The sequence below is a fragment of the Olea europaea genome, chromosome 11 (assembly GCF_002742605.1).
Source record: "Olea europaea var. sylvestris chromosome 11, O_europaea_v1, whole genome shotgun sequence".
NCBI lineage: Eukaryota > Viridiplantae > Streptophyta > Magnoliopsida > Lamiales > Oleaceae > Olea > Olea europaea.
This window is the reverse complement of record NC_036247.1, coordinates 34,211,497-34,263,263: the sequence shown is the minus strand read 5'-3', so window position 1 is coordinate 34,263,263 and position 51,767 is coordinate 34,211,497. Positions and strand designations below refer to the sequence as shown.

The 51,767-nt window shown below is 34.1% G+C and overlaps 2 protein-coding genes across 2 annotated transcripts; one reads left to right on the top strand and one right to left on the bottom strand.

Annotated features, from left to right (window-relative positions):
• The first annotated feature begins 30,188 nt into the window (after positions 1-30,188).
• On the top strand, positions 30,189-33,250 carry LOC111404180. The gene is made up of 5 exons (XM_023032947.1): positions 30,189-30,668; positions 31,167-31,997; positions 32,283-32,362; positions 32,493-32,564; positions 32,720-33,250. The coding sequence occupies exons 1-5, from the start codon at positions 30,336-30,338 to the stop codon at positions 32,997-32,999; spliced, it is 1,596 nt and encodes a 531-aa protein (XP_022888715.1). The 5' UTR covers positions 30,189-30,335; the 3' UTR covers positions 33,000-33,250.
• A 1,361-nt stretch (positions 33,251-34,611) lies between these two features.
• On the bottom strand, positions 34,612-38,385 carry LOC111404181 (probable protein phosphatase 2C 27). The gene is made up of 5 exons (XM_023032949.1): positions 38,265-38,385; positions 37,914-38,156; positions 36,036-36,236; positions 35,673-35,884; positions 34,612-35,491 (listed from the first exon to the last, which is right to left on the bottom strand). Exons 2-5 carry the CDS (start codon positions 38,091-38,093, stop codon positions 34,933-34,935), a joined length of 1,152 nt encoding a protein of 383 aa, XP_022888717.1. The 5' UTR covers positions 38,094-38,156; positions 38,265-38,385; the 3' UTR covers positions 34,612-34,932.
• Between the last annotated feature and the right edge of the window lie 13,382 nt (positions 38,386-51,767).

Here is a 51,767-nt window from a genome sequence, read left to right as displayed (position 1 = left end):
ACGGGAATTTTCCAGTTCAAGTTTATTTTCCATTGCATAACGTGCGGTTGAGTGTGTGAGGGAGACAGAGGGGCACGTGGAGCGGCGGAGGGATGCATGCAGATTGCAGAATTTGAGTCCAAATGGATGGGAGCAGTGATGATAGATGAATTTGTAACAAGACAAGTGGAAAATGTTTGTGTATGATAAAGCTTGGAACCCGTTTGAGAATTTGGGTCAAAATGGATGGGAGCAGTGATGATAGATGAATTTGTAACAAGACAAATGGAAAATGTTTGTGTATGATAAAGCTTGGAACCCGTTTGAGAATTTGGGTCAAAATGGATGGGAGCAGTGATGATAGATGAATTTGTAACAAGACAAATGGAAAATGTTTGTGTATGATAAAGCTTGGAACCCGTTTGAGAAATTCCCCGCGCCCCCCGCCCGCGGCTCTTTTTTGTTTTTTTTAATCAAAATGCATTTTAAAATAGGATCATTTATGTAATTTTTTATTTTTTTTATTATTAATTGTTTTTTTATTACAAACTCACTACTCGTAGTGAGGATGGGGACTATAAGTCGATATTTTTTAAATTTACGTGGGGTACGTTAATTTTGTGAAAGTGAATACACCATTTTGTCAATAAATTTTTTTACAAATATCTTTATCCTTTGAAAAAATAATATTTTGATGGAGAGCGTGAGTGATTAAAAATTTAAAAAAAATGGTTTTTTTGCGTGTAATATTATTTTATTGAAAATATTTTGGTATATTCAATTGAAACTTTTGAAAACTTTGATGGACTTTTTTAAGTGATGATTTCAGTAAATTTTGTGATTTTTTTTTATATAGATTTGTATGAAATTAATTGAACTCTTAATTTTTTTCCCCCTTTTTTTTTTTTTTTGTGAAACTCTCCCAAAATCTTGTTATTAATGATAGACAAATTTTGAGATTTTATCTAAATACTTTTTGCTTAAAAGTTAGTACCCTGAAATTTTTAATAAAAGTCTCTAAAAGTTATTAAATTTTGAATACTCTATAACTTACAGAAATTTTTAAAAAATTTTAATTGAATATACAGTGATTTATAAAGACTTTTTAAAAATTTTAAAAAGTCTCAATTTAATACACTAATATTTTTAGAGAGTTTTAAAAAGTTTACATTAGATACTCCTAAACTTTTTAAATGATTTTGTAATAGTGATCTTTTTGGAGTATGTATGATTAAAAAGTCAAGAAAAGATTTGAATTATACTGTTAATTTGATGAAATTCTTTATTAAATCACAATCTCTTTCCAAGTGGGGCAACATTTGTAAACATTATTAAACACCCACAAAATCTAGCGAGGCAGGTGGGCCAATTAGTACATATCTATAAGGTTAGATTGTTCTAGCGATTAGCCTGCTTTCTTTATATAGTTATCGCATTTAGGTCTAAGTTGAGGGATATTCTCCTAAAGTAAAGTTTCACAGTTTCAACACCTCGACCCGTGGATTTCATGAATCGAGTTAATTATTTTTTTTACAGAAATTAATAAAATAAACTCTCAAAGGAGTCGACCCACAAGCCGGCAAAAAAAAAAAAAAAGGGTGAACTCAATTCGGTGCATGACTCGTCTTAAGATGAGCTCGTTGTTCGGACCTTTATCATCCTTTTGTAAATTCTAGCTTTTTCTATTTTTAACGATACAGAAATAGATATGTTACACAAATTTTATTATTCTTAAAAAATTTCTATCCTACAATTTTTTGAAAAATTCATTTTTTCTAAAAATGAGATTACACGTAAATTGAAAATTTTTTCTTATTTTTTAACCCCACATTTTTCAAAAATCACTATTCAAAAATAATTTTTTTTTACCCACAAAATAGGATTAAAACAAGGGCTTATTTTGATCGTTATTTTGGTAGGCATGCCTACTATTCATAGATACATCAACAAATAAGATGTACTGGTTAAGCCCCGTTTGGCCTCCATTAAATTCAATTACATTACATTCCATTTTTCTCTCTCCTATTTTTAATCACACAATCTTCCATAAAATAATATTACACATAAATCAAAAAAATTCATTTTTTTTCAACCACTAATTTTTCAAAAAAATATTATTCCACTCATTTTCATTTTAAAAAAATGGGGGCAAATGGGGCTTAGGTAAGGTACTAGTAATAGATTCAGTTTTCATCAGTTATATGTCGCTATCTCTTGTCGAGAATCAGTTGTCAATCAAGAATTAATACGTGGATGCTATGAGATTATTAATATTTCTTTAAGAAAGGTTTGGTGATAATAAAATTATATATAATGCGGGCACTAATTTTTTTTCTCTCAATCAATTCAAAAAGTACATTTGGAATTATATTTGTTAATACACATTTTTTTCAAAAAATTCACTATTTCAAAACTCATTTTCCCCGAATTTCCATTGAAATGAAGCCCAATCATGGGCTAAACTTATTGAACAAGTGATACTTGTTCCTTTCTTTATTAATTTCGAGGCTAAAATGTTTTTTTTTTTTTTTTCATCACGGTCTTTCAAGTTCTATATCATGTTACAACTTAAACAGCATTGAGTGAAAAAAATAATAATAATGATAATAATAATAATGGAAGTTGGAATATTACGAATAAGCATGTTTCAACCTTGATAGCATTAGAATTTTCGCCAATATTACTTTGATAGTCAAATCAAACTTCAACATTTCGTATCTCTGGGATTCATATAATAAGAAGAGTTTATTATTCCATCCACAAGAATGTTTGTATTAAGATTTAATGATCCATAGAGTGACAATCAATGCCCTATCTTGAGTTTCTTTGTTTCGATTGAAAAAATGACATCTAATATCAGTGGTCCCACACCATCATGTGTAACTCGATTAATTGTGGAGAATACGAACCTAATTAATTATGCCTATAATTTAACGTAACTTATAAGTTTGGTGTTATGACATTAATCTTCAGAAAAAAAGAGATTTGCGTGAGAAATTGAAACTAATTGCAAGGTTGAAAAAATTAGGTGCAATAATACTTATAATTAATTAAAAAAAAAAACGATTAACTTGTATCAACTGCCTGTGTAATCTTGCCGTTTACACAAACTCAGTGTAGAGATATTCAAATCTAGAGCGTGTATTTCTTGAATATGAAGTCATTTACCATGGTCCAACTTAAGAAAAGAAATCATGCGACAATTATATTTTCTTTTTGTACTTCATATAACAAATAAACAATGAACTGTATAACTGATACACCAATGTCCTAATTAATCTGTCAACAAGAAAAAAAATATCATCATATTTGCATAAAATAAAAAATGTTTTAAAGTTATGATTATTATTATAGTATGTATGTACATGCATAGGAATGGATCGATACAAATAAATATATACGTCTCTTTTTTAACGATTTAACCTTTTAAATGAAATGATTAATTTTATAGCATTCATCACGATCCCTCATTATATTATTTTATGGTCCGATCAAATGTATGGTAGAAAACTATAAATGATTTAGGACAACAACAATTTTTCTCTTTTATTTTGTTGGAGTGGGGAACAAGTTGCATTTACGAATGCACCAAAAGCCAATAATATTGTTATTTGCAAAGGCAAAAGTGCCAAAAACTTTAACTAGGGAATGTATAATTTTTGGACAAACCATCTTTTCGGTTTAGATAAGGTTATGTGGCACTTTTCAATTAAGATATATTGATTTTTGTTATTGATCTCTTGAGGCATGAGATTTCATTGTGAATTTTGAAAATATTGATGAGTGATTCTAACAACTTCGGTGATTTTGTTCGAGGCAAAAGAGGCAAATAAGTAGAGAAATACTATTTAGTCTGTATTTGTCGAAGATTAAAAATTAGAATTTTAATAGATTTTGATAAAAGTTGATAAAATGTATGGTTAAAAAATTGTACATCTTATAAAATATATATAGTTAAAATTAATTATTAATTTTTAGCTTAGATTCTAGATTTTAATCCTTACTGAACAGGGCTTAAAATTATTGGTACTTAGTTTTATTGCAGATTGACTTCAAAGAATTCGTCGATGTCACATGATGAAGACTTTTTCACACTGTTGAGTTAAAATGAGCCTCCAAGTTTATGCCTTTTTTAGGTGAAGTCCAAAGATATGCGAAGGCAGTAGAAGGTTGTAGAAATAAAAAATTAAAAAAATAAATAAAATAAATTGGATCGATTTAAATCATTAGCCCAATTAAATTTTAAGTCTACTAATAAATAAATAAATAAATAAAATCATAATTACTTAATTATTCATTTTAATTTAATATAATTGAGTAATTACTAAAATTAGCACAATTTCTCCCCTATAAATAGGACCAGTGGTCCATAAGGAAGAAGAAGAATAAGAGAAAAAGAAGCAAGAAAGAAAGCAGAGAACGCCATGAAGTGCTGAAAAAATTCCAAAGCCGGAAGAAGGGAATAAATTCTTTCAAACCTAAACTCGGTGAATCTTAATAAAATTAAAATCTTTTTCAAATCAAACAGGTTCACGTCGAGTCCAAGAAGATCAAAGTCTTCTTCAAATTAAATCAAATTTAAGTCCAAATCCAAGCCTCAAGATTCAAGTACCGAACAAATTGAGTCTCAACAAATCAAATTTTTAACAAATTCTCGAAGATCAGGATTCAAACCACGTGACCCGTCATCTTCAAATATTTAGATCGTTAATTAGAGGATTTTTGCAATTACAAGAAGGTCAACATCACTTGTATTTATCAAAATACAATTTGTAACGATTTTTGTATTTTAATACATGAAATTTCGTCGTACAAATTTTTTGACACGTTCAATGGAACATTCTTATCCTCTCGTCTTTTGATCTCAAAATTTTCAAGTTTCAAATATTACATCAGCAATGGTAGACAAAAAGCGAAACAAACTATAACTCATCTTGAAGAGCACTTGCTATAATCTTCCATGCGATCAGGGTCCAAACAAAAATTGGGAAACTCAACTGGTCACACCACTGAAGAAGTTCTCCAACGAAGGTAAAATGAAAATTGCCTTCAAAAAACCAAACTCTCATTCGATTGAAAAGACCATGAGTTCAACGAAAAGTACTCGTTTGGGCTCCATCTCCAGTTGTAGATCCTTGTCTGGATCCCCTTATGCCACTTTTCAGCAAAAGTGGAAAGATGATGTCTCATCTGAAGAATCACTTGAGCCAGTGATGGTCACAGAAGCAGCATTGGGCTCAAATAATCGAATTCAACAAATGGCATTAGCCATTGAAAAACTAACAAAGTCGTTGGAAGACAAAGATGCACAGATTACTTCACTCATACATAGGCTAGAGTCGCAAAATCGACCGACTAAAAAGGATTAGGAAAATTCAGGATCTTTAAGGACAAAGAGTTAAAAGTCCAAGAGCGTGAGCAAAAGCAAGATATGCATGATCGGACAGTTGTTCAAAACGTGTTGCGTGACACCACTCAACTTTTCGTTGGCTCTCTGTCCATCCAACAACTACAACATATGATTGCAGACACCATTCGTGCCCAGTATGGTGGTTCATTGCAATCTTCACTGGTGTATGCCAAGCCCTATAGTCATCGAATAGATGAAATAAAGATGCGACTCGGTTACCAACCTCCGAAGTTTCAGTGTTTTGATGAAAAGGGCAACCCAAAGCAACATGTTGTTCATTTTATTGAGACGTGTAACAATGCAGGTACTTACAATGACACTATGGTGAAGCAGTTCGTACGGTCCCTCAAAGGTTTTGCATTTGAATGGTACACGGACTTACCGACAGAGTCAATTGATAGTTGGGATCAGCTCGAGCGAGAGTTCCTAACACGCTTCTACAGCACTCGACGAATTGTCAGCCTTCCAGAACTTGCTTGAACAAAGCAGAGTAAGGAAGAGCCTGTTGTAGAATACATTAACCGCTGGAGGAACCTCGTGCTTAATTGCAAAGAACGAATAAGCGAAGTATCTTCCATCGACATGTGTGTAGAAGGCATGCGTTGGGGATTACTCTATAATCTCCAAGCAAATGTGCCTCGCTCATTTAAAGAATTGGCTACACGTACTCATGTCCTGGAGCTCCAAATTACAAGGTATGGGAGTTACTTACCAAGTGATCCACGTAACAAGAAGGATCCTAAGAAGAAAATAAAGAAGGACGTCAAGACACGTAAATCCAAAGAGGCTACGGCGATTTTTACTGTTCCTGCAAAAATAGCCTTCCAAGGGTTGAGCTCGAACTCGAAACCGAAGCCAGAGTTCATACCTAACAAAGGATAAGTCCAAAACAGAGGTCATATAACTCTGAAAGAACTTGAAGGAAAGGAGTACCCATTCTCAGATTCTGAAATTTTTGGAATTCTGGATCATCTCTTTGAACAAAAAATAATCGAACTTCCAGTACCAAAAAGACCCGAGGAAACTGGTAAGATCGATCATCCTAAATACTGTAAATTTCACAGAATCATTAGCCATCCCGTGGAAAAATGTTTAGTCTTAAAAGATCTTATTGTTCATTTGGACAAAGAAAATAAGATCAAACTTGAAACCGGAGAGAATCCAACAGCCGCTTGCTCTATGGTTTCATTTGGATCATTTGATCCATCACATTGCAAGAAAGAAACAAACATTTTCTAATGTACACGATAGTTGTAAATCCTCAGTTGAGGAGTTTGGACCTCAACTTCCAGAAGGAGCCATCCCAGTGGAGTTTGAGGTAGACGGATAAGTCACTATCAATTATGTCTATCCAGGGATGGATGGACCAAGCGCACCCAATCGTCCAACCTTTTATGAAATTATGACTAGTGACTTGGATGTTTGGGATTCTGACTTAGAATCTAAAGATGAGACTGGTGACGGCTGGTCCACCTTCATAAACATGAAGGAGAAATACCGAACGCCAAATACCTTCTATGCCTCTTGTAGGAATAGAGCTCGAAGAATTCGATACGAAGATGCAACCCAATAAAGATCATGAGGCATGGACCCTTGTGAAAAGACTTCGTCGAAAGGCTCCACAACTCTCAAGTTCTAGTGTTCATGATAAGGAATCAAGAAAAAGGAACAACCAAAGAAAAAGGTCTAAAGCTGAATCAAGAGGATTCGCTAAATCGACAGGGATAGAAACTGCTTCACGTGTTCCTCCCAGACTGCCAACCTTGGGTGATTATTTCCCCAAAAGTTTCTTTGATAAAGAATATCTTACTTCCAATGTTATCAATATGGAGAAGAAAAATGAGTTGAAGAATACATCAGGACAGAGTTCATGACAGAAGAAAACTATCTTATGACTCAATAACATTCCTACCAATACGAGTTTAGCAGAGTCTCTTAATCTTTCTTTCGATGATCGAATGGCTTTGGTTGCAGCATTAATCGATTCGGAAGAATATGAAAGAAAATTCTTAGAACATATTTTATTTGCAACTCAACAAGATTGTATGGCTTTCATAACATTCGATGATGAAGATTTACAACTAGGTTCTCGTCCACATAATAAACAACTGTATGTCAGCGATTATATTCAAGAATGCAAGATAAATCCTATAGTGATCGATTTGTGGATCTGCTGTGAATATTATGAAGAAATTTGAACTTAATGTTGGTAATCTGTCCAGAAGCAAAATCATATGCAAGGGTTCAATCAGAAAAGTCAGCGAGCCATTGGCATGATTCGCCTGAAGCTGCAAATAGGAAAGTTAATCTCCTCAGCTCTTTTCCATGTCATTGATGCTAAAACATCATACGAGTTACTTCTTGGACGTGTTTGGCTATATGAAAATGGAGTGGTACCATCCACTTGGCACCAATGCTTCAAATATAGCTGAGATGGAGAGTTAAATGTGTGGTAGCTGAAGAGTGCAATTCTATAGGGTTGACCATATCTGGATTCAAAATTAAAGAAGATGCAAACGATCATGATACGTCTAGTGTTGCTCAATCTCATCAACTTATCAAAGGCAAGTCAAAATTTACATCTGAAGGATTCTCTAGAGGCAAAAAAACCTCAAATAGAATCAACTGATGTTGAGGTATTGAGAAAAGAGTTAACTCTTCCAATACCTAGTATTCCAAAGTTGCACCTACCCTATCAACTCATGGCAGTCCCAGAAAAACATAAACCTACATCAGAGGCTTCAACATTCGTTCCAGACATATCAAAGATTTGTATTTCCAGCTCGTCCAAACAAGGAGTTGCTGAATCAAAACAGACTTTTAAAGGATGTTACAATCCTCAAGTCAAAAAGTTGTTTGAAAATGCCGAGTTTGGAAAAGGATAGCCTCGTAAATTAGGTGATCTTGATGCTATCCTTTCAAGTAGATGTGTCCCTTCTAATTCTGATAGAGCCCTGATGTCTCGACTCAAGTATCGTTTGGGCCATAATCCTAATCCACCAAGGAAGATTAAGGTCAAGAAGGTTTCCTCAAACCCCATCATGGTTCAAATTTATGAAGTTGCAAAAGAGAAATCGGAACAATCGAGACCTTCAATGTTCGATCGAATTGAAAATGAGAATGCCAGAGTTTCGGTGTTTAAGAGGTTAAAAGGAGAACTCTCTCCAGTGGTCGACATAAAAGGTAAAGTTTCTGTCTTTCAAAGATTAAATGAAGATTCTTTTTCTTCTACCCAAATTGATAGGAATGCACAAGCTCCCCAAATGCCATCCCAAAGAAAATCTGCATTTTCTCGACTTGGAATTAAAACTTTCGATCCAAGTCCGAAACCACAACGGTCAAGAAGAAGATGAAAACATCAAAAAGTTCACTCATCCCTAAAGGGTAATGAAGATGAGGAAGAAGTTTATGTCAATCACATAGCCTTTGAAGAAGCACTATATTCAACCTCCGAGTCCAAAAGTTCTGTCACAACTGATGAACCTGAACCAACCCTACCTACATTTGAAGAAAGGAGACGAGCTCCTGTGGATGATTAAAATTGAACTTGAGGACTGAAGAAGACCTGAGACCAATATTTGTAAGTGCCCCTCTCGGTCAAGAAGAGGAATTCGAGTACATTAATTTGCTTCAGGAATACAAAGACGTGTTTGCATGGTCTTACAAGAAAATGCCAGGGTTAGATCCTAAAGTTGTAATGCATCACCTTGTAGTAAGACATGAAGTTCGACCGGTCAAGCAACCTCAAAGAAGATTTCGACCAGAACTAATCCCTCAAATAGAAGTGGAGGTCAACAAACTTATTAAAACTGAATTCATACACGAAGTGAAATACCCAACATGGATCGTGAACATTTTTTCTGTAAAAAAGAATAACGGGCAATTAAGAATTTGTGTTGACCTTCGGAATCTAAATCAAGCATATCTGAAAAATGATTTTCCACTTCTGATAATAGAGTTGATGGTGGATGCAACTACCGGATATGAAGTCTTATCTTTCATGGACGGATTTTTCGGATACAACCAAATACGGATGAATCCAAAAGACGAGTAACTTACATCATTTTGTACCCCTAAAAGCATTTATTGTTACAAAGTTATGCCTTTTGGGTTAAAAAATGCGGGGGCAACCTACCAGCTGGCAATGTAAAAGATTTTTGATGATATGTTGCATAAGACCGTAGAATGTTATGTAGATGATCTTGTTGTTAAAACAAAGAGATGTGGTGATTATTTACAAGATTTAGATGATGTTTTCAAAAGACTTCAAAGAAATCAACTGAAAATGAATCCATTGAAATGTGCATTTGGCGTCAACTCTGGAAAATTTCTCGACTTTGTTGTTCGACACCGAGGCATTGAAATAGATTAATAAAAAATTAACGCCATAATCAACACCCAAGAGCCAAGAAATGTACATGAGTTGAAAAGTCTCCAAGGAAAACTTGCATACATTCGAAGATTTATCTCCAACCTTGCCGGACGATGTCATCCATTCAATAAATTTGTGAAAAACGATGTACCATTTGAATGGAATGACGCTTGTCAAAATGCTTTCCCAAGCATTAATCAGTATTTCTCTCGTCCACTGGTACTCATAGCTCCAGTCCCAAAGAAGCTACTAACTCTTTATGTTGCAACACAAGAATATTCTTTAGGAGCACTTCTTGTCCAAGTCAACAATGAAGGAAAAGAAAATGTACTCTATTACTTGAGCCGAACACTGATAGGCGCTGAAATGAAGTATTCGCCTATTGAAAAAATATGCCTTACCTTAATCTTCCCATCTAAAAAGTTGAGGTATTATATGTTATCGCACACAATCAATCTTGTTTCAAAGATTGATCCATTGAGCTACATAATGTCCAGGCCGATTCTTTCTGGAAGGATTGGAAAATTGGCACTGCTATTGTCTGAGTTTGATATCAAGTTTATCCTACAAAATGCCATTAAGGGACAAGTTTTGGCAGATTTATTTGCTGACCACCCAATTCCAGCGGAATGGGAACTTCAAGAAGACCTTTCCAATGAAGAAGTTTTATTTACTGAAGTCATACCATCATGGAGGCTATACTTCGACGGGGCAGGCCGAAGTTATGGTGCCGAAATAAGAGTAGTCTTTGTCAATCCCCATGATCTTATCATGCCCTACTCTTTTGTCTTACCAGAAAAATGTTCAAACAACGTGGCGGAATATTAAGCCCTTATCCTTGGCTTAGAAGAAGCGTTAGATATGAATATCCACCAGCTTGAAGTCTTGGGAGATTCTAAATTGATAATCAACCAACTTTTAGCTGAGTATGAAGTCCGTAATTTAGACCTGAAGCCATATCATGAATATGCATCAATGCTTACGAGACGATTTGATTCAGTAAAAATCAAATTTGTCCCGAGAAGTGAAAACAGAAAAGCTGATACCTTAGCTAATTTGGCTGCTGTTTTAGCTAGGTCAGATGAAGATTTCTCTCACTTCATATCAATTGCTCAAAGATGGGTGTTTTCGTCGTTGCTACCCAATAATTTGGAAGAAAACAATAATGTCGAAGTACTCAAAGATGGAGAAAAAGAAGATTGGAGATAACCAATAATCGATTTCCTTCAACATCAAAAACTACTAGATAATCTACGGTGAAAAACTGAAATCAAGAGGCATGCCTCTCGCTTTATCTTTTATAAGGGAACACTTTATCGACGATCATTTAATGGAGCTTTCTTTCGATGCCTAATTAATGATGAAGCAACACAGGTCATAGAAGAAGTCTACTCTGAAATTTGTGGTGTCCATCATTCTGGACCTAAACTCCATTTTTAAATAAAGAGGATGGGGTATTACTGGCCAACTATGGTACAAGACTCCATAGATTATGCAAGAAAATGCGAAACTTGCCAAATCCATACAAATTTCATCCATCAACCTCCGCAACCATTACATTCGATAGTAGCTTCATGGCCTTTTGATACATGGGGTCTTGATGTAATTGGACTTATAACTCCAAAGTCTTTAGCAGGGCATGCATACATCTTCGTCGGGACTGACTACTTCTCTTAGTGGGCCTAAGTCGTACCATTGAAGGAAGTAAAAAAGAAAATATCGCAGATTTCATTCACATCCAAATCATTTATCGATATGGTGTTTCACGGCATATCATAACTGATAATGGCAAACCATTCTGTAATAGTCACATAAACAATTTATGTGCAAAGTTTGGGTTCAAATAGTACAACTCGTCCATGTACAATGTGACAGCTAACTGATTGGCAGAGGCATTCAACAAAATACTATGCAGTTTGTTGAAAAATGTTATCTCCAAATCAAAAAGAGATTGGCATGAGAAAATTGGTGAAGTCTTATGGACTTATCGAACTCCAACACAAGCCACTCCTTACACCTTAGTATATGGGGTGGAAGCTGTACTTCCTCTGGAGTGGCAAATCCTGTCACTTTGAATTACCATCCGAGAAGGTTTGACAACTGAAGAAAATGTCCATATTCTATTGGAAGAGCTAAAAACTTTGGATGAAAGATGCTAGAAGCACAAATGTACCTTGAGTGCTATCAAGCTCGAATGGTGAAGTCCTTCAACAAAAATGTGCGACCAAGATCATTTCAAGTTAGAGATCTGGTACTTTCCGTACGTAGGGCCATCATAATCACAAGAAAAATAGGGGGCAAGTTCCAACCTAAATGGGATGGTCTATTTTTTGTTACTTATGCATTCACTAACGAAGCGTACAAGATCGACAAAGATGGACTGAAAATTGGACTTATGCATGGAAAATTTTTAAGGCATTTTTACGTCCGAAGTTCTTTCTTTTAAATTTTTCATTGTAAGAAAAAAATTGTGTTCTTGTAATGAACTACGTTCGACTTGATCTAGTTTGGGTGCGTAGGCAGTTTGAGTAAATTATAAATTTAAGTTCAGTCACAACTAATAAATTCATTCAATTTGTTTACCACTTGCTGTAATAGAAAAAACACAAGAAACATGAAAAAGAAAAGTTCATCCAAATAAAAATAGCAAGTCAAAATTCACACAACATAGTCTTTAAAAAAAAAGACCAGAAATTTTTGACTTCATCAGGATTACTCGTCATTGATCACTCGCAGGAAACTATTTTCAAGGGTCTTTCTTTTCTGGTCAACGGATGTTATGCTAGTGACATCTCTTATTTGTGATTCTTTCAAAGCTGTCTTCTTAGCTCTAAGCATACTCGTCTATTCATGCTAAGCTTGAAGTTCATCACGGAGTCTATCTAACTCAAAGGTTAGCTGACTAATTTTGCCTGCCAATGAAGAACGCCTGGAATTCGTTACTTCCAGCTGAATGTTCAAAAGTTTCAATTACTCAGTCTTTTCTTCAACTGTTGGACAATCCAAGTATTGCTTTCTTTCAGATAAGTAAAAGTCAACTTCTTTTAGAAACATATCCATGTGCTTCATCAAAGGCGCTGGGTCGACGTGGAGTGAGTTGGTAATCACATTTTGAAGATTAAATTATTTCCATCTCACCAAGATCGAATATTGAAGAATTCATACTTTAAAACATCCTTAAAACACTTTTGAAGGTAATTAATCATGGCTTCTTCCAGAGCGGCCTTCAGATAAGGAGACTCTTGGGCAATTCCAAGCGGAGGACCAGAGATGAAAGAACAGATTGGTGCAATCCGATGATTATTTGTCCGTGAAAATAGGATACTGACTAAAGCTAACGAAGATGGAATGACAGGGACTCATTGATTGATCTCTGAAATGCTAGCTCTCATAGTCCCTGAATTTACTTCATTTCAGCATTAAAATTGTCCATGATAAGCACCGAAATACCTCCATTGATGGTGCCCGGATATTTGCAAGAAGGGTCATAAGAATCATGAATACCATCTATTCCTTGAAGTGCATCGATTCACCCGTCATTCTCCCCAGTTTGATCTTGCAAAAAATTTGGATTCACGAAAAAATTTAGTTCTTCAGGGATGGTTGAAAAACCTACAAAAAATGAGGCATGATTTAAAAAAAGAAAAAAAAAAGAAAAAGAAAAGGACGATGCAGCAAACAAAAATATAGCACATACATGTGTTTCGTGTCCTAGGCGACATGTCTAAAAATCCACCGTCTGATGGTTTGTTCGGGAGGCTGATGTTAATGTGAGAAGCGCCAACTCCAGTTTTTGAAGAACTCGGAATAGCTTGAAGCGACCTCGATTCTACCGGTCATTTGATTTTGTATATTCGAGAAAGAGGAGCCTGAAATTGAAGATTGTGACAGGGAATCAAATAAAAACAGTACAATAAAAAAATTAAGAACTATAACTGACCTCTAGAACTTTCATCTTCTAGAGCTAAACTCTCTCTCGGTGCTTGTGATGCTCGATCTCCAAGACTACTGCGATCTGGAATCAAAATCGCTTCTGGTACCTTATCAACAGGCTCAGAGGTGGCAGCAATCTTTGCCGAGAAAACAATAATTTTGATTCTCTTAACACCTCTTTCATTTTGTTGGTTTGGAACTCTCTTTCGAGAAGCCTCTTTAGGAGAAATATTTGGAAGGTTGAACCCTCTAGCTATAACCCTGTTCGAAGTCGGGCCAAGAACAAAGTCATGGATCTCACTAGAAAATAAGACTTGCACCTGGACCCTGGTCAAAAGTGGCAACACTTCGCTATTCCACCAAGCCTAATATTCAACATCAACGTTTTGATGTATATCTCTCACATACTCTGAAATATGGAATATAGACCCACTTTTTCATCCAAGTCAAAGACAACCAAACCCGATACATGTCACCTGCACTGGGGGCAATATTCAACTTTCTTGGTGAACCGGGAAGTTTCTATCTAAAGCCAAATTGTCTCGCAAACCTATAAGGATTATACGCCTTAAGAATGAAAGGTGAATTTCCTCGACGATAAGAAACAAATCCAGATTGAATACTCATCATGAATTCTGAAGTATCTGCAGCCTGGGTTAGTCATCCACACGTACATCAAGATAAGACGATGAGGGTAATGGATTCCAACAAAAGTCATTGGTGCCCATCGTTCCACGGATAAGTTCCCGACAATCAACAACACTTTTCTCCCAAGACTGGAAAGCATTCAGAGTGCCAGCATATCTTAAAATTATAGGGTGAGAATAACTCTTATCCACGTGAGCATAATACCTCGGACAACATAAGTTGCCGCCCAAGCATAAAGAAAATGTCTAGAAAATGAATGTGAGATCGAGCCAAGGTCCGGGTTTGTCTGACTGTTAGATGTTTGTGTAAGTCCCCTATAAATGCTCGCTAATATGGGAGGAATCAGGCTATAAGTGTACCCACCTGCCATCCTAGAAGATGTTTTAAAAGTTCCAACTCTTATACATTCGTCCCCAGATAAAAGAACAAAACAACAAAGCCACAGGGAGAGGTAAGCTACTATCTCCAATTCCTCTTCTTCTTCCATAGACAGAGACACTGGCAGTTTGCTCCAATGACGTCGATCCCTACGAGTAATGCCTCTCGGCTTGTCTCCCACTACGGGCCTCCTTATTTCCTTCAATGCTTTTTGATAACGCCTCTTGAATGGATTAAAATTCATAACATTCTTATAATTTTTGTGTTCTCGAGATTTTGGACACAACCATTCTCGTGAAACTAAAAATTAATCCATTCTTCGTGAGTAACCCTGTCAGACTCATTCGCATGAGCAATCAATGCGAAAATATTAAAGATGTACAGACAAGACTTGGGAAGATGATCCGTCAACTCTGAAAGACTTGGGACTACTTCCTCATAGTAATGACCCATGATCGAAAGTCCACTTATCTCGCGGATATCCTAAAGAGAAATGCCAATTTCACCATTGGCAGTCACAAAGGTGTTGGTCTCTGGACACCAAACCTCACAAAGAGCTCTATAAATACAGTTTGGGTGATGGTAATCTTTTGTAGTAAAATCGACTGCAAAAGCTAACTCGCGAAGATTCATCTTGAGTAGAAGTTTTTGGATCCATAAAGACCACTCCCAGAATTTTGGAAGAAAAGAAATCTCTTCTCGACTGACCAGTGTGCTTCCCCATCGTATTTCTCTATTATCAATCCTCTCACAAATTATACCCTTTGGGATGCATTTCATGCTCTAGGAATGATGAAGCAAAAGACACAAAAAAGGAAATACGACTGCTAGAGCAGTTGGACTTGCCGGCATCCAAATCCTCGTGACATTCTCTAATGTTAGGCATATGCAACTACGACAATAGCTCCAAAAGATCAGGAGAAGGATCTATCGTTGGCTTATGGACACTAAATTTAAGTTCACCTCATATGCCAGTCTGGGCATGGTACTTCACATCAGTATCTTTCAAATGCAGATAACTTTTGCCTTGATTTTTAAGCTCAACAATTTCGTGTATGTCAGAGTACACTTTATCATCAGAACTTGTTCCAGTCATGCTTGGAAAAAAAAAGTCAGCTAAAAAAAGGGGGCAGTAAATCTCTTAAATTGGTTTATTGTCTAAAATCACAAGTCTCCCAAATTTGTAAGTAGACTCTACAAAGTGCATTGAGCGATAGAAGGAACTAGTCCTTGGTCCTTAACGCAAAGTGTTTTGGACAGTTGAAGGAACAGATCTTTGGTCCTTAACAAAAAATGCATTGGATGGTCTAAGGAGCAAGGTCTTGGTCCCCAACAAAAAGTGTGTTGAATGGTCGAAGAAATAGGTCATGAGTCCTCAACATAAAGCGCCTTTGATGGTCGAAGGAGCCAGTTCTTGGTCCCAAACATGAAGTGCCTTGAATAGTCGAAGGAGTCAGTCCTTGGTCTCGAACAAGAAGTACCTTGGATGGTCAAAGGAACCAGTCATTGATCCTTAACACAAAGTGTCTTGGATAGTTGAAGGAACAGATCATTGGTCCTCAACACAAAACGCATTGGACGGTCGAAGGAGCAAGTCTTTGGTCCCCAACAAAAAGTGCATTGAATGGTGGAAAGTGACAGTCCTTGGTCCTCAATGTGTATGAAGGTTTGCAATTTTGAGTTTATTCATAAATATATATTTTCTGAACTCATTAAATAATTGCAACATAAAAAAATTTAACCTCTACACGAAGAAAATATTGAATCTCAAAATCCTTGATTCGTTCCACAGAATTGAAACCCTACATAAGAAACAAAAATGAAGAATGCTAGTTTCAATTTTGTTTAAAAAAAAAAAAAAACAATCACACCAAACAACAGTGAAGTATAGTTACCTAATTAAAACAAATTAAAGTATATTTACTAACTTAAGAATTGTCTAATAGTACAACGGCCGCAAATGAAAACCCAAAACGGAGAAAATTCAAAGTAACGGCATTGGAATTTTGCAGCATGTCATTTCATTATGCTAAAATTTATTCCCTGTTCACGGTGGGCAAAAATTATGTTACCCACCTACCCACATCGGCAGGTCAAACAAATATTTTTTTCCCAAAAAATTAAAACCCAAAAAAAAAAAAAAAAAAAAAAAAGGAAATTTTAATTTTTTTTAAAAAAAAAAAAAAAAAAACCCCCCAAAAAAAAAAACCAAAAAAAAAAAAAAAGCAAAGAAAAGGTCAAAATAAAAAATAATGTTTCTGCGCAGCTTTGGTTTCACCGCCAGAACCCAAGAGTGAATATAAATTGAAATTGGTACCCAAAAAAAAAAAAACCAAAATTTGATAAAATAAATAAATAAATAAATAGTTTCTGCTGAAAACGGCAGAAACCAATTCCAAGAATTGGTTTTGGAACCAATTCTTGGAATTGGTTTCAAAAAAAATAAAAAAAATCCAAGAATTAACCACGGGAAAAAAAAAAGTTTCTACTAAAAACGGTAGAAAAACGATAGATAAAAAAAATAAAAATACTTTACCTTTGCTTGCAAGATTTAACATATTTGTTTCCAAGTCTTATAATTTCTTCGTATAAATAGGAGAGTAACGGACTTCACTTAAACCCCGTTTACCATAAAACACAAAAAGCTTGTTCAAATCAAATTTCTTATAGGTCATATAAATAAATAAATAAATAATCGAAATTCGATAAAAAAAATTTCTCATTCCAAAATTTGAAGGATAAGAATTTTATCAAATTCACATTTTATTTTTAAATTCTCCTGTATTAATTTACTAACGGGATGTTTAAGTTCAAATCAAATCGTAAAATAAAAAAAATTGAAAATCAAGATTTATTAGTTTATTTATTTCATAATAAATAAATAAATCTTGAGGGGCATTTGTAAACATAAAATAAATAAATAAATAAAATTGATTGAATCGATTTAAATCATTAGCCCAATTAAATTTTAAGTCTACTAAAATCCGTAAAATCCAAAGGCCCATTTCACACTTTAAATAAATAAATAAATAAACCAAAAAATAAATAAAATCATAATTACTTATTTATTCATTTTAATTTAATATAATTGAGTAATTACCAAAATTAACACGAATTCTCCCTGTAAATAGGACCATGGTCCATAAGACAGAAGAATAAGAGAAAAAGAAGCAAGAAAGAAAGCAGAGAAAGCCACTAAGTGCTGAAGAAATTTAAAGGTCGGAAGAAGGGAATGAATTCTCTCAAACCTAAACTCGGTGAACCCCAAGAAGATTAAAATCTTCTTCGAATCAAACAAGTTCACGTCGAGTCCAAGAAGATCGAAGTCTTCTTCAAATCAAATCAATTTCAAGTCCATGTCCAAGCCTTAAGACTCAAGTACCGAACAAGTCGAGTCTCAACAAATCAAATTTTAAACAAATTCTCGAAGATCAGAATTCAAGCTATGTGGCCCCTCATCTTCAAATATTCAGATCATTAATCAGAGAATTTTTGCAATTTTACAATTACAAGAAGGTCAACATCACTTGTATTTATCAAAATATAATTTGTAACAATTTCTGTATTTTAATACACGAAATTCCTTTGTACAAAGTTATTAACGGTTCGCAAAAGAAAATGGTGAATCATTCCTCTTGAATTTCGGCCTCGAACCGTTATTAAAGTACATGCGGATAAGTATTTAAAATATGACTTCTAAACCGATAAATGCAGAACGCATAAGATGATGAATAACATATGAATGCATAACAAAATCAGTTATAAACCCACCATTACATGACCTCCATCTATTATTTTTTAATAATGACCTAATTACCCACAGGGTTTGAAGGAAATTGATAAATACTACCTAAAAGGGGGAAAATATGCAATTTCAAATAACTCTCTACTACATAACCATTTCTCCTCTTCTTATGATCGAACATCAAATTTAGAGAGTATAGGAGGAGAAAAATATAGCTAGGTGAGAGAAACTCCTTGCACTAAATAAATTCTTTTACCGCATAAATTCGACTAAATCCTTTCTTATAAATTTATTCCATTTGTTCTTTTAAAAGAATTGATAATAAGAATTATTGTAGTCAGAGTTTCCCTGGTAACTTCATATTTAGAGGAAAAGAATATGTATAGTTCACTAAATGTATTATCAGCAAGAGTTCAATTATTTTCTTGAATAGAAACTCGTAATCCCTTCTATTCTGACATAATTTTAGTTTACAATTCGAGGAAAAAAAAACAAAAAAGAAGCTCAAGAAATAGGAAACAGAACTCCATAAAATCCTCAGCTAACAGGCGAAATCTGCCCCAGCTTCCTCGACCGCGATGCTGGTAACCTAGCAGTGAAATTCTTCAAAGGCGCTTCATCGTCATCTTCAAAGTTCAAGGCATAAATGAGGGGGTCGTACCTGAATTCTGTCGACGAATATCTCTTATGCTTAGTCCCGCTAAAACCAAGCATCGTTTGGCACTTCATTTTTCACGTCAAACAGAGAGTTTACGTTGTCCCCTTGTTTTGACACAATTCATTGTAGGCTTATCATCTGAAGCAAAATGCGGCTTCAAGGCAGTGGTGGCTCTAACTATAGGTGGGGTAGACAATAGCCTAAAGCTCCACTTTGGTGAAAGCCTCAAATTATGTAAGGTTAATTAGTTGAAGAAAAACGTAAATTATATTTATGAAATTAGAATTATCAATATGTAAACACAAGAAATTAATAAAAAATGCAAATACAAAAATCTTTAGAAAATACATATAAATGACATAAAACTTATCACTTACATTTATTTATCATAGAAATATATCACAAACATTACTCTCTCAAGTAATTTGACCATTTATCTTCCAAACATCCATTTTTCTTTTCTTAACCAAACAAAAAGGTCTCTGTCTCTTCAAATTCCACATTCAACGGTAACCCACTATAATTTTTTCAACCCAACAAGAAATAAATTATCTCACGTTAAATTAAAATTTTGAATATTCAATTTAATAGATTGGTCTAATATCACTACGATTATTACAGCCTTACAGGTTTTTCGATTTCTTCTTTATCTTCAAAAAATATACTACAAAGTTTATATGCTATTATTATTATTATTATTAATGTTTTGCTTTAATCTCATTATAATAGTCTTTTTAGATGCTTATTAAAGGTACTTTGAATTTAATAATGCTTTGTCCGTGTTCATACTTTTTATTTGTAAGTTAATTTAGTATGAATTAATATAAAATTAGAAACTCATTTTTATTTTATCGTCATTTTCATTATTTTTTATACTATCTCTCGCAGTCAACATCCTCTAATTTTGTATATAAATCACTTGAATGCATATTCAATTTTATTTTAAATAGTTTGCTGTGAGAAAAATGATGAAAGAAATGAACAGATTCCTTTGTCATTGCATTATAATATGTAAAACTTTACTTCTAATTTGTATTGCATGTTGAATTTTGACATTTTGTTATATTTCTCTTCAAATTTTGGTGCTTTTGTCTTTATTAGATTCTTCATGATTAAATTAAAACTCTTTATAAAAAGGCTCAATTAAGAATGTGATGATTTTTCTTCAATAGGTCCTTGAATTTAAAGTTGGAATAAGGCCTTCAAAATATTAGGGTTGGCCCTGCTTTAGGGACTTTGTTTGTAGCTGAAGCAGAGGGATTGTTTGAGTTTATTTTGAGAGAGGGAGAGTAGACTATATCGTCGTCCATTGTTAGAGTGTAAATTGAGTCTGTGTGAAGAAGAAGAATATATATAAGGAAAATTAGAAATGGAACACAGTCCAAGAAGAGATACTACGAGCTACTCGTGTGTATGACCAGAGCTGGACATGATTCGGTTCAGTTCGGTTCTAACGAAAATAGAATCGATCCGAAATTTTCGAGTATTTAGTAAATAGAACCGTCAGGTCCAAATTTAATTATGGAACCATTCGAGTTCGGTTCCATTCGATTCGGTTCGGTCCGGTTCGGTTTCATTCGATTCCGTATTATAATTAAATTTTTTAATATATACAAAGTTACATTAATTTAATTAATGATATGTTCAATATTAGCTCTTACAAAATAACGTAGTTCAATTTTATGTGTTTCACGCCACTTTTTGCTGAATTCTTCATAAATTTGATTATTAAAATCACAAAAAAAGAAAGATAGCGAGTTCAAAATAATTAAGAGAGATGTTGTACAGCTTTAATTCGATTTTCTCTGGTAGAAACGACACTACAGTAGAATAACGGATTTGGATAAAATTGAGATCAATTTGATTAAGTTGATTTTGAACTGAAAATTAGAAATAGGAAAATTATATTTTGTGGTTTGAACTAAATGAACTAGTTAACAAATTTATTTAAAAAAATAATAATAATTTAACTTATTTAAAATAAAAAAATTAAAAAAATTACGGAGATTCGGTTCTTATTTGGTTTTTCGGATCTTGGCTTAGAACCGAGAACCGAACCATACCCGTCGGTTCTTGATTCAAATACCCGTTTGGGTATTTAACTTGAGAAGAACCGTCGGGTTCGGTTCGGTTCGAAAATTTTGTCCAGTCCTATGTATGACCGGGGAGGGTACATGGGAATGAGGTAGGGGAGCCCACCGAAGTTATTCTCCCAATTATAAGTTGTTCTCATCCATTGAGATTCTTTAAGAGAAAGAGAGTGTTTGTATTTTTTTAAGTTTTTTTTCCTATTTTCATTTTTTTTTATTTGGATTTTTTTTTTTGAACCATTACCTCTCGATTATACACAATAATGAACTACATGATTACTCAATCACGGTTAGTATTACAAACCATGGATTAAACCACTTTGCCAAATGAACTGTGACATAAAGGTTGACAGATTCCTAGGTGGATGGAAAAGATAGTATTTAAAATAGTTCAATCATAAATTGTCTTGTGATATTATGTCAACCTATCTGTCAATTACGGTGACACTGTAGCATGATTGACCAACCATTCTCAGTTTGTACCCTCGAGAAGGAATAAGTAATGTAGTGGAAGGTTTTGATCTAAATATATTGCCTTCCAAGAATATTATATTCTTTATAATACTTGGAAAATTCTTCCCAACATTGTTATGATACTCGGCTCAGCAGGACCCTTGTTTGGAAACATCAATTGCTAGTAGAGGTCTAAGTCGCTAGCATTCGTACAATTTGTAAGAACACGGTAAAGGTTTGGATTGACTACTCTCTAACATTAATTTTTATTATTATTTAAATTACTGGGCCAACCTGGATAATTGACAAAGGGTATATTTGTTGAGCTAACAACTCGACATGATATTGTATGCATTTTCATGTTGAATCTCTTCATGAATGTTGAATAATTAAATTGATTTTGTAATCTATGTAAATTATATCGTAGTATTTAGTATTTTCTTTACTCTAAATATTTACATGCCAAGATACTGGGTATCATCTTGTTATTCAATGCATACAATCAATATACCTACTTGCATCTATTTGATACATGATGCAAATCTTAAACTTATTATTACGAAGTTAATTCAATTTTACATGCATGCAGCATTACAATTACACGATTCTTGTTAGCATAGGAATATCAACATTTTATAATTTGAAAAGTTACACGTAGAAGAACTAATGATATAAATATGGATAAAAGCCCTAACACATAATGTTGACATCGCTTTTTGTAAGGATGACGTGGACAACAGATGTTGGGTCCACTCACGTCTAGACTATCAAAGTTCAACATGTTTTAAACGAGAATGCGGTTTGGAGGAATAATCGCGTGTGAACGTAGGAGATACTCTAAGACACAAAACAAAAATGTTTGGATACCAACCGTAAATTCATAAGTGATTGCACATTAATGATCAATCACAAACAACTCAACTAAAACGATGTTCTCTAATCTCAAGCAAGCTTGAATACGAACAAGAAACAAGGCAGAATATAGTTTTCTTTGTGTAAAGAGTTGCACTGTATTGAAAGTACTACAATGTTTGCTATATATAGTAATACATCATTGATCTTGGCCGTTAGATAAAGTGTACATGGCTGCATGTGACCCTCTAGGACGTTCTATCATGGCTGTCCCATCACCTACTTACCGTGTAGTGCACTCGAGTATTTGGGGGGAAGAGGAGTCGCCTTTTGGAGTGTGTCACTATACATAATTAATTGGGCTGACAAGATTTGACATAATTGGGTTGCATGTGGTCACATTGATCATTCATTAAATACTACGATCTCTTTGGGAAATGCTTCTAATCTGAGGTCCTTTGGAGGAGGGAGTTCGGGATGAGTTGAGAGTATCAGCCCACTGGGAATAAATATTAATTCAAATTTACTAGTTATGTAAACAAATGACAAATTGATTTTGTGATTATTCTAAATTAATCTAAGAAAGCGGTAAAATTAGTTTTTTTATTATTATTAAATATGGATGATTGTATTAAATATATAATCCGCCTATTGCTATGTATTTCAATTATTGATTTTTAATTTAGTTTTATTCATGCGTTATTGACAATCGATAAAATTATGATATATAATTTTCTGTTCCAAGACAAATTATACTTATTCTAACCACGATCCGAATATATTTCTAGCCTAAATTCGAATTATTAGAATGTATTAAAGTTTAGATTATCTATATAATTGCACACAGGACAAATGTTATTCCTAACATTTATTACACATATATTAATTTTGCTGCGTTTTAAATTTATTGGGAGTCTCCTAACACTACAGCAAGCAACAATTATCTAACTGGTGGCCAAATAATTAAATAATGCAATGGGTATGCAACATTAATCAAGAAACGCAATAAATATTAAACTACTAGTCTTGAATTAAAAATAAATAACAAATAAGGTTTATTTTCATTCGATACAAAGGAGATCTAACCTAATATATTAATATATAAATTACAAGAAAGATAATAAAAAAATATCATCCGGATCATGAAATAATTCAAAAGATATTGATCTTCAAGTCCAATGTTGAATTCTTCAAAATAATGATGTAATTGAACTTCAATTCCTTACTAGGGCTTAATCTTTTCAATCAAAATATAATAATTGACACCTTGTTCTTAATGATACTATTGCGTATGAAGAGGCAAGAAATATTTTCTTTTCAATATGTAGCCCTTGTTTTTTATTTATTAAAGTCGAATTTAGGACAAAAAATCGTCCAAAAGTTATTGCAAATAAGAGTTTGAATAAGGAAAGGAAGCTGGCCAGTCAACAAAAAATTTGGCCCGGGCACGAGCGCATGTATAACTATCGTGTGCGCACAGGCACGATGTATTGCTCTCGAGTTAGGAAATTACTTCCTTGCTCGCGCAAGTTCACGAAGTTTGTCCTTGAGCAGTTTTAGGTGTTTTGATCATAACTTTCTCTTTCAATATTCGATTGAGATGATTTAAAGTGTATTAGTAAGATGACTCAAATGGCTATAATTATTTTTGAATTATAATTTTTCTAATTTGAATGTTTGTTATCTGAAAAATGGGTCTCAAATTGAAGCTAAAAATATGAAATATAACTTCTTTAGCAGGAAATTGATTTGTGAAAATATTTCAACTGTATTTCATTTCTTTGACCTCCAATTACATCCAATTGATCACATATGATCTTCAATCAACATTTCGTGGATGGGATCAACTATTGAATGCTTACACTTTCGTCCCGAAACTTTGAATTTCTTTCATTTTTACCCATTTTCGTTCATTTCTTTCAATTCCACCAATTTTCATTGAACTCAATCTAAAAAAATATAATTAATACATAATTAAGCTATTACTTATCAAAATTACTAATAACTACTCTAATTTAATGTCCTAGATAAGTGTACAAAATGCACTTCTCACATTCTCTAAAAATTCAATATTCAAAACTTTGTTTCTGCCAAATAATAGCTATCAAATAGGAGCTTAGTCTTTTCATATTTTGAGATGTAAGATTAGTAATCAAACAATTCAAACCTAGTTGTTGAAAAAATATTGGAGAAAGCGATCAAAATCCGTCCTTTGTATTAAAACAATTTATTGTTATAAAAAAAAAAATTCACCCTTTTTTGGAAACCCATCAAATATTTGAGGCTCTGGCCATAGGCCCTTGCCTAGGTAGCTTGAGCCTGGGGCAGGCCCTGATCCCATGAATTTGTTACTCCCTCATTCTCATAAAAGATAGATTTACTTTCCTTTTTTGCTTGTCACAATTTTATAGGCCACTTTCGTAGTTGAGAGTATAATTGAATTATTAATTTTCTAATATGTAGAAATTACATATTTTATGTCATCAACTAGGGTTAGGTGTGAAGACCATCATTTATTAACTGTAGTGTCGTCGATTTTTTGTCATCAAATTAATGTAAGGATCGTTTTTAATGCAAATTAAATTCACAATGTACAAAATTCTTGCCAGGATCGTAAATATTGTGATATATTTTATCGACAAGCTTTGGATTACAAAGCAGCCTTCCCTCTTTTTTCGTTGACATCTTTATCCATGGAGAAGCCACTAGGAAAAGAATTGATGACAGGTCAAAACCCTAACACATTCAAGGAAATAATTAACAAAAATGCTATTCTGCCAGGGTCATTTGAACAGACCCTGGCCAGAATATCTCTCATACAAGGAGGTCCACTTTATTTTTTAATGCCAAAAAAAAAAAATACCCACCCCCTTTGAAGGTGAGGAGTCTGGTCAGAGTTTGTACAAATGACCCTAGCAGAATAGCACTTCTCAATAATTAAATAGGCGTTGTCAATATTCTTAAAAATATTGACAAGAAGTTAACTCAATTCTGCTGTGACGGCAATACTTGCAGCTGCATCGTAGACGAACACGATGAACATAACTTGTTCAAACATTACATGTTTGTTGCCTTGAATTGACATGTCTTTTCGAGAAAAAATGGAAAAAAATAAAATAAAATCGATCATATCCTTTTCTGCATATATAGTTGTTATTATTAATAGAAGAAAGATAAATACTACGGAACATGAGATTGGTAAGATCCTCAGTGTAACCATCCAAGCCAGGAGCTAGGGGCGGAGTTACATGGAGTCTAGTGCAGGTCAATGCCCGCATTGGACTCTGGACTTGACACAGAAACTTCAGTGTGCCTCACCTGCACTGGACGTCTAGACCAAGAAGAAGAGAAGAAGGAGAAGAAAAAGAAGAAGAAAAGGGAAGAAAGTGTGTGCTGTCTGCAGACAGAAGAATGGAAGGAGGAAGAAAGTTACAGCCGGAGGAAGAAAATAACATTTGCCGACAACAAGGAAGAAGAAGCGTAGGGGGAAGAAGAAGGGTAAGAGTTGGGCCAATTTTTTAATTTTTAGATTTTGGGCCTACTCTTTAGTTAGGTTTTTAGAAAAAACTATAGGCCCTGTTATGAATTTATTAGCCCATCAATTTATTGTTTATACAATGGACCCTATCATTTTATCTTCAATTTTTAAAAAATGTACCCTACATTGATCATATAAAACTCTTTTTGATCATAGACTAATTTCAACCAAAAAAAAAAAAAAAAATCATCATAGCCAATACTTATAATTTTGCCCGTATTGGACGAAATCTCTGGCTCCGCCCCTACCAGGAGCCATTCTGATGGTGGTGGCGCCTCAACACCTCCTTATGGGGAGGTGCAAGTGCGGTGGTTTGGTTTGAGGCTTTTCTATCTTCTCTACAAAAGTCTTCTTGTGTGGAGGAATAACTTTGAGTCTCACATAAATATTGGGACTCTATAGAGCCTAAGTTAATGGGACGTATAATATTTTATGAGGTGGGTTTTAGTGTTTACCGCATTCTGCGTGGAACTAGCGTTTATTTTGACATTTGAATGTTATTGTTCACATTTATAATGTGCTTAATCTATTGACTTCCGCATTTGAAAAAAGGAAATATATAGACTTTTTTGAAAAAAATAAATTGTTTTGAATAAATAATTGATTTTCATTTGTATAAGAAATTAGGCACTATCAACTAGGTGGTCCTTTTTCTTTATTCCTTGCAATTAGAAGTAGTATTTTAAATGACAATTAACAGAAGCATGAAATTGAGAGCATCAATATTTATTGGTAAACAAAAGCATGGGTAGGTATTTTAACTTAAGCTAAACCTTTCAAATCGAAATTTTTGAACTAAAATCAACAATTCTTGATTTTTGAACTAAAATCGTAGATATTCTTCTCTAGAATTGAATTTTTCCTTTTAACGAGTTTTTATTTTTATTTTTTTACAATTTATTCACCTTGACACAGTGATCCAAAAAAAACGAAGGAATGGAAAGAGCTGACAATGTTGATTGTCATGCTATTTTCAAATGAATGAATTTATATTGTTTTTGGCATTTATAGAAGGGAAAATTGCATTCGAGGTACCAAACCTTTCGTTTATTAACAGATTTTGTCCAAACCTTTCATTTGTACCATTAGAGGTACCAAACCTTTTAAAAATTCGCATCCAAAATCTAAATGGATGGAAATTGTCCATTTGGCCATTAGTTGACCAATTGAAAAGGGTAAAAAGGTAAAAGTTACTTAACCCTATAATAAAACAATTAAAATAAATAACTAAAACATAAAAAAAAATACTATTCATCTCCTTCTTCACCCACCCACCCCCACCCCCACTCGCACGCCACCCTACCCCCACCCCATCCAAAACCAAAAACAGAAATTAAACAACCGCATTCTTCTTCAACCTCCCCAACCCACCATTAACCCAGAACTTGAATGCTGCTAGAGTAAGGGAATGGATGGCCTATCACACCTGGTTCTTTGGGCCCAGCTTGCATTTCGTGTTCCACGATGGCGAAGGAGTGTTGGCTGAGGTGAGGACGGCGCTAGAGCCGTGGATAAGAGCTGGTCGAGTGACTTTACAGGACATAAGAGCTCAAGCCGAGTACGATGGGTACTGTTACAACCTGTTCTTGATAGTGAATGGCTGCGTCCACCGCCATCGTTTTTCTGCAAATTGGACTTTCTTTTTCGATGTTGATGAATACATTTATCTTCCTAATGGGAACACTCTGGAATCAGTGCTTAAAGAATTCTCAAATGTTACACAATTCACCATTGAGCAAAATGCCATGTCCAATGAACTGTGCTTGAATGATTCCAGGTTCTGGGTAGTGGCTCAGGCGACTGTTTTGGGTTTGAGTTGATGGTGGCGTGGGGTGGGAAGGTTGACTCTAATTTTTGTTTTTGTTTTTTTGTTTTTTTTATGTATCTGTTGTTTATGTTCTGCTGGATATTGAATATTATTTGGTGATTTTTTTTCTTTCCGTTGATAAATATTAGAAAGATAACTTTTATGTCGCTCACGATTTAACCCAAATATATATATATATATATATTATGAGTAGAATCGAAATCAATTTTTTCAAGTTCGATTTCAATTTCCAATAATTATGTGAAGTATAATGAATAGTTGAAACGCCCAAATCGATTCACCCGACACCTGATCAACCTAAGCAAAAGCCTACAGTTAACTCGCAAAATTACATGTTATTACTTGAGTTTGTAAGATCTAGGAATGGACATTTTTTTTGGGAATCAGCGGATCTGAATTGGAATCTTGTACATTTATCAATTTTGTTTCGGCTTCTTTACTAAACGAGTCGATTTTGGGACTATGGATCGATAATTGGACGGTTTCGATCCGATTCTCGATACCATCTTGAGAACCAATACGCTGATATATTGAACCAAGATGCACCAAATCTTTGAACATTTGACTCCAAAATTATCTTACGTTAAAATTTCATTTTCCATACACTTCTTCTTTCCTTTGCATTAAAATCGAATGGATAATCAAATTCAAATTTAAATAATTTTATAAATACTTTACAAATTCATAGCTTTGATTCAATCCAATTAAAAAAATAAATATATTTTTAGTTTAATATTTCGTAAGAACTCAAAATTTTTGTTTTTTTCAAAGTCATTAGCTAATGAGAATCAAGATCATTTAGGATTATTAAAGATGACATGTTATAAATATTACGCGATTTTTAATTTAATTTTCAAAATTCTAATTTTATCGTTTACACTGAGTTTAATAATTTATTATTTTCCTTCTTTATGAGCTGATCTTGAGCTTTTGGAGTGGATTTTTGTTTGTTGTCTTGTTTAATTGATTTTTGTGTTGTTAAATAATAAGAATGATAAGTGGTTTCATACTCTATATTATCTATTTTCAATATGATAAGTAGTTTAATAATTTATTTTTATAATTTTTAAATATAAAGAATTGAAACAAATTGAATCGAAATTGATTGATTTTGTTTGTGTTCAGTTTTTATAATCGGATATGAAATCGATGGTTCCATTTATAAGATTTTCATTGATAATCGGTTCGATTTCCTCCATAATTGAACCGAATTACATCGTGCCTACTTAGAAATGTCAAAAAAGTTCGTTCAACCCGATATTCGATATTCGTACGGCCCCGTCCCGAATAGGCAAGTAAATGGGAAGGGTACGGGGGCGAGAGTCATTGTTCCGAAGTGGCTACGGAAACCTAGTCCTCACCCCGTTTAAAGATAATTTCAATTTTAAATTTTTTTTTGAAACAAAAATAATAGATTTATCTTCATTTTTAAAGAGAGCATAAGTTGTTTTTAACAAATTGATAAAAAAAAAAAAGTAATAATATTTACTAACTAAAGACATAAAAAAATAAAATAAGTAAAAAATAAATGGGGCCAGCCCCGCTCCAATTTAATCGAGTATGGGTATGGAGTAAGAGAACAAATATACCTGATAGGACGTTAGTGGGAACACGACGGTTTTGGCCATTAATTTGGTCCCTATTTGAGCCCCATTATTCAAAATTCATTTTTTATTATATTCTCATGGCAATATAATTTTGCACATTTCCCTAATTTTTAAGTACTTGTTTAAAAAAAATTATTAAAAAATAAATGGGGCCAGCCCCGCTCCAATTTAATCGAGTATGGGTATGGAGTAAGAGAACAAATATACCTGATAGGACGTTGGTGGGAACACGACGGTTTTGGCCATTAATTTGGTCCCTATTTGAGCCCCATTATTCAAAATTCATTTTTTATCATATTCTCTTGGCAATATAATTTTGCACATTTCCCTAATTTTTAAGTACTTGTTTAAAAAAAATTATTTTTTACAAAATCTGTTCTTAAAAAAAAAGGACTTAATTTTTAATGATTTTTGAGGATAATTTAATTTAGTTTAATTTTTCTTTTTGGTCGAAATTCCTAGAAGTTTGTTTTTGGAGAGCATTTTGGACGTTTACAAATGGCCAAACGTGACTTCTATTTATTGTCGGGCCTCTGTGGCTTCTTTGTAAATAACCTCAAAAGACAGGATTTGAAAGAGCAAAAAAAAAAAAAAAATTTAACACGTCACTGTTTCATTACAAAACCAACGTTTAAAACTCAACGGCTAGTTTCAACTGACCGTTTTAGGACACCATAATTCAAACTTGCATCAAAGCCTCTCGCCAGCAGGAAAAGGGAAAACCCTTCTCACTTTAACTATAAAATCAAAGAAATAAGAATCACAAAAGAAAAGCAGAAAATTATAAATCTTTCTTGGATCCAGATTTTGATTCAGAGTGGAAAAAAAATTTGGGTCAAAGAAAATGGTGTACACATATACACCCACATACTACACATCACTGCATGACTCTATAACCTCTTTGTGCAAGAACATCCTTCCATTTTCCTTCAAGAAAAGGAGGCTTCCAGCAATTGCTGCAGCCGAGCAGCAGCTCTCGAAGCACCAGTCCGATAATCTGAAATGGCAGCAAGATTCATTCCACCAAATACTTAATCTAATGGGCCTTTGTAAAGAGGGCATTCTAGCTGAAACTGAGGTCTCTGCTTTCAGAACACATCTTCTGGAGACTCTAATAGCTTCGCCTGTAGATCAAGAGCCAACCGTCATTTTAAGGGACAAACTGATTTTTTTGCAGGTGAGTATTGGTATTGATTTGACATTTTTTGTGTGTACTTTCTTTGAGTTCTTACAGGGGTATCTAATTCTTATTTTCCTTTTCCCCTTATAAAGTAGTTTCTCAAGATTAATTGGGTGGGCTTTTCAGTTGAGCTGTAAAATATTCAATGGTGTTATGAACATATATTAAATGTGTGGCCGAAGTTATGACATGAATTGGATTTAATTCTATATTGAGTTCCTTTTGCAGTTGAAGCTCCCATATTTGTTAAACTTTTCGCCAAGAAATCGACTTTTTGTAGATGATTTGATGAAAATGTTGAAATTTACATTAAATCACATAAACAAATGCTAGAAATATTTGTTCATCTTAGTCCTGTTTGGTAAAGTTATTCTTCCAAATATGACGACTTTTGAAAGTACTCTTTTAATGTTTTAGATGATACTACTTCAGTCTAATCTTATGTTTGTGAGAATATCAAAATCAAAGGCAATTATTTGGGATTTTATCTTGTAGGAGCTGTTCTATGCCAAATGCATTTCAGAGGATGAGTACCATGCATCGAAACGGCCATTGTTACAGAGATTAGCAGTTCAAGGAGCTGAGATAAAAGCGCAAGATGTCATAGTGGGGGCACAGAAAGAGACTTCAAATGAAGACTGGTCGGTTATCGATTTGAAGGATGAGAAATGCTTGGTTAGTCAAGGGGGCTTAATGTCAAAGAATAAATCGAAACCGAGTTCAACAATAAAGCAAATTAAAGGAGCTGCATCTGTATTTGGCTTTGTATCACCCATTAAAAATGGCAAGTTGAAGGAAGAAAAGGATGATAACAATTTGATGCCATTACCGATTAACCAAAATGTAAGCACCTCAAGCTTTACAAGGAATGAAGTTGGACTTTCTACTGAAAATCCTTTCTGGAATAGTAATTTCAATGAGAAAGAGAGTGAAACAAAGTCCATTCTCATGGCAGAGAGCTTGCCAGCAGATTCTGTAAATAGTGACATGCAAAGCAGTGGCGACAAACCCAAAAAGAAACCGTTCAGGACCCTTTTTCAGAGAGACGGAAGGGCGAGTGGTGGTGATGATCATCATGGTCCCGAACATGAGGAGAAAGAAAAGATGAAATCAGGAAAGAAGCAATGGGGATTTGATGGATTCAAGAAATGGAAGAAAAATGATTCTGAGGACGAAACAGCTCCATTGTCCCTCAGTGAAAAATCGAGTGGTGAAAGTTACACTGGCAGGCTCGTCATGAATCCAGCCGCAGAGGGACCAGACACCAAGCAAATCAAGAGGAAATTGCATCCTGATGGTGCACCTACAGATTTCTTTGTTGACAAGGTATTGTAGAACCTCACATCACTATTGACATATTTGATATGTTGGACAAAATTATTACCGGATTGGACTAAGAAAGAAAAAACATATAAATCATGTTTGTTATCTCACGTGAACAATACTGTTTACTACTTTGTACCCAAGTTTCTCTATGTTTTTATCTTGAAAAGTGCATTATTGTTATTGAATTCTGTCAGCACTGTTTTTTTTTTACTAGGTTCTATTGGATCTTGAAATTGATCTGTTTGCTGCTTCTTTCTTGCATTATTATTTTCATGAAAATTGTAGGTTTTAGGAGAGAACATAAAGAAGGAGCTGTCACGAATCCGAACAGAACTTGGTGCAAAAAATCAAAATTTTCATTTGTCGTAAGTATTTCTTTTCTTCTCATCTACCTTTTGGAATTTTCATATATAGATTTCACAGCTAATTAATTTACAGTTGCATGTACTGTTCAAGCTATTTACATAATTAATATATTACTTGATGTCTCAACAGAGATGATCAACTTGAAGCAATCTCAACTAGGCTTCCAGTCGATAAGGCTGACCTGAAAAAGTTCTTCCCCAAGTAATTTTTCTTCATTTCTTGATTCAAATAATTGCTGTTGAGCCGACGAACTTATGAATTGAACAAACTAATAATTCTGTTTTAAGCTGTTGCAGAAACAATCTATACTTGTGTTTGTTTCTGTTACTTGCTCTAAAATTTTCTTGTCATTTCAGATCGTGGTGTGATCGATATGGTGATGTCGTGTTGGATGTGGTCAGAAAAGAATTCAAAGAGCATGTTGGCGAGATGGGGAATTCCCGTGTAGTAGCCAAAGAAAAGCACAACTCAAAAAGATGGGCCACATTTGAGGATGATGAAAACTGTCATCCAAATCTCTTTGCTCCTCAGGAGCAAGCAAGTTTCTCGTCTGCAAAGATGGCTCGTGCATCTATTAATACTAGTAGTAGTATCGACAAGGGCTTTAAGTATAATAACCCTTTCTTCAATGTTTAGGATAGTTGTAGAATACAAGCTGAGACCTGAATCATCTTCCTTTTAGGGTCTGAATTCTTCTCAAGCTTGGAAGCATGGTTCTTCTATGCCTCTGTGACTGTCAGATTAAAATGTGGAGTGGAGTGTGTTGTTTAGAATGATTCTACTCTGAACTTGTAATTCTGTTCCGCTGAATTTGCTGGAACAATTTGTTTTCTCCTAGCCTTTTCTCCTTTCAATTCAGATTGCTGGGAAGTTTTCCAGCTTACAAAGAGGCCTTCTCTCTCACGATATTGAATGCGAATAAATATTGAAGAAGCACTACACGTGCAAATAATAGGAATACACACAAAGGTTCAATAAAACAATTGGGCTGAATCCTGCTATGTTTCCAAAGAACTGGTATATAGTGTATGTTATGCACTTATCTAGGCTGTTACATATAGACACTTAGGAGTATTTTTGATGAATTATAGCTTAAGCTTTTGTATATATTGTTAGTTCAGTAAAACTCCTTAGAATTGAATTTGGAAGAAAGGAACAAAAAGTGGCAAAAAATGAGAATTTTCAAAGACTAAGAGAGTCTTCTTTCTCCTCCTCCCAGTCTCAGAGCGAGACGGTGCATGGTGGCTTTTGGTAAATAATGTTTTGTTGGTATGTTCGAAATGTTTTTGACATGGATAAATAACCGAATTGTTAAAATTTGATTTGATGAGTTCGTACTTCATATGTTTTCTGTTATTACTGTTGAATTATGTAGAACCTAGTTATAAGGAGAAACTCAAATCCACAAGAGAAGTTTTTTATTTATCACAGCGTGCTAATCTTACCAGGCGCAAAACTAAAAATGGAGTTCCAACTGAAATATATACAGTTGGCTAGTGAGGACATTGGTCTAATAAGCAGTCCAAGCAATGTCGAGGCCCGAAGATGAGCATCTTGTGTCAGGTGGCAGGAGATTTTAAATAATTTGCTTAGCTAACAGTTCTTCTACCTCAACCCCTTTCCTTTGGTTTGGTCAAAACATCAGCTGCGAAAGATATGAAGCCCTACTGTATGAAGCCATGGTCTTTCTAGCAACATATTCAAAGATGACTCGATATCATAGATATGGAATGAGACATCACGCACAGCGGGCCCTGTTTTCAGCTTAATCAGGTGGGCAGGTAATAAAGGAAAATGCTTGTCTGAGAAGGAAATTAGATTGCCAGTATGAAATTGCTATAACTTGTAACCAGTTAAGTGGATCAATTCATTGCAACAAATGTTACCAGTAAGGCAGATAAATAAATGTCAACATCTAAATCCGTTCAAATTAGTACCAATTCACAACCAAGAGAGTCGAAACTATCTAGCTAAATTACAACAGCAATCTACAATCCAACGCTGCCGCCTGATAATTAGAGAATAAATCAATTTTTTGGGATCGATATAGACGATCTGACCTTGTGAAGAAGCTCAAATCATCTTCGAAAGTTTTCTATAGTCTAATATCCATGAATTTTTGAAGTTAGACACCCCACTGTACATTGACTCAAAGTACACTTGTCGCTAAGTGAATTTTTTCTGACTGTGGACGTAAAGTATTGCCACACAATGAAGCCTTTTCAGTCAAGCAAGCATCACAAAGTCATTAGCAACCGTCTTTTACTATTACGAAAAGAAGAATGCAATGCACAGAATAACCTAAAAAGTCATTATGCATAGTAAGTAGAAAAAAAAGACCAGAATTAACTTGAACCTGCTTCTGTATCTTACAACACCAGTATAGCCTCATGCTTTATTTGGTGCCAACTCATTCACTTGACAACAAAATCAAGCTTTATGAAAGGAAAAACGTTGTCAATCATATGACATATTTACAGGTTATGACAATATCCAATTATAATCATCATAATCATAAGAATTACTGTAGATGGTGCTGATTTTGGCCATCCAAGGGTAAAATATATCTCTAACCTTGAAGCAGAACTTTAATGTTCTGAAGACCCTCTGAAAAAATGCTCCTTCGAACTCTAGATCTCTGCACCACAACAGGAGGTGGTGGCTCAGAATGAAAACAAACCATCACAACTGTCAAATTGTCTGTAGCCTCTCGTTTTTTGGCCTCATTCACAATATCTTCGCAGCATAATTTCACATTATTGTGTTCTTGGAGTCTCCTCCTAGCGAAATCCACTGCGTTTTGGCTTCTAAAAACTTCCCATATTCCATCACTGCCTAATATCAAGAACTCGTCTTCTTTCATTAGGGTCATCAATTTAAGTTCTGGCACAGCAATTAATGGTCCGCCGTTTTCCCCCTCCTTCAGTCCTTTAATATGCCAGTTACCTATTGCCCGAGTCACACTTAACTGCCCGTTCAAATAGTCGCCGTCAATGAATCCTCCAAGCGATTCGATCCGTGTCCTTTCGTCAACACAACAAGGCTTGTGATCCTTTGACATCTCTATAGCCAGTCCACGGCGAGACAATACAGCCCTACAATCTCCCGCATTTGCTACAAGTAATGATCTGTTCAAAATTGCACCACATTAGGTACATGAAATAACTGAACATTCAACCTGGAGCTATAGATATCAACATTTTCAGCAAATGCAATATATAAGAAGGAATGACGTGACCAAAACTATAATGCTTAAGATTTTTTGTTCAACGCACACCGAGAAGCTGCTAGCATAAAAATGATGTTTACCGGCCAAATATCATAGCAGTGAGAGCAGTTGTGCCAGAGGACAGAGTAGACTCAATCGAGCAAGATCTTGCAAAGGCAGTGTCCGTCTCCACAAAAGATCTCGTGACCACTTTCTCAAGTTTCAATGGAAAATCAGCATCCTCAACAATGATTCTTGGTAAGTGGTCGCGTACAAATTGCGCTGCACCTTTTCCCCCATGTCCATCAAACACCTGCCACATGAACAAACAGGCAATAAATTTTTTTCTTTTAGTGGTAATTCACAATAAAATGATATCAGGAATATTTTTGTAAGTACTTAATAATCATTTAGTTGTGAATTAGCCAAAAAAGTGATGCCAAAAATAAGGTTAAAGAACTTACACCATAGAAGGAGACAGCCTCCTCGCCATGTATACTACTACCAAAATTCATAGCTAAGTCTGGAATGCAAATGTGAGTGTCCTCCATGTCCAACCGCCGTCCAATATCGGACCACTCCCCGAACCGCAGGGCAGGAAGGAAGTTATTCAACACATTGTGTTTCCTGTTTATAATGGCCGCATCTTCTCTAATGCTTTCCAGCTAGGGAGACAAATGCAGTTAAACAATAACTGTTAGAGAAAGAGCTTTTATTCATGCAAGCAAAATGGGGCGGTCTGGTGATAAATCTAACATACTACAAATCAATTTAGTCTTCTATTGAAGAAGCTACTGTTAGCGTAGAAGAACAAGCTATGATTTTCTTACAGTGTACAAGGATAGTGCAAAAGGAGAGGAAAAGGAAAATTTTCAGATATCGAAACCCATTCAAAGTCAATAGATATAACACTTGCAAGCACAACAATCAACTGACGGGGCTCGAACCCGCAGCTTCCGCCTTGACAGGGTGGTGCTCTGACTAATTGAACTACAATCCCAGGGAAATAAGGGATCTAGCAAAAAAATTTATTCTTTTTTGATCTTCGAATTTCGTATGGGGTATTTCGGAAGGACAAGGGGGTTATACCATCTCATGGTAAATTGGCGAATTATTGGGCCGAACAAGAGAGATCTGCCGAAGAAGATCCTTCTCCTTCCTTTTTTTCGGAAGAAAAGGAGGATCCGAACAAAATCGATGAAATCTGATAGCTATTGAAATTGTTGTGATATACCCACTATTGTGCCGTTTACCCTAATATTTTATTTGCTCCAATCAAATCAGTGATGTTCTGATGAATTTAGAATACAATGGAACCTTCTTATTTCTAGTGTGCACCAAACAAAACAACTTGAACACCACAGATAAAAGGATGATACTTTGATATTCGAGTGCCAGCACTGCAGATATATAGTACATCTATTAATTTTGAATAATGGAACTTTGTTTATATGCATAATCTGAAAATTTGAGGAGGAGAAAAGATGCGTAGAATAATTTCTTCCGTTGGGATCCATAGATATGGGTTAAACGGAGCCTGTATATAGATTACTTGCACTTGGATTACATCTCTTCATTGTGCCTCTTCTATTTAAATTGGGTTCATATCCTACACAGTGCGTGCAAGCGCAACGCAACACTCTATATATACTATTAAATTTGAACTTTTTTCCACCCATCACTTATAACTGCATATGTGCCTCTATTTACTTTGTAGGCTCTTGATCTTCCACATAATTTTTTACTCCTTTGATAGTTCTCCAAAATCAAGATCAAATCTCTAGATAACCTTTTCATGTCTCAGTTTATTAAAGAACAAAACATTTTTCCTCTAACTCCAATGGGAAAACTATAAAGTTTGGAGCACTTTTAAAAGAAAATTGCAAACACTCAAAAAAAGTCCCAAACATCTAGGCTAGGCCCTTCAACCTTCTAAGCTCGAGGAATATTGAACTTCAAAAGATCGTTTAGCGGTGAGGATCGGATAATACTGGACAGTATCGAGAACAAAAATAAGCCTAAAATCTTGTTTATTATATATCACCTAGAACAACACTTTTATCACAAACAGTGAAACTGCAGAGACCATTAAGCTCTGAAAAATTTGAGCAAAATTACACTAACCTAAACATTAATCAAGCCTTCAAATTATATACCTGGGAGCCAAATTAATCAGATGAGTAAACAAAATCTTCACTAGTGAAGGAAAATTCAGAACTAATCAGATAAAGGTAAACCCTAACAAAAATCAACACATTACACAACAGCCTTACAAAATAAAAGACGACTTCAAACAAACATTCCAAGGAATTGAAGAGAAAAGCGTATTATGTTCCACTTACCGGGACTGAATTTGTCATAGAAACATTCTCCAAAGCCGATGAATTCTTGCCCCCATTCTCATTCTGGGCAGTGGCGAAATCAGCTTGAGGCTGCAAAGACGAAGACTTTATACATGATTCATCATCATTTTTGAGATTTTCCATTCCCTCTGTCTCTTCCTCTGCACCTTGAACACACATTTTCTCTTTATTTTGGGCTCAACAAATGTACAGTTTCTCTCTTCCTCTTCACTTTCTGTGCAACTTGTGGAATATACAGCAAAATTATTTAGCAATAATATTCACTATTTATATTGGGAAAAGAACATTCTGGGAATATGTTTTCTGTGGCTACAAAGTAGAGATGTATACCGTATACCCATATTGTAGCTTCTGCTACATGTGACTGTGTGGTCTTTACATACATAAAAACTGTATATAATATTTGTATTTCTACGAGTGGGTTAGATGAGAGATCCTTTTTATGCTTGTGAAAAGCGTGGCTGCAGCTGTGAGATGTGTCTTACATTTCTTTATTATGAAGTTAATTAGGAGGATAATATAATATTTTTGACTTTCTGGATTTTCCTGAACAAAATCTAATTTACAAATTTCATCAATTTTTATCGAAATTAATTAAGAATTTGATTTTTATCTAAACCAAACATCAGCTAAATATGTGTAGTGATTCATGTTAAAGATGTTATATAATTTTGCGCCGTCAAAAACTATTAGTTGTCCATGACATTAAAGAATTATCATGAACGGTATTAGTTTGATTTACCATGTAATTGTTATTCTATGTTGGTTGGTTACTTGTTGGTGTCAATGTTTTGTGTGGTTGAGTTGTACAAGTCATTCAAGAAATAGAAATGGGGGGAGGGGAAAATGAATTGTTGGGAATTCAAGAAAAAAATAATGGATTGCCTTTTTATAACAATTCAAGACACATGACAATGAATCAATATAAGTCTTTCTTTAATCAATAAATTATCACTAAACTTGTGATAAGAAAGAGGATTTTCTATGAAAATTAAATGGGACCACGCAAGGCATAGCTAGCGGCACAAGATTTGAACTTAGTAATATTAATTGTTGTTATGCAATGGAGTGATCCAATATGTGTTTTTATACGTTCTTCCTTTATTACAATATCACTTTTGCCTCGATTGCAATACCAATCGTCAGGAGTGTAATAATCAAACAGTCCCTTTCATGCAAACGAATCGATATGTTCTGGTCTTATTAAAGAATCGGCAAGTAAATGTTTGAAAGTTAGGCCAAGATCGACCTATAAATATGCACCTAAGTTTGGAGTGAGTCTGGATCGAAACATCGATTTTCTTTAAAGGCTGACAGACTTTTTTATACCAATTCAATATTTTTTTGAAAAAAATATTAACACGGCCCAACGGCTAACTTACGAGTCCGATAATTTAAACCAAATTGGTCCAGATTTTTTAGATATTTGTCTAATGATCCTCAAATCTGACATCGCCTGGTGATGTTAAAAATGACTAATTTCCAAATTGATCTCTCTTTTTTATAGACTTCGCTAAAATTATGATTGCATACCAATCTTTATAATTTAACCATGTTTAAAATTGATTGGATGAATTCATTTTTTCAACACAAATTTAATGTACGGCAGAAAAAATATTAGTTACAAAATAAGACCAATAGAAAAAGATTACTTGTCATCCTCCAATAAATCAACATTTGATTATTGTGTCCAATATAAACATTTAACATACAGTAAATGCACCATCATATATTAAATATATTATTTTTCCATAATAAAGTTTTGATTTGTATTGGTACACGTTGATGTGATGATATATAACAAGTAATTAGCGTTTTAATATAATAATACTTTCCTTTAAAAAAAGAAAAAAAGAAATCTGAATTTAAAATTTAAATGTAAACTTAATCATTGGCCTTTTTGGTTGGGTTTTGCTTTTGCTTTTGCATCTTGTAATCACATAAAGTATCTCCAAAAAATTATTCAAACAAATTCAAAAGTATTACCAAACAAAAGACTTTTGAATGAGTACAATATTGCGGATAAGGGACACGTTTATAACATTAATTTAATAATTGAATGTATCACTATGCAGAGCAAAATAATATAAAATATGAAATATATAAAAATATTATTACAAACTTAACTTCTTCAATATTGTTTAATCGTATCCTCTTTAATATTCGAGACCTAACCAAAAGACTATTATAAAATTATTTATGGGATGGATGAATGTGAATGCATAATCAAATATCACCAAAAAAAGCAGCTTTTAAGTGATTGCGTGCTGTGTAATTTGATTGGAACCCATTATTTTAAATTAGAGCATATTATATTGGTAATGATTGTGCCACGAATTCAAAAATGAAAAAGATGATGATGCAAAGACAATGATGATAATATTTCTAGTTTGACAGTGGAGTGCTAATAGACAACTCTTGTACGGTAAATTATTCATAAACAGAGGTTATAATAGTCATTCTATGTAACATTATTATTCCAGACATTAATTTTCTGTAAATGTTTTATTTCAGATAACAAATTAATGTCTCAAACAATAAACTATCACATACGACAATCACCATAATAATCAACTATACCTGATATTTTAGTATTATAATAGAAAAAATCTTCTCTCAGATTTATTCTGTTTTGATTGGTCCACTCAAAATGCACATTGAGTCACACGTTACAGGGCAAAAAGGCTTCTTTTCTGTTACATCTTTTTATCAATCAATCTTGACCTTTCTTTTGTGAATATCTTTTTATGCCATAATTTATTGTGTCATTTTGTGTAATTGATTCAAATTAGAAACTGACATATCGTAATTAATAAATTATTGGTTTACATGACAGAGTAATGTTATTTGTACATTTATGTTACATTATTGTTTACATAATGATGTGGATAACATGGAAGAGAAAAAAAGAAAATGTCATCTATTTGTATACCATTATGTATATAATGAAAATATCATTACGCATACTTGGCAATATTAGATTAGCAAAGACAAGAAATGATATCGCATATTATTAGATAGTTTAATTTTGTGTTATTGTAAAGAAAAAAGTTTTAAAGAAAATTATCGTACCCGACTTAATGTTTTCCACTTTTTAATTTTTATAGCAAAACATAAGGTGGCTGACATTATTGAAGTTGATACTTGGAAGTGGCCTTTAGCTCGTTCCCTAGTTTTGTCTGATTTCATGTGAGACACGCTTAATGCTTTTCGGCCAGATAGTCCTAGAGAGAATGTCTTGCGATGGGTGGATGATGTGCATGGAGTCTTCTTTGTTCATGGTGCTCAGGAGTCTCTTCAACCTCGATGCCCTAGGGTGACCTGGTATCGCATTGTATGGTTTGCTAAATGTATTTCCCGCCATGCATTTATCCTTTGGTTAGCAATTCAAGGTGGCCTCTATACACAAAAAACTTTTTTGATTTGACTTAATACAGTCTAAACGTTGTGTGTTGTGTAGTTGTTTTGAGGAAGATTTAGATCATCTTTTCTTTGCTTGCCCATTTTTTGAGCATGTTTGGCAAGCTTTGCACGTGAAGTGTAACTTGCCCTGGTTTCAGCGATGTTGGCCAAATACTCTTTCTTGGATGGAGCAGTTTCGTGGGAGGTCATTGCGCTCTACTATTATTCATTTGATGTTTGCAACTTCGATTTATACTATTTGGCGCGTAATGCTAGGACCCATGATGAGCCTCCTAAATATGAGTCTGTTGTTATACGGGATATTGTTTCTACTATTTGTGTACGAGTAGATTTATGTAGAGACTTGGCTCCATCTAATGAAAATAGATGGTTCCAACGCTTAAGGAGTTTTTCTGTGGATATTTTTTCTTGTCATGGCTAGGCTATCAATCTAGGCTTCTCTTGTTGGTGGTAGGAAGGCATATATTCCTAGCCTTGTTTTCTGGGGTATGCTCCTGTAATATTAAATTTTATTCTTACACTTTGGATATAATACACTTACTTTATCCAAAAATAATAATAATAATAATAATAATAATAAATAATAATAAAAAAGTTAAAAAGGTTTCTTGAAACATCCAGACTTTAGGGACCAGTCAGCTTTCTCTTGATCAAGGAGGTGGAGAAGTTGGCCAATCAAATAGAGACAAATAAAGTTATTGAAAAAAAAAAATAAAGAAATATTGTCGTGAAGGGATCAGGATCAATTATATTAATGTTATAGATTCTTGACTAAAAGACAATTTATGTTTCCATCTTTGAGCCATTTTTCTTTCCTTTTTTCTAAAAAGTGTGCAATTCATTTTTTATTTAAGATGACGAGAAAAAAAAATGTATCTTATGATGCACGCCACTAAATTTCGTATTTTCTTTGATCAATGTTTCGATCAATGCTTGATCAAGAAGAAACTTTAACGACCATCATGTATCGTACGAGTGATTTAAAAAGTTGACTGCTAGTCTGATAACTAGCATACAGTATCATTCTTTACTAATGGATTAAAAGATCGGGAAGCGATGGATAGCTCGAGATGCTATAGAAGGCAAAGCGATCATATACCAACTATGGCAAAACCTCAGCCTCCTACATTGAGTCCACATCGATCATTGATTTGGTCACCCTTATCTTTTAAAGCCCCTCCCCCTTCCCTTATTCCCACCAAAATCCAAGAACCGTTTCCTGACCCATGTCAACGCTACTGCATATTTGCTCCATATAATTTCTATTGATATTCTTTCAATTAACCGTTAACTTACTCTCGCACAGGAAGGGGGGACGGGAGCTAAGGAGCCCGCCTTTTCTACTTTTGTAGGACTTTGCTAGTTGATTATTGAAATCAGAAGCGATTAAATCGAAAATGCCTAACCCTTTTTTCTTAATGTGTCCAATCTAACATAAGTCATACCATAAAATTTTAGCGTCATTTCTTGAAATATTACATGCAAACATCTATGTAGGTTCTTGTATGCCTCGAATTAGCTTCAAATCAAAGCCGAGAGACGAAGGATAGTTTTAAAGAAAATTATCGTACCCGACTTAATGTTTTCCACTTTTTAATTTTTATTGCAAAACATAAGTTAAAAAGGTTGCTTGAAACATCTAGGCTTTAGGGACCAGTCAGCTTTCTTTTGGTGAAGGAGGTGGAGAAGTTAGCCAATCAAATAGAGACAAATAAAGTTATTGAAAAAAAAATAAAGAAGTATTGATGTGAAGGGATCAAGATCAGGATGAGGATCAACTATATTAATGTTATAGATTCTTGACTCAAAGAAAATTTATGTTTCCACATTTGAGCCATTTTTCTTTCCTTTTTTCTAGAAAGTCTGCAATTCATTTTTTATTTAAGATGACGAGAACAAAAAATATCTTGTGATGCATGCCACTAGAGACAAATAAAGTTATTGAAAAAAATAAAGAAGTATTGATGTGAAGGGATCAAGATCGGGACTAGGATCAGGATCAACTATATTAATGTTATAGATTCTTGACTCAAGGACAATTTATGTTTCCATCTTTGAGCTGTTTTTCTTTCCGTTTTTCTAAAAAGTCTGCAATTCATTTTTTATTTAAGATAATGAGAACAAAAAATATCTTGTGATGCATGCCACTAGATTTTGTATTAGCTTTTTTGATCAATGTTACGATCAATGCTTGATCAGGAAGAAACCTTAAAGACCATCATGTATCGTACGATTGATCTTAAAAGTTGACCCTTAGTCCGGTAAGTAGCATGTAGTATCATTCTTTACCTAATGGATTAAAAGATTGGGAAGCGATGAGTAGCTCAAGTGCTATTGCAGGCAAAGCGATCATACACCAACTACGGCAAAACCTCAGCCTCCTACATTGAGTCCACATGGATCATTGATTGGTACCCTTATCTTTTAAAGCCCCTCCCCCCTTCCCTTATTCCCACAATCCCACCAAAATCCAAGAACCGTTTCCTTACCCATGTCAACACTACTGCATATTTGCTCCATATAATTTCTATTGATATTCTTTCAAAGAACCGCTAACTTACTCTTGCACAGGAAGGAGGGGGGGGGGGGGATGGGAGTTGAGAAGCCTGTCTTTTCTACTTTTGTAGGACTTTGCTAGTTGATTATCGAAATTAGAAGCGATCAAATTGAAAATGCCTAACCCTTTTCTCTTAATGTGTCCATCTAACATAAATCATACCATAAAATTTTAGCTTCATTTTTTGAAATATTGCAAACATCTATGTAGGTTCTTGTATGCCTTAAATTAACTTCAAATCAAAGCAAAGAGACAAAGTATAGTGAGTGGCCCTTTTAATTATTTGAAACATTAAGAAGCACCCAAAAGACACTGCTGTGCCCTTTTTTTTTTGGTTGTGGTCCTATAAATGTTACATTTGGGTAAAGCCAAAGCCAAAGCCAAAAAGGATGAATTAGATTTATTAATAGCATTTAATTAGGCTATGGCCCTTTAAATGTAAAAGGAATCTTTATAGTTGTTTGATTATAGAAATGACTGGTGGAAAAAGCAATTGATACAACCTAGGCGTGGTATGATTTTGTCCAATTATTTGGGGTCAGAATCTAAGATATTTGTTTGGATATATAATTTCCAATTTAAGTTAACATTTAGTTTATTTTAATTGGGCATTTAGGAAATAGTGTCTATGAATGAACAACAAAGTTTGAACGAATCGAGAATACGATTTTATAATAATTGATTAATCTTGTAGTTATCTAATGTTGAATATACAATTAAATAGGCTAAATGGTGCATGTGTAGCACCAATGAATTGTTTGAGCTTGTGAAGTCAGAATTTTTATTTTTGTAGCACAACTGTTTTTAGATATTTTCAAGTCAAGTTTCTACTTTTAACTAATGATTATGAAAATAAACATAAATAGTTAATCATCAATTACGTCAAACATGATTATAGATTTATTTAAATGCAAAATAATGTCATAGGTGTTCTATTATTGAGGTGCATCTTTGCGTAGATTCATGTAGTTCATGACTAGGTAAAGGTTCTTCAATTGGGTGTCCTTCATGTGTGTGTGTTCTCAAGAAAGTCTCAACTTTTTAATTTAAAGAAAAGAAGACGCTCTTTTTCAGGGAGTTGAAATCTACTGTTCATTTTTACTTTCTAATTTACCGTCCATTCAATTGCAAATTAACATCTAATGAAAAATTAAAGTTGTCATTAATTTTAATTTTTCATAATGTGTCAATTTGTAATTGATTGAATAGAAAATTGGATAGCATAAATGGTTTGGTAAATCTCAAATCCACTTCAAGTAGACACCCATTTGACAACATCAAAACCGACAAAACCCTCGTCTTACTTTTCTGGACACGCTTTGATTTCATATAATATTATAATACTACTCCATAAAAGCTCTTAGCAAGACTTGTTTCCTTTTGGTAGGCCCTTCAAATTAATAGCTTTTACAAGTGGTGTAGACGTGTAGTTCGACCAACAAATAACTTGTCGTTGGCTACTTGGCTTGCCCAAAAAAAAACAAAAAAGGCGTGCCTCGCTAGACAATTTGATTACGCAATTGGAAATCGGGTTGTTTTGAGCTTGAAAGACTCAATCCTTTTTTACACTTCTTACTTAACGTATACCTGATATGTACAGGATTCATCTTAAACCTGTGGTGCGTGAAAGTTTAATACCATGGAAGAAGGAGACAAGTGTATGTAGATTAAAGGATGGAAAGAAGGTCCATTTATATTATGCTGATTGGCCCATGTCCAAATTTTGAGTACCAATGCTCATTAGTAGGGGCGGACCCAGCCTTGTAGTGTTGTGAGGTCAAAATTTTAAATATAATTTTTTAAAAAACCACATAATATTAATTGAAATAAGTTAATATGTATTTTGATACTTTGAAAATATCGTATAATTACATCATTATCAATATTATTAAATAAAATTTTCTACTTGTATAATTTTGTTTACCATTTCATTGGCAAATGCTGAACTAAGAGTGAGTAAATTAAATTAATTATAGAAAGTAAAGGAATTGAAATAAAATTCAAATTTAATCCGTAACGACCCTAAAAATTTTTACGTCATATTTCGTGTAAGACTTCTGAATGAAACGAAATAAATTATATTGAAAAATTTATTGTACAAAAATAATAAATGCTAATGAAATAATTGAATTTTTTAAAAGAAAAGACGAGTTGGACTTTTTTTTTTTTACGTACGTTTGATGTATATTTAACTATTTTCGATATCTGTTTGGACCATTCGATATGACAACGATATAGTTTTCAAAACGAGCTTCTACACGACATAAATGATTTGTGGATTTAGCACATGATCGCAGATGAATTTTTAAAGTTAGGATATTATCGAAATTTTCTAAATATTAGTTTCAAACGGCTTACTTTGACACGTCATAACTTTTGCTATAGTTGACCACTTCGCATGCAATTAATGAGTGAAAAAATAGGCTATGAGTACTTCAAAATGATATTAAGAATGGAATATTTTGATTTCATTTGGTATCCCATAACAATTTCATCAAAGTAGATTATGAACGGATAAATAAAACAAAAACAAAAAAGGCCAAAATTTTGTGGGGTCATTTGACCTCACATGACCCCATGTGGATCCGTCCTGCTCATTAGATCATTTCCCTACAATAATATTCTCTTCCATTCACCCCAAGAAAATAACTTTAAAATTTTCAAATTTTAATGCATATAAGAAAATCAACTCCTAATTTTGTGGTACTTTGAGCTACAGCCTTTTAACCCAACACAGGGAATATGAGCCTACATGTAAGAATGACCATTCGTCTTTGTCCAGTGACGGTTTTGTCATCCAATGCAGAAATATACCGTCGTGCCAAGTCCACTTTGAAGAACGCCCAACTTGAGCCCAATGGACACTTAGCCATAGGAAAAGAAAAAACATGGATTTTAATTTTTATTAGAATGCATAATTGCTCAATGATAGAAATTATGTGTGGACCTGATTAACTGATCGACTCAAAATGACTCTGGTCGATTTCGAAAATTTTCAATTTGAATCAGATGGTTCTATAGTTAGCAAATCGATTTCTGTTTCAAGTTTTGCCCGCCAACCCGATTCATTTGAAATTAACTAATTCTTTTAAATAGTTAAAATCAAAATCAAGATTCAAAAATAACAAAACTGCAATAAACTTCAAACTTTAAATGCAACCGACCGACCTATTATAGTTTGTTTTTTTTATTTAAACTTAGGATCCATTTGATTATAAAGATGAAATTTAGGTGGAAAGAAAATGAATTCCAGTAAATTGAATTGTCTAGAAATTATTTTACTGGGAATTGTATTTATTGTGTTTGATTGATATAATTTTTCACGTGAAAAATGTTGAAATAAAAATATTTTTAATGTTCGTTTGACTTTGTTTTATATGAAAATTATCAATTAAAGGGATAGAATTTACTGGAATCGGCTTCCCAACCCAAAGCTCCACTTGTCGAGACCATCATCATTTGTCCCATACCAGGAAGCTTCAGATTTCAAAGATTTGCACCGACGACAATTTAAAAAACTCTTGCCGGTCGAACCCTCCACAAACCTTTTGGTGGCATGATTTCAACTTCAAATCCTAGCCCAAATTGCTCAAATCTCTAGCTAAATTTGTTTTGAGTGGAAATTTTAGGGTTAATTGTATGAATGGTCACTGAACTTTGCCTTATGTTACTACTTAGTCGCTGAACTTAAAAACGTAACTCAATGGTCACTGAACTTCGTCAAATATTACTACTTTATAACCGAACTTTAAAATGTATCTCAATGGTCACCGAACTTTGCACCATGTTATACATCCGTCACTCAAATGTAAAAATTCGTTAAGTCCAATAAACGTCGTCAACTTGAGTAACAGATGGGTAACACGGTGCAAAATTCGGTGACCATTGAGATACTTTTAAAGTTCGGTTATGAAGTAGTAACAATTGGCGAAGTTCAGTGACTATTGAGTTACGTTTTTAAGTTCAGTGACTAAGTAGTAACATAGGGCAAAGTTCAGTGACCATTAAGATATATTTTTAAATTGAATTATTAACCCCTTGTTTGAGTCTCAATCTTTCCAAAAAAAATAAAAAATTTAAACAGTGATTTGACATCATTCAATCACACATTATTCAATAAAATAATATTACACGCAAATTAAATTTTTTTTTCTTATTTTTTAACTACACATTTTTCATCAATATACTATTCAAAAATTCATTTTATCCCTCAAAATGGAGATCAAATAAGGGCTAAGCTTCTCAAATCGACCTCTATGAAAGAAGAAATCAAAGAAAATAAAGGGAAAAAAGAGGAAATAGAAAATCAGATACCTATAAATTAAATAAAAATAGAATTGTTGCTAATATTCATCAATCACGGTGAAAAAGTACGTTTGGTTTTTAGATCAACTGGTATCAGTTCACTTTATCTCAAATTCCGCATAAATAGCTTGAAAGAGAAATAGTTGGAACAATAAAAGAAATTGACAAAGAAAAATTAAATAAAAATACAAAAATGTTTGAATAGTGCTAATGTAACTGATGTCAATTGATTTTTCAACTATGTTACTACTTAGTCACTGAACTTAAAAACGTAATTCAATGGTTACTGAACTTCGTCAAGTGTTACTACTTCATAACCGAACTTTAAAATGTATCTCAATGGTCACTGAACTTTGCCCTGTGTGACCCATCTGCCATTCAAGTTGACGACGTTTGTTGGACTTAACGGTTTTTTCCATTTCAGTGGCGAATGGGTAATACAGTGCAAAGTTCGGTGACCAATGAGATACATTTTAAAGTTCGGTTACGAAGTAATAACACTTGGCGAAGTTCAGTGACCATTAAGTTACATTTTTAAATTTAGTGACTAAGTAGTAACATAGGACAAAGTTCAGTGACCATTCATATAATTAACCCGAAATTTGATGAGAAGTCTATGCATTATCAAACTTCAAATATTGGGTTCAGGTTTAGTGGGATTATTTGAATCAGTGTGTGGGTCGCGAATTGGGAATTCATTTGTGTGTTTTTTTTTTATAGTTATTAGGTCATGAATTGCATTTCTTCTAGTTGAATTCGTGGCTTGAAGTATGCAGGATGCATTAAATTGAAATGGGATAGGCTTGAGAGGAGTTATTTGGTGGCTACCAGCATGGGTGTTAGCCGGAAAAGGGGGTAGCGGCTAACATGGGTGTCAACGAAAAGGGTGTTGTCGGCAGTTTGCGGTGGAGGTGACGCCGACGTCGAGGCCAATGGTCGAGAATAGCTGTGAGATTTTGATTTTTGGGGTAGGTGCAGTGGGGTGGGGTCTTTTATATTTTTCTTTTATTTATTTTTATGTTTTAATTTAAAATTTTTAATTGTTTAATGTGTAAATAAAAAGTTACCATTTTGCCCCATTTTAATTGATCAAAATATGGTCAAACTCAATTTTGGTGGTTAACTGATGGAAAAATGGATGGAAACCATCCAAAAGGATCTCAGATGCAATGGTTGGAAAGGTTAGGGGTGGTGGGTGCAACAAATGAAAGGTTTGGAGAAAGTCTGCTACTGTTTCAAAGGTTACGGCTTTTGCTGCAATTTTTCCCTTAATAAATTGTAAGTCATTATCATATTTTTAGGTTGCAAATGATTTATTGACTACAAATTAATCAATTTATTGACCACAATGGACCAAATAATTGGTAAAAAATTATTTATTGCTCATATATTTATCAATTTATTTGTGGCAATCAACCAAATAGTTGGACAAAAACACTCCCCTCCCTAGGGATGTCAACTAGTCGAGCCCGAGTTTTTGAAATCGATTTTTTTGGCTCGAGCCTAGCCTAGCAAAAGTTCGGTCAAAAAATTAAAGCTCGACCCAAGCTTTTGGCTCGGGCCTTAATGAGCCGAGCCAACTCGATCTTTTTTTCTGATTTTTTTGTTCTTCTTATAGTTGTCTGTTGAGCTGCCCCAACCGACAGCAAATCTGCTGCCTGTTGCCAATAGATTATTTGTTATCAAGCAACTTAAGGCAGCAGATTTAATTTTTTTTACGAGTTAGCTCGAGTCGACTCCCCGAAATGGGGCTCAGCTCGAGCCTTGGCTCGGTACCTTCGAGCCACAAGCGATACGAGCCGACGAACCCGATTGCCATTCTACCTATCCCCAACCTTACTTAACCCGACTCGACCCTACCCTCACCACCACCCTACCACTCCATAATCACAACCTCTATAAAAAAAAAAAAAATCCCTAAATATGTCGTAGGCACCACTATCATCATCGCCTGTATCAACAAACCTACTGTCACCACCAGATCTAACAAAGTCACCGCTATCACCGTCGATCCAATAAAACCCACATCCATCGCCAGATCAATCACCATTGCAACCAACAAAAACCATCGCTAAAACATGTAAACACTATCACCACCATTTACTACACGTGGCTTCTCTGCTTAGCAGGGATGATGCCGCTGATGCGGAGCTAAAGTAGAGAATCCTTGCCGATGTTGTGAGAGGCTTCTATGCATGATGGCGACGCTGCTCAGAGAAGCTCGTTGGTGGTAATTCACGGCCTTGCACAGTGTTGCTTCAAGATCTTCGTGTTTGGCGGCAATGGTGAGAGAGACGAAGGAAATGAATATGCCGGTTTCGGGTGTGAGTATATAATTAATTGGATATTACAGTATTATTATTTAATAATAAAAAATTGTGTTGTCATTTGATTTTTGTATATATAAACTATAATTCTAATTTTTGAAATGTAGTCTTTAAAAGTAGAACTTCATGTAATTTTCACTTTTTTTTTTTTTTGGGTTTTGGGACCAAGCCCAACCCGACATTATTGAAACCGAATCGATCCTTAGATTAAGTCATTTTGTATGGGCAAAAGATAAGAAGACAAAAAAATAAAAAATAAAAGAAGTTTGAATTGAAAAAACATATTTTTTCTATGAATTTTCATGTGTACTTTGCAATTATTAATCCGTGCATTCAAACTATTATGTTAGGTCACAAAAACTTTATTTTTTATTTTGCTCGTAAAACAAAATTTTCATTAAATAAATTGAAGTCCACGTATGATATAAAAAATGTCGGCCTACGGTTGACTTCAAGTTTTGATTAGAACAAACATATTTTATTTAACAATTGTATTTAAGTAATTATAGAAGTTTACGACAAGCGTGGACAAAAGGATGCTTTCGGAACTCTCGCAAGATTGGGCAAAGTAGAAACCAAGCTACACATCAAGACAACGATCACTTCATCAAGTCAAACAAAGAAGAAATTAGAAGAAAATAAATTTAGACACCTTGATTTCAAATGTTAAGATAAAACACTTTATTATTTGGCATATACGTCATTTGAAGCTCAAGAAACGTTTCTTTGCACGACAAACATGATTTTTACATAAAGAAAAGCATGAACCTATTATATACTTTAAAAAATGTCAAAAAGTCCGTAAAATATGTTAGAAACATCCTTCATGAATTTACATCTTGTTACATTATTTAAAGAAAGAAAATTTCAAACACGTGCTGATCTAGAGGACGCATCCGGTAGGTCTAGCGGATGAGTCCGGTAATTCTAGCGGACGTCCGGTATGACAGGTTTGTCCAACGCTCAAGAAATCAAACGTTCTGACTTCTGAACAAAAAACGGTTACTTAACCGTCCGGTATCCTCGTCCATTAGAACTTCTACCGTTTTGTTGCTATAAATATCAGATCACTTTGCATTCAATACAAGACTTTCATGAACATTTAAAGTGAGATATTATTAATCGATCTACTCAATCATCTTTATATATATCTATTCTTCAACTTATTTACATTAGAAAAATCTTTGATTGATTCAACTTTTGGAAATCATTTTTATCAAA

Excerpts from the sequence above, each read along its gene's own strand:
- LOC111404180 (XM_023032947.1), top strand. The coding sequence starts at position 30,336 with ATGGTGTACACATATACACCCACATACTACACATCACTGCATGACTCT. Across the intron at positions 30,669-31,166 it reads ACAAACTGATTTTTTTGCAG|GAGCTGTTCTATGCCAAATG; the intron begins GTGAGTATTGGT and ends TTTATCTTGTAG. Across the intron at positions 32,565-32,719 it reads CTGAAAAAGTTCTTCCCCAA|ATCGTGGTGTGATCGATATG; the intron begins GTAATTTTTCTT and ends TTGTCATTTCAG.
- LOC111404181 (XM_023032949.1), bottom strand. The coding sequence starts at position 38,093 with ATGTGTGTTCAAGGTGCAGAGGAAGAGACAGAGGGAATGGAAAATCTC. Across the intron at positions 36,237-37,913 it reads CTATGACAAATTCAGTCCCG|CTGGAAAGCATTAGAGAAGA; the intron begins GTAAGTGGAACA and ends TTGTCTCCCTAG. Across the intron at positions 35,885-36,035 it reads AGGCTGTCTCCTTCTATGGT|GTGTTTGATGGACATGGGGG; the intron begins GTAAGTTCTTTA and ends TTCATGTGGCAG.